Below are 72,089 nucleotides of genomic sequence, written 5' to 3'. Positions count from 1 at the left end.
TTCTCTCAACTTCGTCGCTGAACCTATCGCCTTGTTTTTTTGCGAATTCGCTGCGCGTCCGCTCCGCTGTATCTCACCAGCGTGATAGGTGTCTTAGAGAGTGATTTCGCTGTAGCAACTATGAATAAGATCATTTTGAATTCCTTGTACTATTAAACAATTGGATTTTGTACTTTATTTTTATACGCACTCGTAAAGATAAGTCAGTCAATAAGAGAAGTGAATAGACTAGGAGTTATGCTCGCTATAAAATTTAGTATTCTGAAGATAAACATAAATTCCGTGAAGTATAATTAAAACTTTTAATCGACGATCTACTTCAAAAGTCACCTGTCTATCTATCTAGATAGATTTTTTGTTAATTAATTTAACTTTTAAGAAGACGCAATAAGATCTTACGGTAGATACAAATGGAAAAAATACGAGTATGAAAACCTAGATACCTAACATTAAAGACAAGTTAATTTTTTACTATAAATAAACTTAAAATGCTTCTGCAAACGGTTAATCTATTTTAATAAGAAAATAAATGTTTTGAAATAGTTTCGGCTTGATCTAAGTTGCAGATAAAATATGGCTGTTAAGGCAACATTTAAATCATGCAATAAGTTTTTTAATCAGCTATATAAAATAAGAAACAATTAAATCTCGCCTTTGATGTTTATGCTATGAATGATTTGCAGTGGTAGTACACGTTCGCTTAAAATTTTCAAGGTTATCAATCAACAACTTTAATTATGATATATGTGATATATGTGAATGAAAAATCGCAAGACAAAATAGTACCGGAGTTAACAACAAAATCCAAGCTAAATTAAAACGAAAAAACAAAAATCGTTTCCACTAAGCTATGGCTTAAAAAGTACAATATGTTTTGGCAAAATAAAAACATAAATATTACTACACCTATCCAAAATGCAATCAAATGTGACTTCGGATTTGTAAATAACACAACACAATAAATAAAAAAGCCACATGTTTATTTATTTTATTAATTTATTTATTTTAATTAGAACTCAGAAACCAATTCCACTAATTAAGTTATTAATAATTACATATAACTACAGTAAAATACGCATCAATAATATACTTAATAACAACATGAAATGTACGGTATCATGAGTTAATTTCACAATAGTGCTTACTGGATCACGTTCTTATCAGACGAAAAAACGTCAAAATGTGGTGCACTGTTAAATAGGACATTAAAAGCGTTGAGAGTTCGCGGAATCGGTCAACTACAACGTGCTGTTTATTTTGTATTTTCCGTAAAGAATAATTAATTAAAACAAATCATTTAAAGGTGCTGTACTCGTGTCACGTTCCGCAGCCATTACGGTCAAGTCAACATACTATAGAATTCCCATTTAGTATTGACTACGTGACCACTCGATTCTGCACTTTCTAGCAAAGCCCTAGTTCCTTATTTAGTTTAAACGAGGTAAGAAAGAAAAAAAAAGGTATAGTGCTCCTGGACTAAACGTTTGAAGTATCAATATTTTTTTCTTATAAATACACAGAAATATAAAATTTAATTTTCAGGCTCCCCTGTAAAGTTTGCGTTTGTTCTTTACGACATTTGAGATTTCCACCATTGATGTGTTGAAAGATCTATCGCACTATATGCCACAACATGGAACTCTATAATATTCAACTATACAGCTAATATATAATCAATAAAATATTAGCAAAAAAAATATTGTAAAAGTAAAAAGGAATTAAAATGAAAATTTCCCGTAGCGTAATTGTTCTAATTCAGTATTATAAATAAAGGGGCGCAAGACGTACTCTCTGATCACTCCAACAATTTGTGCTAATTGTTTAATTGTCTTAAATTAGAGCTCTTAGCTCCAACCCACACGTGCCAAGTAATATTTATTAAGGAACTTTTTCGCTCAGCCAAAGATGGTAATGAAAACGCGGTAAACAATTTTGTGTACTGTTATTTCTGTAGTAAAATATGGGTAAACTTTAATAGCTTTCAATTCCGACTTCCGAGTATTAAAAATTCCCATTTTAATTAATTCCAGAACATATTATACTAATCCCCGCCTACATGGAACTAAATTAGGCTTGTATAAGTCGCGGGTGAGTAGTTCCGGTGAACTATTTACTTTAGATGATCCAAATGACCTAGTACACACACCGCTGGTTCACTATTACAAGGTTCTATATTACATTTTTTGCGCAAATTGAATTAAATTTACCACATAATGCTAGGTTTTTTTTTGTATCTTTTTTTCAATAATGCTGGAAGTCAAATAAAAGGGGCTTGAATTATTTCAAATTTTTAAGGACATGAAAATTTTTAGCATATTTTTTAAGTATAAAATTAACATAAGGCATTGTATGAGAGTGAAAGTTATTTATCTAACTGAGACGGGAACATTAGGTATGACTCACGCAATAAAACTTCATTACACCACACCATTGAATATCCGTATCGTCAACTCAGCTATATTGTATCTAAAACTAGCTATTTTTCGACATCAATAAGATTTTTTTAAACTTAACTAATGTTTTCAGCTACATCTTCCATTCATCCATTGCACCGTAAAACAAATACAAAAAAAAAAACATATTCGTCTTCGTTCAATATTTAATAAGATCTTTAACACAGACGAGAGCATTAGTTAGAATATAGCAAAGCAACTCCATGTAATTTTATTGGGTTTGACAAGAGATTAACACGTGAATGACGCATTGCTAATCAATCACAAACATAAAATTAAACGACGTCGACTTACGAGTCGCGTTTTCTGCGATATACTAAGGGCGCTGATCTATTTAGAGGAACTAGTTCATTACAGAACATGATTCAGTGAACTAGTACGCTTCGTCCAAGCCTTGTAAATGGTAGCATACTCTCCTGGGAGTGCAACACTCCGCTACGCGTTGGTTTCATGTTCTACATAGGTTTCCATTCATTGTAAGCGATTTCCTTGTACAAATTAATTATTTGTAATGATAGTATAGGACAAAGAATGAATTGGGATATATAGGGACAACCAATTTAAAATGTTTGCAGTTTGTGAGTTTGTAACTTTGTAGAAACTAATCTCTGGAAGTACTGAACTGATTTTGAAATCTCTGCCACTTATTGGAATCTACATTACTCTTGAGTGCTATAGATTGTATATCTCGGAAAAATAATTATCCCGAAAACTTTCCCACGCGGGCGGTACCGCAGGTAAAGGCTGTTATAATATAAATTGACTATTAACTATTTTTCATTTGTTTGTTCAAAATTACAATATTGTTTATATATTAATATTCCCAGTGTTTTGTCTCCGAACACTCTTGATCATACTCACCCGTACTATTATTAAATCGTAACACCCAAAACCCCGCGGTGTTCCAATCTTTGTAGTCATGTGGCGTTGGGTGCGTGTTTGCCCTAATTATATTCTGATAGATCACGTAACGTTGCTACAAAGGCTCAACCACGAAGCAGCACAGCTTGGAGTTGCATTATTCAAGAATCTTTTCTGTCTATACATCACCGTTAAGTCTAGATCCAGCATTAGAAACTCCTGTGCTCCAACTTCAAAGACCGTGAAACTGTAATTAAAGAGCAAATAAAACAAACATATATCACGCCTTTATCACTGAAGGTTTAGACAGAGGTGCAGGGCTCTTATTCTGTATTATAGTGTAAACGCGTAACGAGGCCGTGTCATGTTATCTTCGAGAAATGTGTGTGGAATGGTATTCTGTAAGCCAAATTTCTATAGTCCTAATCATGATGCGTTGTGTTACGTGCTTGTTACACACTGTCAAAATAACGTGCGGGATAGAGAATAAGGCCCCAGTCGTGGCACCTAGTTTTTCCCTTGTGTCTTTTATGCCATGATGATAGGGACCAAATCGCCATGTGTCTTCCGTCTCATGATATGGCCCAAATTCCAGACGCTGGGTTGATATTAAGCTGAAAACCTAATATCACTGCCCCATCCCGGAATTCGAATTAGGGAACTCAAACCGGTATTGTATCGGGTACGCAATGCACATACATTACTGAGGTAGTCTGCGATAATGTTATTCATTATAGACGATTATTGGTCTAACACTATAATGTCTAGGAATGCCAAGCCCAGCGCGGGCCTAGTAAATTTTGTGGTAAATATGCAACTTTTACACTGCACCTGAGACTAAATTGTATGCTTATGATGAATAATGTATTTCTTTATGCTTTTTTAATCCATATTTTTTTGTTTCTGACAGTGTACGGGGGTGGTGAAAACATTGGAAATGATTACAACACGGTTGTGTGGGACCTTTGTAAAACAACCTTCCGACATATTTTTTGTCAAAGTACAAAGGATTTGTTTCATTTATGTCGAAATTCCAAATGCCATGCTACATCAGATTGTGTCAGCCCCATTTCCTCATACGAAAAAGTAGACGTTGCTACATCACCATGGAATTAGGTAAATTATATAAATCTTTGCTCGTGACTCCTCGCGTAAAAGTCCTGGGAATTGGTAGATAATAAAATTTCACTTACGTATTCTTAATCGGAATCGTCGGCCAATTTCAACCTATTAAGTAGGTAATCTTCATGGGCAAGTGCTGGAGGACGTCGCGTCACAGAAGCCTCTCGATCACTGATCTGATCTGAAACCGTTTTGTTATCTGGTAAAGTCTCTGTAAAAGGTCTCAAGAAAGTTTGAATAGTATTTATTATGGGAATAAATAAAATTAAATAAAATGCTTTGTTCATCATGTAGGCGAACATAGTTACACTTATGATAAGTCAAGGTACATTGAATATTTAATTGTTGCTTAAATAAAACTTATATAACTAAAGACATTTATTAGACATAAAATAAATGAAAGACTATAAAATAAACAAAGAAGCCAGCTTGGGCTTGAAAGAAGAAATAAAGATACATATATAATCTTAATAAGGATAAAGGGAGGAAAGCGTTGCAATTATCACCGGTGAGGACGATAAAAGCCCTAACCTAGCTAACCTAGGCCACAAAAGTCCAAGTCCCCAAATAATGATGGTACATAAAACTACAAGACTCAAAGCTGGTTTTTACCCAAACCCCTTAATTAACAACGCAAAACTACCATGATAATGCAAATTACTACCGCAGTGGTAATTTACCAAGTCAGGGACCTTATTCTCTATGCCACACGTTATTTATACCGTGCGTAACAAGCTCTTAACTCATCGCGTCACGTTCAATACAATAGAAATTGGCATACAGAATACCATTCCACACAAATTTCACGAAGATAACATGACAGCCGCGTTACGCGTTTGCACTGTCATAGAGAATAAGGCCGCAGGTGACCTACCTCAAAACATCTTCCATATTCCACTTCAGTGTTTCTGAAAACTAATACGGTAACTTCATTTCGTAGTTATACTTGCAAATAGGTATATTTTTCGTCCAATTACGCTCGCAAAGTGTTGGCTCCAGGCCAGTTGTGGTAAACCTCGCGTTTCCTAATGCATATCCGACATGGCACAAGTTTAAAGAAATGGAATCTGTTGGATTATGGACTTGTAGAAGTTTTAATGGAGTATAAACTATTTTTATAGAATAAGTTAAACGGCTCACGCGCTTAGAAATGATTATAGATCGTACGTATTATAACAAAGTAATACGCGGTTCAGTGCCTTTTTCAACCAGTGTATTCACACACTCACGTCTATTTTTTTATCCTAAAAGAGGTAGGCAGTTATATACCCACTTTCTGCCATCTGTATTCCGTTCCATGATGTGATAAGGAATGAGCCTATCGCCATATCGGGTTCGTCTAGTTTCAGACTAACATTCCGCAGAAAATGCCAATAATAATTCTCTGACCCGGGATCGAACGCAAGACCTTAGCACGGCTGTAATACCACAATAAAACTAAACAGAAAAAGTTTGGGACAAACAATTCCAAGTAAAAAAAGACAAATAAATAAAGCTTAAACAAAAAAAGTTACATAAATATAAAATAGTCAACAATAATCATATACATTGAACTCCTTACTGCAAAGAAACTAACCAATATAACAGCATTGATTATATAACTACGCTACTATCAATAAAACAAAAATCAACCAACTTTCCTTCATACAATTTGCATAGATTTAAATGTTACATGCCAGGACCCTGTTGCCATACATTATTTTTATAATTCACTACCTTTTGCTCGCGGCATCGCCCACTTGAAGGAGTTTTCCGGGATAAAAATCCCGCTATATATTTTCCCGGGTAGAAAGTATCTTTCTAAGATCTTTAACTACCTCCATACCAAATTTTATAAAAATCCGTTCAATAGATTTTAACAAAATCAATAACATACAGATAGACAGAAAGGGTACTTCGTTTTATAAAATGTATAGATAACAAGCATGTAACGCAACTCATCGCGTTTACGACAATTATAATTGACATACAGAGTAACATTTTACGTTTATTTCAAGAAGAAAACGTCACCCAGCCGTGTTACGAGTTTACACTGTCATATAGAATCATACCTGATCACTTAATTCATGTCCCGACGGCCGTGTGGGAATGAATAATCGGATTCGCCAGGGCACGTCTCCATGCTCTTTTTGTGGCCATCAGCGCTTCAAAGGCGATAGATACCACTCTCAATCACACGCCGTCTTTTTATTTTACGTGGCCGAGTTTAAACTGGGAAAAGAAATCGTATGCGCCCTTTGATGTTGATTATCGTCGTTTTTGCTGTCAGTTTTTATACTTATTTATAAACTCTACTAGATTTATGGTAAAACCTTGTTTTTATTTTCAAAGTGCCATATTTCGTTTACATACTACCTGAGAAAACAGTCTATTTAATGAAAACATTATGTCAACGTCCGTGTGCATTTAGTTTCCTTTGCCTAAAATTCCTTTGCCTTTTTTTGGTGAATCGTTACGAAGGGACACTGCTATTTTAATCCTATAAAAAGGATCTTGACTGCCCACATGATGGCAATTCTACCTATATACATAATTGTGTATATAATTTTAAATAAATAATTTAGTAGTCACCTTTTGGATCTTGGCATAGCAGCACTGCTGCTTCCCACTAGAAGTAAATAAGAAACGACAACCGAAAACATCTCATGATATTATTCCCATCCCAGCCCCGGAGGAGTCGACGCCGTTAATTAATCCCATTTCGGCTGAACAATGTTTCATATCACTGGCTGAAACCTCTTGACACGTTCACACGGCTTTATGTCCAAGCAATGCACTCGCAGTAGAGTGATTTTGGAAGCTTATAGTGTACATAGACTTATAACCAATGGTTCACATGTGATCCTATCGTACTAAGTTTGTACTGTAGCCAACTGAATGAGACCTCTAATTCAGGTAGGTAAGGTACCTTTTGCTGGACTTTATGTATTTTTTTTTATTAATTTATAAATAATGTTGCCATTTTCTTTGTTTAATTTTGTTTGTTAAATGTCATCATCAGCCCTGTATTATACACTGTCCCACTGTTGGGCACGGTCCTCCTCTACTACTGAGAGAGATTAGGCCTTCGTCCACCACGCTGACCTAGTGCGGATTGGTAGAATTCACACACCCTCGAAATTCCTATAGAGAATATCTCAGGTATGCAGGTTTCCTCATGATGTTTTCCTTCACCGTTAAAGCGAACGATAATTCACAAAGAATACACACATATTTTTTTAGAAAAGTCAGAGGTGTGTGCCCTTGGGATTTGAACCTACGGACATTCGTCTCGGCCGTCCGTTCCACAACCAACTAGGTTATTGCCGCTTATAAAGTAATGCTTGTTAAGCTTATTAAATGTAGTAATGTCTATTTAAAATTATGCCAGCAATAAATCTTTCTTTCCTTACTTTTGCAAATGTGTGAATTTGTACTATGGCTACCCCCCTATCACATCATGGAATGCAATAGACGTAGTTAAAATTAGGTACACCGGTTGGACCTTAGCCTGCCTCTGCCAAGATAAAGGTATGTACCTCATTGACTTCATAGGTTCTCTTATTGGTGTTTGTGGAAATAGCTTATAATTTATTAATTTTTTATTTTATTTTATTGTACTTCATACAAAACATGTAAGATGGACTTATTGCCAGAGGCATTCACTGCCAGTCAACTTGACGTGATGCACAGATATAAACTTAATTTACTAAATACTTAAAACTAATTCTATCATTCATATAGCGCATGCATGCACACATTACTATACAATAAATCATTATAACATTTTTACCTGATCAGTCGCTCGAATTAAAAGTATTTTTTTTCCTGGATAACTAGTCTTATAACTAATTATCTTGAAACAGAATCTTTACTAAAATTTCTTATTTTATAAGTTAGTAATTACAATTGTAAATGAGTAGTTCTTTGACCCTTAGCTATATTCCTTAACCGTGAATATACTATACCAACAGATAAGACTACAAGATCCTCTAAAGCCCTTAAAACCCACGTGGCATGCATTTCTCAACCCGCCTTTACACACGACCAAATTGAAATATAATATGCGAACGTGACCGCAGTAAAGACGAAATATCTCGTTCGCGTCACGGAGCCTGGGGATGTTTGGTATGCAGTGTTGTGCAGCCACATGTGTGCAGTGTTGTCTCCAATACATTTTAGTTGCATTAAAACTACAGCTTCACATGAGATTTGTAAAGGCGGTTAAGGATTTCATACAAATATGCTTCATTGTTCGAAACCATTGTAGTGTCTTTTTGTACACTATGTTATTTATTGTCTCGGTGGCGTTTATTTGCGGTACATCTACCGCTCTGAGATCGGTTCGAATTCCAAGAAAATATTTTTTTCTTCTACTCAATATCAGCTTAGAGTTTCGAATTTATATGACGACAGAGTCGCCCCTATCACATCATGGTATGGAAAATACATTTTATTTGTTTTGTCCTGCACGCAAATTCACGTCATGGATGCCATTCTTAAGCCTGGAGAGCGAATGAATGGTTATATCGGACTCAGCGGCCTTCCGAAACAGATGTCAGCTAGATGAGCTCCGTTTCGAGTCCCTACAAAACGGAAAATAAATGACGAAAAGTAGGAGCACTAATTGCACCTCTACTTACCCTTTAAAGAATAAAAGCCGTGAGTACGTATGTATATATATTGTCAATATTAATACATTGATCATATACATGTACACCGTTGCACCTCTGCCTACCACTTCGGGGATAAAGACGTGATATATTTAATACATATTTACTAACAATAATCTTTCACCTATAATCCGCTACATAGCGAAGTCTACGCAAAAAAATACACAAATATTGCAGAACGTATTTGGTTTATTTTTACGACTGGCCGGCTGCCTGGCATTAAATCCCTCTAGGGGAAGTCCCGGGTTAAAATTGCGTGTATTTTTTACCAATATTTATAAGGATCATAAAGCCTGTTCCGAATTCAAAAGAAAAGCCGATAACTAGAATAAAATCCACCCTACCTATTTATTATGATGAAAAACGATCTCATTTTATCTTATAGTTGTATAAAAAATCCACAAAGTAAAATCATCAAAATGTAATATTTACTTTTAAGATAAAGTATAAGGAAAAGTAAGAACAAAGCCTTGATAAGCAACTTAACCGTATCAGGATGTTGCTGAAAGGCTTTGGCCGGTAGAAAAATGGAGGGTTTTCAGCACAAATTAATTTCGGGACTTAAACACGGCTTTCTTGTTAAAATTGTTCCATTCTCCCATTGTTAGGTAATGGTTTTTTTACTTAAATATTACGAGGCGTGCTAGTCACTTGCCTGGTAGGAAGTCTCGACCGCCCTTCTACAGTAAAAACATTGCCTAAAAATCACACTGCCCGTAAGCAAGCAACAGCGTTTAAAAACTTAAATGACTACATAGTACTTTAACGCACTCGTTAGAATCAACTATTATTATATGCTGTAGAATCAAGGCCTGCCTGTGAGAGGGATTCAATTCACAATACTTTGAAAATATATCTGTTACAGAAATCAATTTACGCCACTCAGCTGTCAAAAAATGATTGTATTTCCTAAAATTTCCAATTAAAAAATCATTTGTAATGGGATTGTACTTTCTTAATCGGTAAAGTTGTACGTGTTTCTAATACAGGTTTCAAGATTGATGTCACCCTGCAGCCCCGGGCTGGTGTGTGACATAAATTTAGCTAAAGATACCTCAGGGAGTCGAAAAACTCCGTCAGTTTTATAACAATTGTCGCGTAACTTGGAGCTTTAGCATTCGAAATATAAAAGATTTAACTTGTTCGTAGTTCCTTGCTCGAGTATGTGGAGAATTTTATTAGCTTTTACTTTGCTGACTTTTCTGTAAATAATAAGCAGTAATCCAAGAAAATTTTAATGTAGTCATATAATATACGTATGGCTTTTTCTACTTGTATTTTTTTCTGAAACAGTGGAATATTGGTGGAGGGTCCATATAACACATTCCTGTCGGCTTCACTGTCGTAGTTTATGTAAAATATAATTATCATTATCAGAACACATATGTTGTGTAGCGTTCCCTTACTAGTTCCGGAGAATATATCTATAAAAACTTACGAACTTACAAACTTTGATTCTTGCTATAAGTTTAATATATAACTAGTATACAAAACAAACATCATTACATTGTTTACCATAAAATTTTTCCTGTCAAACAAACAATTTTTCTTCAGCTACAGCATGTCCCAAAAATACAAAATAACTCAAACAGCGTTTCCAATTCTCACGCCATTTACAAAACGTCCCGAACTGCGTTTCAATACAATTTATCTTATCACATTTCCGAGTTTTGCGAAAATATATCGACGAGTGCGAAGAAAATGGATGTTTCTATCGTGTCCGCGACAAAAGACTTACGCAAAGCTATAATTTAAAAACTCGAAGTCGCTGCGTGGAATTATTTATGGGACACCCTGTGCATACAAAGTCGAAAATCGTATGTTATGTTTGCATTCAATCCGTTTTTATCGTTTCATTTGTATCACAAGTTGCAATTATTTTTTTCGTTTTCTATATCCTTACTCTCATGGATTTTACAGCGTTTTTATGTCACTTTGTATAGGATTGGATCTCTTAAAGTATTGACAGTAAGCATGATTCAATTAAGGTATTATTTTTTTGTAAGATGAGTAATCTTGAACATCATCTCTTTTGTACTATATCAGATAAGTATTTTAAAGTCTGAATTGCAACTCGTGATAGTTGTGAGATTTATGCCGGCCTCTTTTAGTGTAGGCCAGTTGATTGGGAAACGTGAGCCGTCGGCGAAATCCAATATGGCGGAATTTTCTTCATCTATACTTTGCTCCGTATTGAGTTCTTCACAAAAGACATCAGATATTCATTTATATCCCCACTTTCTTTGCAAGTATACAATTCACCTTTAAAGGTTTAGTACCTTAAAGATTCACACACTTAATAAGCAGATGCACTTTTTAGTAAACCATTACAGTGATAAATTTATATTTTTGGACGTCAATAATTTTATTGAAAAATGTAGTTTAAGTTTGACTAGGGATACAGTGTATCTGACAAATACTTGTAGACATTCTATAGCTACATTGTTAGCATATAATATTAAGACAGTCATAAGTACTATGACGAAGTCCTCAATTACTACATGTTTTAGTAGTACTACTAATACTATTGTAGTCAATAATTTAAACATTTAAGTATGACAACAGAGGAAGATGACTTGTTTTTAATGTTAACCCACCAAAACATAAATCGTTTCTCTGGCAAACTTTTGACATTGAGTTATTTGTGGAAAGGTATAATGTTGATATTTTATGTTTTACTGAGACATGGTTGAAACCAGATAGAATGGCGTTTAGTGTCAATGGCTACAGAGTTGCCAGCTCGTTTATTAGGATTTCAGCAGAAGGTGGAGGCACCATGATCCTCATCAAGGATGGTATCTCTTACAAGGATAGACAAGATATAACAAAACTTTCTGTTGAACGAGTGTGTGAGGTCTCATGTGCAGAGACTAGTGATTATATCATATTGTGTGTATATAGGCCTCCTTCATCCAACATATTAGCTTTTATCTCTAAAATGGAGGATATTCTAAAAAACTTAAGATGCATAGTAAGATTTTAGTCTGCGGAGACTTTAATATAGATTTACTGATAGATACAACAGACAAAAGTTTATTTTTGACTTTGCTCCAATCATTTAATTTTAACTGTCACTTTCTCGAGCCAACTAGACTAACTACAACTTCGGCCACGTGTATTGATAATGTTATCTCAAATTTTAAAATTGACTATAAAGAATTATTAACCGGTGTTCGCTCAGACCATACTTGTCAAATGGTCAAACTTAATTGTGTAAAACAAAGAAGTAAAAACATTATTAAATTTAGACCACTATCCCTACGTAATTTGCAGAAATTTAGCACAAAACTTAATTCCGTGCTGCCTATGCTGACTTGCGACTCGGACAACCCAAATAATATGTTTGAAACATTATTAAATAGTGTGACAAATGTATTCAATAAAACATGTAGTGTAAAATCAGTAACACTAAAAAAATAAAATATCTTTCAGTGCTTGGGCAACCAAAGGTATTAGGCGTAGTAGAGATGTTCTATACGAATTATATGACAGAAGGTCCTTTACACCTGATGTCAAATTTACTAATTATGTAAGAACATACTCTAAAATTTTTAAAAGTGTATGTAGGTATGCCAAAGCTGCTTATATTAGTAGAAATATAAAAAAATCGGATAATAAAATTAAAACAACTTGGAGAATAATTAATACTGAAACTGGCAAAACTAAGTGTAATGACAAGATTGTATTAAACATTAATGACGAACTAGTTTCAGACAATAATTCTGTGGCTAATTACTTCGAAAAGTTTTTCAATAACATACCATTTGAGACGACAAAATGTCTGCCATCCTCACCAGAGGCAGCTGAGTCATTCTTAAAACAATATTTAGATTTATCAATTCCAAATTTCGAATTTGAATGTGTTACTCATTATGATGTTATAAAAGTATTCAGGAGCTTAAACATGAAGAGTACTGAAGATCTTTGGGGTTTGTCTGTTAAAGCGTTGCAGTCAGTGATGGTTAGCATCGCCCCAATCCTTTCTGATATTTTTAATTGCTGCATAAGAGACGGCATATTCCCTGATCTTATGAAGATAAGTAAAGTAGTACCAATTTTTAAAACTGGTTGCTCCAACACCCCCTCCAATTATAGGCCTATTTCTATTTTACCAGCTTTAAGTAAAATATTCGAAAAGTTAATGCTTAATCAAATGCTGGTGTTCTTTAATAAAAATGAGATTCTACATGACAGGCAATTCGGTTTTACAAAGGGTAGGTCCACGCAAGATGCAGGACGTGCATTAGTTAAAGCTGTGTTGGATGCCTGGGAGGGATCGCAGGATGCTTTAGGGGTATTTTGTGATCTTTCCAAGGCGTTCGATTGCGTTGATCATGGAACCCTCATTTTAAAGCTCCACTATTACGGCATCAGGGGGAGTGGGGCTTAAACTAATATCTTCATATTTATCGGGTCGGAAACAAAAGTTTTTATCAACAACGTTTCCTCTGCAGGGTCCACAGTTGGGATTGGGGTCCCCAGGGTTCAATTTTGGGACCATTTCTGTTTTTAGTTTATATTAATGATCTACCGTACATTATTAACAAAATGGCTGAAGTTGTATTATTCGCTGACGACACTTCACTAATATTTAAACTAAATAGAAGGGAAGGAAATTTTGTAGAGCCAAATAAAGTATTTAAATTGATTTCTGACTGGTTTTCTGCCAATAATCTTCTATTAAATGCAGCAAAAACTAAATGTGTTCGATTCTCGTTACTGAACAAGATTAATGGAACTGATATTGATTTAGACGGGAATAAACTAGAATTAGTACCCTCTACAGTCTTCCTTGGGGTTTCTATCGATAGGAAATTACAATGGGGACCCCACATTCAAAGAATTTCGAGTAAATTGAGTTCTGCAGTCTTTGCTATTAGGAAGATCAGATATTTAACTGATGTGGCTACGGCAAGGTTAGTATATTTCGCTTACTTCCACAGCATTATGTCTTATTGCATTCTTCTGTGGGGTACTGCAGTAGATCTGCAGACCATTTTTATTTTACAGAAAAGAGCGATTCGTGCAATTTATAACCTTCGGTCTCGCGATTCCCTTAGAGAACTGTTTAAGGAGGTGAATATACTGACTTTGCCAGCTGAATACATTTTTCAAAATATTATGTATGTCCGTAAGAACCTAGGTACTTTTATGAAAAACAGTGACTTGCACTGTTTGAACACTAGAAATAAGAATAAACTAGTTGTTCCAAATTTCCGGCTCTGTAAAACAAATAAATCTTATCTAGCGAATTGTATCAAATTCTATAATAAAATCCCTCTTGAAATAACCAATCTGCCCGGCTACAAATTTAAGTGTCATGTTAAGCGCGAATTAATGTCAAAGGGGTATTATAATGTAAAGGATTACCTCGATGATCAGACGGTTTGGAAAAACAGTCCTGCACACCCTGTCCAACCCTATGTTAACGCCAATATTATAAATTAACTACATAAACGTCTCATGTGTACCTTTCTACAATTTTGACATTATACTGGGTAACAGTTTTAAATTTATGTGACATATTTTATTTTATATTGACTCATTGAATTATCAATGTATAATAGACGACCGACCGATCATTTTGTTGCACCAGCCTTAAAATTTATAATCTTAATTATATTGACCAAGATCTGCGACAAAATATGAAATGAAAATATTATGTTTGTAAATGTAGGCGTATGCACGCTGTACACTGACTGTTTCATAGTTTTTATAATTTTTTAGTATTATTGTTTTTTCGTTAGTTTTTAGTTATTGCTAAATACTTTTATGTGGATTTTCTCCGCAATTTTACGGTGATGTGCGTGTATTAGCTTATATAATTAATCAGACTTTGTATAGAAAAGACTTATTAAAAAAAAATATATATATTTAATAACAATATTATAAATGAATAGACAATTGATGACAAAAATAAAGCCCGGAGTTTCTTTCTGCCTTTCTTCTTCGGGTAGTCATCGCTTAGGTAGTTAGTGAAAGGCTGGTAGGTTAGCTAGGTTAGGGCTTTTATTGTCCTCACCGGTGAGGATCGCGACGCGTTTCTCCCTTATTGCTTATTTAAAAATACATACATACATAATTTTATTTCTTCTTCCCTGCCAGCCCGAGCTGGCTTCTTTGTTTACTAAGTATATTTTTCATTTATTTTATTGTCTTTGTTTATATAAGCTAATCTAATTAAGTAATAATTGAATATTCTCATGTACCTTGACTTATCATAAGTGCAACTATGTTCGCCTACGTGATGAATAAAGCATTTTTATTTTATTTTATTTTATTTTATTTCGGAACCTTTAAAGGATTTTCTTGTTCGTCTGAAAACCTCCTCGGTGCTTAATTCCGACTCAAAACTTACAATTCGTCAATAAACGAAAAAAATCTTCATTAAATATCTTCATTTACTAACTTTTTTAATAGGTTTTATAGTAAACAGTATCTAAACAACGAAACTCTAAAATAGTGAATTTCACATTTACTAAGGAGCCATCGCAACCTGAACACAACTTAACTAATCAATGTTTAATATAACCACAACGATAAACATAAATATTTAAATTCCTCAAGTACATGAAACAAAACAGACGTTAAACGTCTGAAAATTGCAAAAGTTAGAACAAACTGCACGTTTTGCGCGACAAGACCGACTGGCTTTAGTTTAGAATTGCGTCAAAATAAAAGATATTGCGGTATCCAGCTTTTGGACCGGCTTTGGCTGCTGTCGATATTTCCGCCGGGAAACTAACCCGACTTGCAAAATCTTTCACTGGATTTTCAAATTTCGAACATAACTGTTATTTCTCTAGTTTAGAAATTCAATTGTTGATAAAGGCTTCTCAGGGGCCTTATTCTCTATCCCGCACGTTATTTTAACAGTGCGTAACAAGCACGTAACACAACGCATCATGTTTAGGACTATAGAAATTTGGCTTACAGAATACCATTCCACGCACATTTCTCGAAGATAACATGACACGGCCGCGTTACGCGTTTACACTATCATACAGAATAAGGGCCCAGATCTAGTTATTTCAGAAATGTGGTTATGTCACTACACGAAATGAATAACTTTTTCTTCTTTAAAGTTTAATAATGGTAAGAGAATAATGATGAAAGCGGCGATAGCGTAGCTGGTTGTGGAACGGAGTGTCGAGACGAATCCGAAGGTTTGAATCGAAAGGGCACACACCTCTGATTTTCTAAAATTATGTGTGTATTCTCTCTAAATTAACGCTTGCTTTAACGGTGAAGGGCAACGTCGTGAGGAAACCTGCATACCTTAGAGGTACTCTCTAAGAATTTAGAGGGTGTGTGAAGTCTACCAATCAACACTAGGCCAGCGGTCGACTAAGACCTAATCCCTCTCAGAAGTAGAGAAGGCCCGTGCCCAGCAGTGGGACAATGTATAATACAGGGCTGATAAGAAAATGATGTAATGAATTTGCTAATCCTAAAGCCACCGTAAATATTGGCTTTATCTTTAGGTAGGCCCGTATATTTGGTTTCAAACGTACTAGTAAGATAAATTCATTAATAAGACATTATGCATAAATCATAAACATTTTAAAACTAATCAGACCGTAATAGCCCTTATAAATATGTACATAACGTCATCTAAAATCTATTACGCCTTAATACAGATTACAAATATGTAACAAAAATATTATTTATCTTACAATCACAGGCAAATATTAAATTCGTTCCATTCAAACAATTATCAACCATAACAAACAGACATAAAGATAAGTCTACATTAAACTCCATTGTTGTCATTGTTTACGATTTATATAATACGAAAAGGGAAGTTTGAAAGACATTTAAATGTTTCAATATTCTGTTTGTTCGCAATAATGGATTTATCGTCAATGGAGATTGAGTTATTCGGACGGATTGTTTGATGGGACCGTAACTGGCTGGTTTACGTATAATTTAATTACAAAAGTTTTAATAGGAAAATACACCTGTATTGTGGAAAAGATGAATACAATGCAGTTTCTTATAAATAAATAAAAATCTGTTTATTGCCTTATTATACAGGATCATTTTGACGTTGTGTTACTAAATGAAACCACCCACTTATCAATTTGGAAATAACACTTTAGAATAAGTTACTTGAGCCGTAGATGTTAAATGTAAGTAGGAAGTGTAAGTTTCGAACAAAATAAATATTAATACAAAGTAATTTTAATTTTATGCCTACCAAGCGACAAGTAAGTTTTTATTAAGACATGGCAAAATAAAATTAAAAATATATATTTGGAATATATTAAAAACTTTATTATTCACTTATGTCCACGGAGAGAATTACTGTGCGCTATGGGTTTACTGGTGGTGGGATATATTTCATATCTGCCCGGATAGCGACAGCCATAAACAAGGTGTTAAAACCCGCCATAGTGGCCCACGTAAGTGTGTCGCGTTCCGGAATCAGCCTGTGTGTATCCGGTGCTTTTTTAGTATCCGCCCGGATAGCGACCACCGTACACAAGGTGTTAAAACCCGCTATAGTGGCCCACGTAAGTGTATCGCGTTCCGGAATCAGCCTGTGTGTATCCGGTGCTTTTTTAGTATCCGCCCGGATAGCGACCACCGTACACAAGGTGTTAAAACCCGCTATAGTGGCCCACGTAAGTGTGTCGCGTTCCGGAATCAGCCTGTGTGTATCCGGTGCTTTTTTAGTATCCGCCCGGATAGCGACCACCGTACACAAGGTGTTAAAACCCGCTATAGTGGCCCACGTAAGTGTATCGCGTTCCGGAATCAGCCTGTGTGTATCCGGTGCTTTTTTAGTATCCGCCCGGATAGCGACCACCGTACACAAGGTGTTAAAACCCGCTATAGTGGCCCACGTAAGTGTATCGCGTTCCGGAATCAGCCTGTGTGTATCCGGTGCTTTTTTAGTATCCGCCCGGATAGCGACCACCGTACACAAGGTGTTAAAACCCGCTATAGTGGCCCACGTAAGTGTATCGCGTTCCGGAATCAGCCTGTGTGTATCCGGTGCTTTTTTAGTATCCGCCCGGATAGCGACCACCGTACACAAGGTGTTAAAACCCGCTATAGTGGCCCACGTAAGTGTATCGCGTTCCGGAATCAGCCTGTGTGTATCCGGTGCTTTTTTAGTATCCGCCCGGATAGCGACCACCGTACACAAGGTGTTAAAACCCGTTATAGTGGCCCACGTAAGTTTATCGCGTTCCGGAATCAGCCTGTGTGTATCCAGTGCTTTTTTATATCCGCCCGGATAGCGACCACCGTACACAAGGTGTTAAACTCGCCATAGTGGCTCACGTGTGTCGCGTTCCGGGATCAGCCTGTGTATATCCGGTGCAAACAGGCCGGCATAACTGTGTCTGCTGAGGGGTAATCATCTCTCATCAGTGGACATTCTCTTGGACCTCACTTCGTTTACCATCAAGTGCTGTGGAGTTTCCATGCCTGTATATAAAAAAAAAATCTATTTCTTTATTTTATTCGATGAACTTTCAGTACATGAGATTAATTTTAAAAATATTAGCCCCACAAATCTAATAATACTGGCTATTATTTTCACCGTCTCAACACTTTTTCTTACTTAGTATACTTAGATAAACCGAGGATTTATGCTAGATTGAGATTTACTTCAGTGTGGCGTGCGCTAACACCTAGGTTCAACTTCTTTGGAGAGGATTTTGAAGGCTCTTATTTTAAGTTCGTGTATAAAAAGTCATCAAGACAAAATGCCACCGTGCGTTAAGTCAGGCACCTTACAATATGTAAAAAATTTGTTACAGAAGGCTCACTACAAATCAATTACTAAAAAATGATCTTTTAGAGGAGAATTAGGTTTTTGGAGACGGTAGATGCTAGATCATAATAAATTTAATAAAATTAAAATAAATTTATGGTGGTTAACTATAAACGCCGTTATTTATTATTTTTAAACTACATCTTGTGGGAATTTAGATTGTTTATTATAATCCGGAGTAATTTAATATCGGTGCTATATACCAAGAGGTAGTGAAGTACAATAAAACTCTTCTTGAATGAGAGCAGAACCGTGGGCTTTAGCAATGCTCATCATATTATAATACAATAAACAGCTGTTTGGCGATAGAAGATATATTGCTGTGATATCTAAACAGTTGCACTCGGACATATGAGAAATGAGAATGCTTGTCTAGTTGTAATTCTTAAATATATTTAAATTATACTTTAAACGCCTTCTTAAGTTTGAAATAAAACTATTATAATTTTTTCCCGTTTCATATACTTTGCAACCTTCATAGAGTACGTGGGGGACTCACGATATCTTCGAAACGTCGAGAAATATTATAATATAAAAACTGCAATAAATTCCTAAAAATAGTTCAATTTCAATTCTATTATTCTAATATTCGCGTAAACATAACAATTTACATATTATTTTTAAGGTTTCTTAACAATTTTTATTATGGCACTTTCATTGAAAACTGCACCTACAGTGAAGAGCACTTTGGCGCAATAATTTTAAAATTTAATCTTTGCACCCGACAGCGACTTGCTCCGAAGTTAAATAGTCTTTATTATGATTTATTACTATACAATTACAGTACGATTAAATTCATTTAATCATAGCCTTGTTTTAGATTTCTTAAAATAAATGCTTTTAATTTTATAAAATACTAATCTAATATTTAATTTTAATTTATTTTTGTTATTATGACAATTGTCTTTATTAATACCGCTACAATTAGACTAAAATAGAATATGTAATTTTAATTCATTTTCGTTAATATGACAATAGTCTTGATTAATTACAATTAGACTAAAATATATCTAATAAAATTAAACCTTATTTTTTATTGAAAATAAAAAACAAACTTCAAGATCATTCAATTCGATGACATTGGCCAAATTCGTATGGATATGAAAAATATATTCCTACATTAATAGAAAAATTTTGAAAAAGGAATAGTGACGTGTGACATGGGTACATTGGGCATTAGGGTACGTTTACACCATCCAAATAATATGTAGAGTGAGGAATCAACATCGGACACGAAGAGGCGAACATTTTGAGTGGTTTATGGTAAATGGGAAATGCGTTTAGCCCTTACCATGTGTAAACGGAATACAATGAAACGTTTAATATCATTATATTTAAAAAATAATGTTATGTATTTATTTTTAAATTGAAGAGTTAAATAAATATAAACGAGATAGCAAATAAATGTGCTTAAATTAAAAGAAATATGCAAAAAAATATTTATCAAAAAATCGAACGCCGGCCAGAAAATTGATTTAAAACAAATATATTTATTTTATTAAAATGAATTTTTTACCGCGTAATTTAATAAACAAAAAAACCTTGAGTAAAATGGCAGTCAACAATACGTGTTTTATAAAAAGATCCAAACACGTTTATATAATACTTTTACTTCAATTTATAGGTTATAATAATGCTAAAATTGGAAAGCGTAATAGCAGTGATATTTTTTCTTTAATAATTATTAGCACTAATCAATAAAAACAAATATATTATTCTATTATTTTTATTTATTTATTTATTGGATAAGGATTGCTAACGGAGTTTACAATAATTCTTATAATAACTATTTATAGCTATAATAGCTTACGTAATTGTAACTCTGGTTATAAGCAATCACAGCATGAGCCACAATCTTTAAGACAATAGAAAATGCTCAAGTACTTAGTTTATCAATTGTACAGATAACACTATTACAATACTTAAAAAAGAAATAAAAAACTATTTAAATGTAACAATTTGCGATAGAGATCTATAACAAATATTTACATAATATTGATATAATATTTCAAATACAAAACAACCAAATAAATGTGTATTATGTAAATATATATAAGTAACAGAAACAAAATTAAATCAAACCTAATACTACAAATTTTAATAACAAAATTAAAAAAAGGAGAAAATACAAACTTAAGATTCAGCAATGGCTAATATTTTCTGTTTAAATTGTGATAATTTATCACCGAATATGTCAAATATTGTTTTAAATTTATAACGAGTATAAATTTAAAACAATGGTAACAACCATTTTTACATTCCTGAATACAGTGGTTAATTTAATTTGATAAATATTCGGGTCGCATTCGCTACCGACACGCATGGTGCACAAGGGCTTCATTTTTTTCGCCATAAACTGACGATTGAGTTAATATGTTACATGGTGAAGTTGACGCGGTTGTGGACTTAAAATAAAAGAGATAAAAGAAGTAAAACATTTCTACTTCATAACTACTGTCTAATGATATTACATGAGCGAATTTTGCTAAAAACGATTTTTTGCACGTGGTAAGATATATTTTATATCCACCCGAATAGCAAAGTTGTTTAAACCCGCTATAGTGGCCCAGGTACATAAGTGTGTCGCGTTTCGGGATCACCCTGTGTATATCCAGTTTAACAGGCCGGCATAACTGTGTCGACTGCCGAGGGGTAATCATCTCCCGTCAGTCGACATTCTATTGGATCCCACTCCACTTACCATCAGGTTCAGTGAGGTCACTTTGCCGTGGCTGAAGATAAAAAACAGTCAAATATCTTCTAAACATTGATGCTGGATATATACTTGATAGTAATATTCTCAATATATTTGTATTATGAATTCGCACCATTGCCAACAGAAACAAATCCAACAAATTTAGTAAAATGGTTTAACGATTTTGTCCGTGATAATAAACATTTCTTAATAAAACACTTCTTATCTTGTAAACGATTGTAAATGGTTTTATCTTGCATAAATTGTTATACAACACAATAACTTTAACCAAGGTATTATATTTTGGAATGTAATTTGAAGTCCCTTCGGTTCCTATAACTTGAAAACCCTCTCGGGTGGATACGTTTCTGGCAATACAATGCGTGGCAACAAATACACACACATTTATCCCCGAAGGGGCATGCAGAGGCGCAACCAGGACCCTCACTTTTCGCCAAGTGCCGTCTCATGGTGTGACAGGGGGCGAGCCTCCTCCAAAATTTAATGATACTAAAATCTTTCCAACGCTTACCTTTGAATTACAATTTTGATATTCATTACTTGATATTAATTATTTTAACAACACCTTCAACAGTTTCAGACGTCTTGGCAGATAGACAGACAGACAGCGAAGTATTTAATATGGGTATCTTTAGTCTAGGCCCTTTAGAAATATATTAAATGTAAAGTTTAAAATTATTCAGTTAATAGGAATATACATTTCTCATTATATAAATATCTTCTATACTCATAAACAATACCATCATGACGAAGTTTTAACGATAAAGCAGTGGTTGCAAATACCTTCATCATTCGAGATTAGATCTCACATAATCTCCAGGAATTACAACTCCTGGGACGAATTATTTTACAAGGGTACATAATTGGCCACCCATCCTTTATGGGCACTGTGATATGACTCAATTGCATCTAACGATGAGTGGAGTGCAGATAGTGTCGTCGAGAAACGATTATCCTTTCTCAGTCAACACAATTACGCCGTCCTATTTGAAACTGGACATAGACAGACTGATCCCAGAACTAGCGTTCACTTAAGACCTGCCAGACTGCAAGACACTGTGAGCTCATTACGTAGATCGGACCACCAACAGTTCAAATTTAAAATGTTTTATAATTTTAAAATGTAGGTAGATATTGTAACTTTGACTGTGCAGATGACCAACACAGTCCCCCGTGACCACGAAGGCTGCAGTCTTCGAAACGTCGGGAGACAATTAAAATATTAAAACCACACCGAAAATAGTTTGATTTTAATAACGTTCAGTTGTTAGCTAATGAAACACATGGTAGCGGTGGTCTGGGGAGCGCTGCGGGTATAAAAGTCGGTTTTGCCTGAAATGTGAGCAAAAGAACGTTTCAATTAATAGTCGCGAGATGGAGTACAGGTTTCTGAAAGGTATACACGAACCGAGTTGTAAGGGCTGTTAATTTTCACCGAACTATTTGTAACTGAAATATAGTTGCAAAATCCGTTGTGTCCATCGATATATATGTACTACGTACTAGATTTGGCGTTCCGAACATTTAATGTTCAACTGAATTGAACTGCAATCTACTCAAAGTGACTAGTATGTTCAATATTGTAGCTGGTGGTTGTGTACGGAGTGGCGCTCATAATATAAGAACACGAGGCTAAGTGTAAACCTGGATATGAATAAAAAATATTAGTCAAATAAGTAAAATAATTTGTTGTTCAAGTGAATAAATACATTATAACAGTGACGTTTTAGTTGCCATTTTAGTTCAGATTTTGAACAAATAGTTTATGGGTTGTTCCGTGATTTCGTGCAAATTTCATCGATCCGCGGCATTTTAAAAAAATGTCAAATATCAAGAATTTTATTCAAAAAATCAAATGTAGACTGCCTCTGTAATGATATACAAAGGAAGGCACTTTTCTATCGTGTATAGATTTGGAGATATCGCCGCTGGAAAAATCTGCAGTGGATGGTAATAAACTTTAAAAAGAATGTAATGAAATAGCCTAGGAAGGTAATAAAATAGGGAAGATGGTAATGTAAAACAGATACAAATTAATTTAAAAAATCAAATGTATTTTTTGTAATAATCAGTATTTTATTTATTGAGATTCAACGTTTACAATATTAATTGTAGTTCTCACAGCAATTATCTCTTACAATATTGTCAAAATCGTCAGAAAGTAAAATCAGCACCAAAATATCCATATAAATCAACTATAAAAATAATTTAAAAAAAAATCTTTGGATAGAAGTTTTAAACAATTATTATGATTAATCATTATTGGCCTGTTACATCTATTAAGATGATTTAAACAGCGTCAACAATTGGAGGTTTTGATACATTTTCTTTGATGGCTGTAAAGATTCAACACGTGAAGGGCAAATCCGGCCACATGACGTACAGATGTTACTATCAGAGTTTGCCCAGGATGATAAGGGGTTGCTAACGCTTTCGTGTCATTTTGCGTGTTTCTCGGATAGGTCTTTAAATCAGGAATTATTGTGTTCGGTTACGCCATCAAAGATAGCTTTTAGCCAGACGGCGCGATCTTCAGCTAAACTTTCCCCGCTCTTCCAGTTAATATCAAAGGTGATCATAGTGCCCTAGCCAACGCAGCCGTCTTTTTTTCAAAAGTGCAGCTATTCTAGGCAGCTGTGCAGACTTCAGTATCGCCTCATTGGTGATCTTGTCCCTCCATGTTATGCCTAAGATGCGCCGAAGATAGCGCATGTGAAACGTATTAAATTTTCGCTCCTGTTTGACTTACGATATCTAGGTTTCAACTCCATACAAGAGTATGCTTAATATGCAAGTCGTCGATTCAAGGTAGCAGAAACTTCCAAAGTTTGCCAAAGGTGTACCACTCAACAGGATAATTGGTGTGATTGTGCATCCTTGCTTCATTACAACGATCTTCTTTGCGTTGATAGACATTGAAAGCAGTACACATGCCTTAGCAAACTTGTCCATGATGTTCTGGAGCTCTTCTTGTGAGGTAGCGACAAGAGCTGCATCATCTGCAAACAAGAGGCAGTCTGCTGACAAATCCTCGCGATGACACTTGGATAAGAACAGAGAAACATTGTATAATTTGCCATCATGTCTTGTGTGCAAATGTATTCCCTGTTTGGCATCCTCAAAAGCAACTTTAATCAGAAGCGAGAAGAAAATGCCAAACAGTGTGCCAGGTGCCAGAACGCAACTATGTCATACACTCCTGCGCATATCGAATGGTGATGAAAGCTGACTGTTAAAAACGGCCGAACCTTTCATGTCTTGGTGTAAATTTTTGATCAAGTACAGAATCTTAGGCAGGCGTCCTACTTTCTCTACAGCATACAGACCTTCTCTGCTCACGGTGTCGAAGGCTTTATTGAGATCAACGAAACTGATTGTGAAGATTATATCAATAGTGGATATTTGGGCACATCTTTACTAATATTATACGAGCAAAAAGTTTACCAACGATGCTTAACAAGGATACACCGCGGTAATTGTTACAGTGTGGCACGTATACTTTCTTCCGATACTTTACTCTCAACTTGTAAATGATAGGTTGAGTGCACTGCACTTTTAGGAGTTCTGCAGGAATTCCATCGTTTCCAGGGCTCTTTTGAGCAGTTTAATAGCATTTTGAAATTCTTGTATTCGTGTGTAGGTGGTTCATCGAGTTCGTTTAAGGTAGCCAATATCGGTATGGAGTCTATTGCTTCTAGTTGAATATCCACGGATCGAGAAAATGAGTTCAAATATTGTTCTACCCATCGTGAGAGCTGGCGATCAACACTGCTGATAAGGGTTACTTATCGATCTTAAGATGGTTGTAACGCATTCGTCTTATTACATTTGTGGCTCACGACTGTTGGGGAACTTTACGACTGCTTGGAGTTAGTTAATTGCTTAGTTACTTCTATTATTTTTAACGGGTCTGCTCTCTGTATAATAGAATCAGCCATACTAGAAGCGGAGTTTTCTACCAGTACCATCTCAATACTTTTCTTTTCTAATTTCCTTTTTAAATAATTTTCTGTATTTTCTCTGACTTTTGTGCTCTGGGAGTCATTTCCTTAATACTGCAAATCTTATTATTAGCTTTTCTGGCCAAATATCTTGTTCTTTCTTTTTATTTTTGGATGGCATATAGTTCAGGGATCCTTTTAATTGGTGTGTATTTTTAGATTCATGAAGTCGGTCCATCTTCGTCATTTTGCGCTGAACTGTAAAAATATAAATCTTTCTTGTTAATTTTCATAGGTAGATGCCTTACTAATGTATATTTTATTTTTATTACAAAGCCTAAAAATTCAATGTATCTATTAAAAGTAAATAATTAAAAAAAAATCATTCACTTCTAACATCGTTCATTACCATCCACGAAAAAAATGGATGGGACGGATGGAAATGCAAAGGAGATAAATGAGAATTGTAAAGAATTACCTACATAACTTTTACTTATACTTAGTAACTGATTCAGAATTATATGGGATTATAATCTATGAAGTAGGCTTAACTCATAAAAATTATAATAACTGTAAATGCAACATACCTTTTCAAATTCGACGGAATGTGATGAAATAATATTTGGACGAAAGGCTCTTGAAGGCACGAAGAATGTATATAATTTCAAAAGCGAGGGAGACACGTGCACTTGGCTTTGCTGACGAGGCTAACTGACCAGTACGAACAGTTTGCGTCATGACTCACGGGTAGGGATTTATAAACGCGCATTAGAATGGAACGATTTTGACTCTGGAAGGTGATTAATTTTTTTACGTGACAAAATTTAAAGTCCTTTTTTTAATAATTTATAATATGTTTATAATTTTACAAATATTACTAATGAATTAGTAAGGAATTAAACAAATAGATTATCGAAGAATTGGAAGTTAGCTAGTCAACAAAAAATTAATAAACATGTAAAATGCAACTTTGTCACTGATTGGACACAGAGTGTAATGAGATTTTTGGGAGTTAAACTATAATAATTTGAAAATAAACTAAAAATTCTAACTTTTGAATGATACTCCTTTTTAAGTACTTGATTTGTTGCCCATTCGAATATAATTCTATTAAATGCAGGTATTTCTTCATGGGTTAATTTGGCTGGAAATGTAATTTGCACGAAATGGCGGAATGACCCTTATAATATACGTGAATGGTTGTGTCATTGTGTTTAAACTGCGGCAAAATTTGTTTTTTCATACTGTATACCCTTTATAGATTTATATTATCATTACACAAAATTATATTTGAGTACAGAGTTATGCTGTAGTTTCGTTCAAGGGTGATAGAAGAGGTCGAAGTAGCGCTATTAGGTATGTAGCTAACCCTCTCCGAATACCGGAGGTTGACGAAGTCTCAGAGACGAAGTTCCCTTATTTGATATGTAGATCCCCTCCAAATATTCTTTCCTGCTTAAAGAATCATCAAATTATTTTTTCAGGACCTAATTATAATCTTACTTCTATTTACTCGTTTGTGGTTCTCTATTTTTGCATTGTGTAATTTAGTAGTGGAAACTTGTTATTGAGTTTCTTTGAATGTATTCTTTACTATGAATTGTATTAGCTGTAAGTTTCCCAATTACATAAAATTAAAATAAAATAAAACAGACTTCATTACATCTATATTACTCAATAGTCTTAATTTATCTTAGTCCGCACTTTAAGTAATTAACTAGTATAAGGGCGCAAAGTTTAGGAATACAATCTAGTTTTTAAGCTTGTATATTTTATAATTTGCTTTAATTTTGATTGTAATCTATTTTGCGTCTTAATTTTATTAAATAAATAAATCTTTAGTCCAATTTGAATCAAAACATCATTCATACATGACTTCCTGCTACTAATAAAAAGGCAAACAAAAATGAAATCCATAAAGTAGATTGGATCCCATAAAATATTTGCCCATTTAATCAATAGACGTTCCGTTTGGTTCGAGCTCCAAAATTTCAATTAAGCTTAATTTGATTGCCAAAGCTTCAGGACCGTCCGCGGTTATTTCTTTTTTGTCTGTCACAAATCCATTTGGAATTGAGAAATTAGATAGCATCATTGATTGATGACTTCCAACTGGAGAGTAGACAGGTAGTGATATCAATTTCACAGAGTTAGTAGCTTCGTTGAGTCAAATTTCATTTGGAAAAAGCAGGTCTTGTCAATCACAGCTTTGGAACGTAATATCATCATATAGTAGTTAAGTTCATTTGGTTCTTTCCTAGTTTCACGATAAGGATATAACAGTTTACATATGTTATTTTTTATTTTTTTTTTATTTTTCTCACACACAGTCATTACAGAACTATTCCAATGCGACAATGTGGGGTAACTATCATTAATTGTTTTTGTCATATGAGACCTAGGATCCGTATTAATCAATCACATTTAAGTACAATCTCAAGTAGACATTTAATGGTGATTTCTTGTGTTTACGCGAATGTTAGACATTAAAATGAAACATTTTTTCGGATTTTATCGCGGTTTTTATGTTACAATTTTCTTCCGACGTTTCTTTTTTAGGCACTTAATATATTGAACTATTTAATAAACTAAGCTTAAGATCTTGTTCTCAGCTGAGTGGTCGTTTTTACATAAACAAAAGTCAGCCGTCAAAATCCGTCACATATTGTGACTTGAAATGTAATGTTGAGGTGGTGTTAAGATGGGTTTATTTAATAGCCAGTATCTTAGGATGCCAATCTTAGATGATAGCATCTCATTTGATATCGCACTTGAAAGCGAAACTGAGTTGCTTTCAGTATGGATCTAAGAGCCACGAGAGTGTCACTAGTTTATTGATAAAATATTAAATCTGTGAAATCGGTGATTTGGGTTTCAATAACGTATCGAATAATTAAAAAAAATTGCGTTTGAATACTAACTTAAGTTATACTTATTGAGATTCTGTTTAACTGCTGTTGGCACATCTCTTTTGACTTAGTGAACTCTGGAAGCGTTAGTTGTAACTTCCTACTCTTACGAAGATACCATTGTAAACTTGAGCACAGGGTTACTTTAAATTAGTTGCATCTTACTATTCGCAGACACAATAAACCCATTTTATTATACTGTTAGGATAAACATATATTTGTGAGGGTATTTGTAACACCTTTTGTTATAAAAACATTGAATATTCAACAGACCAAGGCAGTCGGTCATTAACAGTCTTACCGCTCGATCGGTTGATGAAATATTGGTAAAATTATTTCTATGGTCAGTAATATTTCTTTTTATTTTAATCAAAATCGCTTCAGTACCTAATTATACAATTTCATGATTGCTAAAATATAACATAATGTCTTCCAAACATTTTTTATTTATTGTAACGGGTAAAAGAATATGCAGTCATAAACTAGACTCCAATAAAAACTTCCAAGATAACATTCTCAACTTATGATCAACGTCCATTTTAAAACGAAAGCAAATTTACCAGACCCAAGAGCTCGCGTCTGCCCCGCGACGGGTGCAAACGGTGTTTCTTTCGTGAATATTCATGGAAATTTTGTTACGGAAGTATATAGATGGGTATTGGATTGTAAATATTATGGTAATTGTTCAGACCTTTAAATCTATTAACGGTTAAGTTACATTATAACTGACTAAATCCAAATAGTATTTAACAGTGGTAAGGTTATATACTTAACCAAATTCCTGCAGGCTCCTATTTCTTCATCATCAGCCCTGTATTATGTACTGTCCCACTGTTGGGCACGGGCCTCCTCCACTACTGAGAGGGATTAGGCCTTAGTCCACCACGCTGGCCTAGTGCGGATTAGTAGACTTCACACACCCTCGAAATTCCTTTTTAGAGAATTTTTCAGGTATGCAGGTTTCCACACGATGTTTTCCTTCACCATTAAAGCGAGCGATAATTCACAAAGAATACACACATATTTTTTTAGAAAAGTCAGACGTGTGTGCCCTTTGGATTTGAACCTGCGGCCATTCGTCTCTGCAGTCCATTCCACCAACAACTAGGCTATCGCCGCAATATGTCGCCTTATATTTCTTAATATATAGCAAATATAATAATCATTATAATTATTGGCAGATTGCATTCATATATATTAGGACTTTCCTATATTATGTTTGTATTGAGGTCCCTTTCGAAAAATATTACGCTTTGCCACTGGAATGTGATAAGCTACATTTAAATTTGACGTCATTTTGTAAGTATGTAGATGTTTCAGTATTTCATATTGTAAATAATCTATATATATAAAAATGAATCCCTATTTCTCTTGGTCACGCCATCACACGTGAACGGCTGGACAATTTCACTATTTTTGTTTTTTTTTTTGTTATTGTCAGGAGAAGGTTCTTATGAAAGAAAAAATTGAAAAAATTGCGCGGAAAATTAGGAAATTTAAGAAAACTTAACGAAAATATTAATTTTATATAACTGTCAATTGTTTGACATAACTGTCAGCGATTGACAGTATGCGCGCTGCAAATTCATAGTTAAGACGGGACAACATCTGTCGGGTCAGCTAGTAATAGATAAATATATAGAACCTAACCTTTAAGTCCGATATAATGGCTGCTGCCCCAATATAAAAGAATCAATTAGTTTTCTATGTTTCGGAGTTCCAGCAAAATTCATACATCTCATGCAGTTTAAGCCATCCTTAACTACTATCGACCATGTATTCTTAAATCCCAAACAGGAATAAAACTTTCCATCCGACTTTGGAACAAATCCAATTGGATCCTTCGAAGTATATTGCTCTGGCACAAAACCAGAAGGAGTAAACTGGTAACATTTGGCATTTCGCTGAAGGATGCACAATTGCATTAGGATCGACGCCAAATTAAGAGGACGTAAATATATAATGAGGGAGAGTATGACCGTTCCTATTGTTGATACAATATCTAGTTTTATTTTTATGCAGGACTTGCGGCGAGTCGCATCTGTATAGAACGAAATATCGCCGCTAGTATTAACGCATCTGGAAAGTCTTGTGAAATATATTTCTGCAAAAAATTGCTGGTCGAAACTTACCCAACTTAAGATATGTCTAAAAATATATTTTTTATTAATAATAAAACATAACTAACACGCAATTGGATTTTAGGTAAGTACTACTATCAAAAGGAAACCAGAAATGTATAAAAACCAGTACTTACTTGAGCGTATCCAGTGTTGGTTTTAGTTTAATACCGAGTCTTTCTGTGTGTCAAGATGGAAAGAAGAATTGAATCCAAGAGTAAGTAGCTCGAGGGGGATAAACCAGTATTCTGATATACAGTGTTACTTATAAACTTGTTTTAACGTTTAGAGGTGGTTGAGAATTGCTTAAATAGCTGTCAAAAACATTACCGGTTTCCTAGTTTGAACCTTATTAAGAGGCAAGATGACGGATTTTGACTTACAGCTGATCGAGTACATTTGTGTTTGCCTAAGCATAGCTTTGCAAAATTTTTATTAGTAAGGCTGATAATTTTAAGTATTTGAAGGAATATGTTTTATTCCTTACTAGTGTCGGTCGGAACTATAGTTTTTCTCGTACTAGGCAAAACGATCAGAAGCTTGTTTCTCACAGTATAGATAAGACATATTGGAAATTCGATATTAGCTAAACAAAATAATATTTAACTCGTCCAGAAACAATCCTCGCAATGTTACGATAAATATGAATCTTACTCTACTTACAGACGAAAAAGCCAAAATGGCGATCCCAAGCCAGTTTATCCTATTTTCCTGGCTATAATTAAGGACATTATAATATAAATGGTGCATGCGACTTAAATGTACACTGTGGGCAAATTAACCTCTCATACATCTTCCCAAGCATAAGAAAACCTGCTATGTTAAGCCAAAATATAATTCCGATATTATTCCCATTAGGCATCTACTACGAGAGAATGAGGTCTCGATTCATTCGTACTATAGACGAATATCTCTACACCACGTCTATACTGAAGATCTAGCCTCTAAAATGAGACGTGGCGTTTACTGCTGTATCCAGTGTATAGTAAGTGGCTTCGTTTTGCAACGGTCACCGCGTCCCAGTTGTTCAACTTGCTGAATCCGCTCAAACTTTAAATCCATTAAAAACTATACAATACGATGAAAAGATATAGTAAACAATTTGTTATAGTTTAATAACTTTATTGGTGGTAGAATATATTTTATATCCGCCCAGATAGCGACAACCTTACACAAGGTATTATAACCCGCCGTAGTGGCCCACGTAAGTGTGTTCCGGGTTCAACCTGTGTACATCCGGGTCCAACAGGCCGGCATTATTGTGTCTACTGTCGAGAGGTAATCATCTCCCGTCAGTCGACATTCTATTGGACCCAACTCCACTTACCATCAGGTGCAGTGGGGACACTGCTATGCACGTATAAAAAAATGTATGTCCTAGAGTGTTATTAATAGATATGTGGGTGCTTTTCTCCAAAAACAGTATAAAGTGTGACATCGAGATGAGAGATGAGAGATACGCCACAGAATAGCGATTAGACTGATATACGAAATATTTTACTTATGAGGAAGTGAGTGTAATGCGCTTCACCGACATTTTCACCTCGTGGTGCTAGTGTATTTTATTGTTCGATAATGTGAACTTACAGACAAGCATGACTAAGCAAGACTGTTTTCAAAAGAGGTCTTTTTATTTCCCTGCACATATTACTAGTACTAGCACATATTATTACATAGTACGCAGTACACACCTCTGATTTCAAATGACGTGAATTACCGTTCGGTTCAACGTTCAATGTTCAAAATTTTGTGAGAAAACTCCACACGTACAAACAGGATAAGAATTCCGAAGATATATAAATTTTATAATCCCACTAGAGAATGAAATCCCTAAACCTTTTAGTACCTAGAGATTTTTCATATTGAACCTAACTTAACAAAACCTTATAACAAACCGCTTTTAAGAACGTATCCTTCAGCTCTATATTTAATAAAAGATAATATCAAAATATATTTTTATTACTTTATGTCATTTGAAACGATATTATTGCACTTTACACTATAAAAAGATCCTTAACAAGACTATCTTGTAACAGTATTTTTACAATACATTACTTTTGAAATGTACTTGAATTACTTCTATCTTCGCCAAAAATCTGTGAATACGTGGTAAAAATTCAACAGACTTATCTTAAGATTATTTTAAAGCAATGTTCAAGTTGGTTATACCTAAATCAAATCTTGATTAATGGAAACAAGTATTTTTGATAATTGTCGCAACATTAAGATTTAGCGATATATGTGACTAGAACTGTTTTTTATTAAAACGGTTTTTTTTTATTATATTACGCATATTATTCATTAACTTTTGCTTACAGCTCTGCCCGCGTGGTTATTTTCTATCTGATTAAATAGAGCTTGTACTCTAATTTAGACCTCTAGAAATACATCGGTGAAAACTGAATTAAATTCCATATACAAGATTTCCCGTGATTCGTGTACAAACATACAGCTAGACAAAAATTCTTCGCACGCGTAAAGGAGTTTTCCGGGATAAAAATCTAGCTTTGTATTTTCTCTGGATAGAAAGTAGCATATAACCTTCCCAGAGTCTTAAACTATCTCCATACTAAATATCACAAAAATCCGGTCAGTAGATTTCGAGAAAATCGATAACATACAGACAGAAAGAAAAGGAGACTTTGTTTTATAGTATATATAGATAATTAAGGTAGGTGAACTACACTAGTGATACTCACACGGTATACGACATCGAGTGACAAGCACTTAGAGTGACGTCATATATCATTGGTGACAAGACAAAGTGTGGGCTGTCATCCAGAACACACGGACAAGCAGCCCGTACGTAATCGATATGTAATTATCGACTACATATCCTATATTATACTTTATAGATATTGCTAATCTATCTTCTATCTATACTTATAATAAATTTGTAGAGAGGTCAATTCTGTACATGAAATATATTTCCAAAATAACTATCAGGGGGTGATTAGGGATCGATACTGATGCCAAAAATGCAATTAGTAAAATTTTTGTCTGTCTGTCTTTCTGTCTGTCTGTCTGTCTGTCTGTCTGTCTGTCTGTCTGTCTGTCTGTCTGTATAACCGTTATAGAAACAAAAACTACTCGACGGATTTTAACGAAACTTGGTACAATTATTTGTCATACTCCTGTGCTGGTTATAGTATACTTTTCATCACGCTACAATTAATAGGAGCAGAGCAGTGAAGGGAAATGTTGGGAAAACGGGAGAAGTTACTCCATTTTTAAGCTTCCGTCGCGTGTGCAACCTTAATGGTTAAAGCTACGCAGAAATCATGTATGACGGAAATGTTCTCCTTAAAATTATGTAAAAATATCCCACGACAGCATATGTCTATCTTTTATGGTTGACTCACAATAACACGTGTAACTCCCGATAGCTTAGCAGTTCGAAGCTTTCTCATTATATTTGTCTACTCTTACGTTTATAACACTCTCAGTCATCCCTAATTAAAAAATTAACATTATTAAATATTCCATAAAAAAGAATCATAGAAATCGATATAGAAACACCAAAGTTATACATGAAATACGCTAATAATAAGCCATCACGCGTGAATACTGAATCATGCTATAAGCTTCCTTCGATTTCACCAGGATCCCATCATCAGACCCTAACAGGACAATCGGACCACCTGCATACCACCATACTTAAAAAAACATCCCGACAAATTGAGCACCTCCTCCATTTTTGAAGTCCGAAATCCACGCGGGCGAAGCTGCGAGCGGAAGCTGGTGTAAAATATAATAGCGTTATGTACTGCCGTTACTGAACATATATTTGACAAAAAAATTACGTCATAAAGTCTCATTGATTCAGAATCATACAATTTGATAGTGTTATAGTGCCCTTTTGTCATTTATTAAATAACTAGCTTCTGCTCGCGGCTTCGCCCGCGTGAAGAAGTTTTACGGGATACATTTATTTTCCGACTTATTTGATATGTATTGTTATATTATGACCAAATTACACAAAATCATTATAAATTGTAACCTATGTGTTATTCTGATGTATAACCAATATTACTGTAAAATTTCATCCAAATCCGTTTAGTAGTTTTTTCGTGAAAGAGGAACAAACATACATACATACGTCCAGCCATCCATCCTCACAAACTTTCGCATTTATAATAGTAGTAGGATTGGCTCTTACGCCTTGAGACCTAAATCCTCTCAGCAGTAGGAGACCCCTTCCCAGCAGTAGGGAGGGCAGTATACAATACAGGTACAAAACAGGCTGGTATCATTTAAACGCAAAGATAGCTTGAATTCCAGAGAATGCTGCGAAGTATTATATTTTTTGGGAAACGTCATCTTTTCTGTCATAACCATTAATATTTTCAGGCGCGTAGCACCTCGGGTAAACTAGACAAGTTTCTGTAATAATTAACCTTTTTTAAGTCTTGGAAGTTAATAAAAGTAAGAACAGTCGTTAAGAACAGGTTAAAACATTGGTCAGTCTTTATTAAAGTGAAACGACTTTAGTCAGCCATTCATTACACCTTTTTCTATGATACAAGATAGGTTGAACGCGTAGAGTGGTCACCTGTAAGTGAGTATTACTAGTTATAAATATGGCCGAAATTAGAAGACTACCTCGGTGGCGTAGTTATAATCGTACACAGTACGAGTATGGCTACTGTGCTAAGGTCCTAAGTTCGTATCCCGGATTGGGCCAAAATAATTGTGAGTGTGTTTTTCCGTCCAAAAACATTACTCAGTCGGAGCTCGGAGTCAGGAAGTTGGCGGTGTAATACCACCGTGCCTCGGAAAGTATGTAAAGCCGTTGGTCCTGCGCCTGATCCCTCTTCGGTCTTGTCGGATTGCTGTCTCATCGAACTATGACTGTGAAGAAACAGAGAGTGCACCTGTATTGCACACACACCTGTGCACTATAATATCTCCTGCGTACCTGGCAGATCTCCGTTGATATTAGCCACTTTGACCGAAAATTCAGCTAGGAGGATATATAATAAAACTATAGATAACTAGAAAATGGCATCTAAAACATCATTTTGAATACTGTTCAACTCACACATGGATACTTCCCAAAATAAATGGGTAAGAATAATGATGAAAAAGCAACCTCCCACATGGGCGTGAACCATGAAAATCTGCAAGAGATTTCCAACCCCTTGCGGATGAAATACGGCGTTAAATTATTAACAGGGTTGGCCTTCCTATTATTTCGTTTCAAGCATCATAAATTCTGTGGGATTATCTGCTTCCCCATCATTCACGAGAATTATGTTTAGATATATTTTAAAGAATCATTTTTCAAAGATTTTGCCATATAAAAAAGTATACACGCGTTCTATTGGGTTTAGAGGCCGTGTACTTTAGCTTGATTCCTGGTAGATTAGAGAATGCATTTTGTGTTTCTTAAAAAAGTACAAAGTTATCTGGGATAGTAAATAAATCTAGTACAAGACGTGGTACGAGGAGAACCTATAGTACAGTACTGCAAAATATTTCTTTACAAAATAACAATGTTTTATAAATACTCGGCAATGACTCCACTGCACCTGATGGTAAGTGGAGTGGAGTCCAATAGAATGTCGACTGACGAGAGATGATTACCCCACGGCAGTCAACACAATTATGCCGGCTTCTTGACATAAGATATACATCGGCTGATTCCGGAACGCGACACACGTGAGCCGCTATGGCGGGTTTAAACTTTATGTACGGTGGTAGCTATCTGGGAGGATATAAAATACATCCTACCACCAGCAAAATTACTTGATCGAAAGCAGAAACTCGTTAGATTTACTGCAAAACGGAAACCAATTAACTTTACCGACGATATATGCCCTATTGACATCAAAATCACGTACACATGCCTACATTTCGGGATACGCGAGATGCGCCATTGCGGGTACGAAATTAAATTCTAGGGTCGGCTGAGACCTCACGTCGCGTAACACGTATCGTGGGGATAATTCCGAATCTTAGTACTTTCATGTGTTTGGTCTAAGGACCGTATTGATAGACTCTACATTAACATTGTAGCCAGTATAACTACTGGACATGAGATTTAAAAAAAAAAAAACAAAAATTATGCCGAATTTTGACAGCTAAGTTTTATATAATGCGCCTACTTACAGCTATTTTCAATAAACTATCCAGTGGCGAAGCCTCCATACCACACAATCCTACCGGCTTCCCTTTTATTTACGTGTGCCATAGTTTTTGTTAAACAGACAGCTATATGTTAAGTAAGACAAGTTTCTTTGCCCGTATTACTTTATGGAAAATTTCACCCGTCGCCACTGAAACGATCCCAATCTCAATCTTCAATCCGATTCCGAAAATGAACCAATCAAAATAATCCATTTGTAAACATATCAAAAGAATTTTGTTCTTATTTGGACAATTTTTGAAATATATCAGAAAAAGCTATTAAGACCATTTATTTAAAATGGCGGTTAATAAACAGCAGGCGCTTAAATGCTATCTTAAGTTTGGTTTAAATATGTTTACTTAAGATTCTACTCAGAGGTGAGATCAGTTACTCAATACGGCCCTAAGTTCATGAAGTGTTGTTATGTGAGTGTTATTAAGGTTTTTTATGAACGAGTAAATCATTTTTATGTGACGTTCACGATTTATAGATTGGATTGTTACCTGTTAAACAATATAAATAGTTTCATTATGAAGTGAATTCTTATTTTATAGTAACATTAAGAAAATGTTAAAACGCAGAAATCGGTGAACATTATAATATAAAGTAACGACACCACTGATGAGTCACTTAATTTTAAAATCATCCTAAAGTCATCTCATGAAAAAATAAAAATAAATAGCGTTAAATATAAAACATTTAAAAAAAACAACCATTAAAAACATCATGGTGGTGGTGGGTGGTGACCCATCTATTTTTCAAGACTCATGTTCTCAGAACCAGTTGAAACTTGTACCAAATACTCGGGTGTACATTCTCTGAGCTTTGTAAATGATACTTGTTTGTGATTTTACGAGGCAATCAAAGCCTGTAGATTCTTCTAGCAGACCTATAATTTCATAGGAAAACCTACTAGGTTTAGTTCGCGGCAAAATTGCACCATAATTTAAGCAGTTTAGTCTTTTATGTTAAATGTAAATGAATATCGTAAACCGCTAACCACGGCTGTCCAAAATCAACGATAAACCATTGATTGGAAATTTGAATCAATTACAATTGTTAATCCACAATACATACGTTAAATTATGTCACATTTGTTAGCAAAGCTGGGATGATGAATTTTGTCAATAGAATGAATATTGATAGTGGCATTATTGGCTGCAAAAGGTGGATATTTTATTGCGGCATTTAGTATGCTTAAGAAAGAAGAAATTATTTATTATTAATATAAGATTTATTATTGGGACAGTAACAGTATAAAGCGAGAGCAAAACAAAATATGTAAAAAAAATGTAACAAAATTTTACCTATTGTGCCAAAAAAGTGCTTAATCGTGTATTTAATCGCATTTAGCGCTAAGACCGCCCGTTGTAGAACCATGTCTTGCATTTTGCCTTTTTTATGATGAATTTTATGTTTTTCGATTACACAACAGAGACTTGATCTATTATAACTATACACTCTTTATTTTCGAAGTAATTTTTTTACATCTTCATTAATACCTTAAAGATATCCATGCACTTAAAAAAAATAATTACCCTCTGTTGACGAAGCTCAAGACTCAAGCTACTAATGATTAGTGATTCAAAGTAAAGAATCTCGTCACAATGCATGCCGTGTCCAGCAATACTGCCTTCTGCATCTAGCCTCTGACCCAACGGCTAATTGAGAGCTACTAAAGATGTTGGTCGATGCTCTTTGGTATTAACCAATCAGGAGAAAAACAGAGGAATCAGAGAAACTTCAATCAGGTCACTAATTATAGAGTCCACATCCCACGAGTCAGTAACCTCGTGTGCCAAATCTAAACATGTAGACAATTTCTCTTTTTCGGTCTTAACAAGTTTATCGACATGCGGAATTGTGACGTCAATAATAATTATTATTACATCTTTTACCATCCGGGTTTAAGGAACAAAAACTTATTGGTAATAGCGGTAGCTGTTGGCAAGAGTTTATGTGAAATAAGACAACTGCACTTGTTACATTTACTAACTAAAAAACCTCATCGATCGCCCTTGATGTTACCACTGACTGAATATCGAGCGCTATGACTTGTCCTTTTTTAAACGAGATTTAAAAAGAGCGCTCACCGGTAGGCAAAGTCTTGGCTGTGCCTATGGCATTGCAAAGTCCGTGGGCGGCGGATGCTAAGACGCTTGCACGCTTGCCTACTGAGGCTAATTTGTTAGTTAATTTGGTACATTCACTGACACCCAAAAAAGCGGCGATAGCCTAGTTGGTTGTGGAACGGACTGCCGAGACGAATGTCCGCAGGTTCAAATCCCAAGGGCACACACCTCTGACTCTTCTAAAAATTATATGTGTATTCTTTATGAATTATCGCTTTCTTTAACGGTGAAGGAAAACATCGTGAGGAAACCTGAATACCTGAGAAATTTTCTATTATGAATTTTCGAGGGTGTGTGAAGTCTACCAATCCGCACTAGGCCAGCGTGATGGACTAAGGCCTATTCCCTCTCAGTAGTAGAGGAGGCCTGTGCCCAACAGTAGGGCAGTATATAATACAAGACTGATATTACTGACACCCGTGCTTAAAAAACGATTAACCGCATCCTGCACCTTCGTCTAGAAAATTACGTCATAATTTTACTGCATATCACATGAGTGATGAAGTAAGAAGTCATTACAAAAAATGTATTAATCTATAGCTGTTTTCTTAACATTTTCGTCAAGTCATTGATTGATCTTTGAGATTCGTACTTTCCAATTTACCTTGTGAACAATAACTACGTCAGTATTGACTTAACAATAGTCTTATGACGCACTTGTGTTTACATGGTCAATAATGACGTCATTAGAGATCCAATGGCATTGCTTTTGACACGATAGTTGTGAGATGCGTCATTGATCGTTCAAACCTATATGTATTGACTGTAATCTTAGTAAGTATATTGGACTTAATATCCTCTTATATTATCAAGAACATCGAACACAATATACCGTTTATTTGCTGGCGGTAGGATATGTTATATATCCACCCGAATAGCGACTGCCGTACACAAGATGTTAAAAACCGCAATCGTGGCCCACGTGAGTGTTTCGCGTTCCGGGATCAGCCCGTGTAGTGTGTATATCTGTTTCCAACAGGCCGGCATATTATTGTATCGACTGACAAGAGACTTTGACTTTTAATGGACCTTACTCAACCTACCATCAGGTGAAGTAGCATCACTCCCGTGCATATAAACAAAAACATAATAATTATGATTTTGCCTCGTCATGTTCTTCGACATCAGTTTGCTTAATTGAATCTTTAAAGCACCCCATAAAATAACTGATAAAGATATGTTAAACTGTATTTTCCCCACGGGTTCGCTCACATTAAAGATTTTTCCAGATTCCAAAGAACATGTCCAAACACATTTTTTATTCGACAGTCATTTTAACCAAGATACTATATATTGTTAGAAATCTTAAAAACTATAAACTATTTCAAACATTTCATTTAACATACAATACAAAACGTACTTGTTAGTTTTACTTACAAAATGTTGATTCGCGGGGGAAAACATTTGTTACTGCGGATGTGGTTAACACAAAAACACACTTTAGATAAAAACGGGATTGTGTTTATGTAGAGACAAAAAACAACGCATTCGTAGTTGTAAACTATTGCATGACGTTAACAAGAATATACTAAATCATATTCTAAATTGTCAGCTTCTAAATAAACTTTAGAAACAGAACCATAAATAGACATACAAACAGCTTTTCAACCGTTCTTATTCTATAATTATTTTGAGTAAACAGACTTGCGGATTGTAGATCTTGAAGTTAATTTAGTTAATGATCATTGAACCTAATTAAAATGTACTAGAGTTAGTATCCCAAAATAAGTTATTTATATTGAAGCGCAATTAATCTAAATGTGATACTTTACTGTTTAACAAAACACGCTAAGATCAATTTATAACTGACACAAAAAAATATGAGTGAAGAATCATCAATCCACGCATTTTTTTTACACAGAAAAATCCAAATGTACCAAATAATAATCCACAAAATTTTGATAAAATATAATTGATGCATTTGGCAGAACTCGATCCAATTATGACGATACAAACATGTTAATCTTTGATGATAAGACAACACGACGTAACCTTAGACTAACTAAAAGTCTATAGAAGAATGGAATATTCTATAATATATAAAATTCTATAACACTAAACAAACAGTCCGAAAATAGACACCGACCTCACGCGTTATTTAAAATATTAATCAAATAAATGAGGAACCCTTGCTGGGTTTAACAAAAAAATCACTCCGCCCGTGAAAAAGGTCATGCAAATTCCCCGGTTTCGGTCGGAACACATTTTGATAAAATCCTCACCGAACAACACTGAAGATACTGGGGGTGAAGAGTCTTCAGATGTAAAGTCTTTGTCACATTGCCGATAGGTAGTCATAATGATTTCTTATGTTTAGAACACCGATTCCTACCTAGGATGATGCGCGAGGCTATTGAAATTAAAAAACATCCTAATTTCAATAGGGAAGATGGTTGGAAGCTTGCACAAGCCTGGGATCAAGTTCTACATTTAATTAAATCGGAACCCAAAAGACCGGCTGCCAGACTTCAAGACACTGTGAGCTCATTCTGCGTAGATCGGACCACCAACAGCTAAAATTTTAAAAAGTTGCATAATTGTAAAATGTAGGTAGATATATTAACTTTGATGAACAACATCTCTGTTTCCCCCGTGACCATGAAGGCTGCAAAGTCTTCGAAACGTCGGGAGAAAACTAAAATATAAAAAACCGCGATAGAATCCGAAAAGTAGTTTAATATTAATGATAGTTAGTCAATCAATATTTTATTTTTTTATTATAATATATTTAATACCACAAGGCACTTAGGGAGTCAATCAAGGTATTTTTTCATAATAATATACTTCATACCAGTCTAGAAGACACTTGATATTTTAATTAGAGATATGAGAGCCAATGCACTTTAGTTTATACCTTAAACTAATTTTGAAAAGAGCAGCACCTTAAGAGTTTCTTGCCCGCTCTTTTCTGGTGAGAACTACTTTCCCAACTGATAGTAGAGTTAATATTGGCGGAATCTAAATAATGTATAACATTTTACAGATTCAAATTAATTATTTAATTTCATATTTCATTTCAATTATCTCATTATTAAAGGAGGTTGAGATCGGCAAAAGTTAAACATGCAAATCTAGCACTATACTTGGCGAACGCCTAGTAGAAAGTATCAAATATCAAATACCTACCAAACGGTCTTTTATTAATATACTCTATAAGTGAGTGCTGAAATATCTGAATTTAAAACAATAAAATTATTAGGTTAGTGTAAAAAATATATATTTTAATTGTTTAACCTTACCCTTTTTATGTATTTCACAAAATACTTATATGGCTTTTGTATTATGAACCGTGTACCTGAAAGTAACTCCTTATTCAAGTAAAAAAGGAAATAATAAGGCTCGCAAAACATTTATTAAACTGGACAAAATTAAGAAGAATAGAACTTTATCACCAATAAGAACAATAGCACATAAAAGCATTGAAAAAAATGTCATCAGCTAAGTGCATTGTGACCGCGACCTTAGCTGTGAGAGTATTTGAAGCATTTCATTTGCACCTCGAGCGCTCAAGTGAAGCGATTCAAGGTTTTGTCCAACAGCACGCTTTTATACTCAGAACTAAATTATGCGACCTGATTTTATAAACTGAAGTATTTAATATTGAAATGTGACAGAATGAATTGTAAAGTCCGACCCGTGGATTGAGTGGAACTTCTGGATTGGAGATGTTTGCGTGATTTTATTTTTATATTGTTTTCGTTCTCGAGCTTATGGTATATCGGCTATTGACTAAATAATAATGAGCCTTGGATTAGATTGCCAAATTGAGAAACACTTTTTATGATATTTTTTACTCTGGATGCTAGAGAGGAAGCTAACATCTTCTCAAATCGGGAAAACCTGTTTTTCAACTCTGTTCATATTGAGGAATCAATAATATCAGGAAGCGTCCAGCGAAAATCAAACCAAATAATTCTTACAATGCGTAAAATAGACTTTTTTTTATTGCTTTGAAAGACGAGATGTGCTTGCCGTTCGCCTGACGGTAAGCGATACGACCGGCCATAAACAGCAGAAACACCATCCAACACCTTGAATTACAAAGTATTGTGTGGTATTCCATTGCGCTCGCCATCCTGAGATATGACATATTAAGCCTTATTATGTCCAGTACTTACACTGACTATAGACATATAGCGCGTCTGCACATTCTAGTGGGATACGGAAATGACATTTAATTTTCATTTAACACATTTTGACCTATAAAAATACATGAAATTGAAACAAGACCGTCAAACAAATAAACCAAAATATATGCACCAAATAATTAAAATCCTACATTGTCTCCTTTATAAATACTCAAAGCTTTATCTGAATTGCAAAGCAGCCCGCGCCTAAAGCGAGTTCAAACGATCTCAAATATCTTCATTACAAAGGATTTTCTTCAGAAGGCAAACGTTCTTAGGAAGGTGTGTGCGTAATCAAGAGTTTACTCTAAAGGTATGATGAGGCGTTTGTTACGATGGATACGTTTTTTATCTTGCTGCCTATAGGGTCATTTTGACGTTGAGTTACTACATGAAACCGCATATTTATCTACTTGGAAATAACACTTTACAATAAGTTACTTGAAATTTAGGCGTAAGATAAAAAAGTGTTAGTTTCGAAAAAATATGTGTTAATAAAAAGTAATTTAAATTTTACGCGCCCTAATGCCACTACCACTGCTCTAACAGAATCCGTCGCAGTGGCAACATCATACTCTCAGTCAGAAATACACTCACGCACACGCCATATTCGATTAAACTACAAAATTACCAAAAAAAACAGAAAACTAAAACTAGGATTTTTGGTGACAATATTCATTATTAATGAATGATTTTTGACAAAATGTCAGCAAAGGTGAAGACGAGTATGTGGTTTCATTTAGTAACGCAATAATATATCACTTACAGCCGTTTTCAATGAACACAATTACTACAACAGTGTGTTGTCATATCTTGTGTACCGGTTTGAAGGACATTGTAGTCAGTGTAACTATTGGACATAATAAGACTTTGGATGGCGAGCGCACTGGAATACCAAACAATACTTTTCATTCAAGGTGTTGGATAGTGTTTCTACTGTTTATGGACGGTCGTATCGATTACCATCAGGCGAACGGCAAGCTCGTCTCGTCATTCAAAGCAATAAAAAACACTATAAACAGGCACAGGTCATTTTTTATGAATGAAGTGATCCAATCAAAAACATGAACACATTTCCAGTGCATGCTAAAAAATTGAAATAACTTCGTGTACATATAAGTTGAAATTTGTAAATTGTTTGTACCCTTTACTCCCAGATTTATGACGGTAAAGAACCCGTGGCCGCCAAAATAAATGTCATAATTTGTCACAGCATTAATTTAACCCATTGTTATAGGGACACATGGGTGGCCTAACAGACCGGCGCGGTTGTGTTAACAAGGGTGTTGCTAATAATGATATTGCGAACAACCGGTTTTAAAACTCTCGTTATGGTTTGCGAATTTGATACTTTACCTTAATGTACGTTATCACACGTATCATTGAGATTTCGAAAGTTGTAACATTAACTGTCTTACTTATAAAAAAATCACAAAACTATGCTTAGTTACGTGTTGACTAGTCTGCTCTTAAATTTTTATCACCGAAGATGTCCAATTTTGACAGCTATTTAAGCAATGCTTAACCACCTCTTGATGCTAAAACAAGTTTATAAGTATTTTTTTTTTGGTATTCGGTGGCAAAGCAATTGATTAAAACATATTAAGACGAGTTTAAAAGTAGGACTATATTTGTATAAATATAAATTATTTCAAGTATAATATTTTTTTTATTGTTTGTTGGATAGAAATAACTTTATTAGATTCATGCTACATAATCCCATTTATGCCCATATTTCAATGCCATTAAGAGCTATTTCGATACATTAAGTCTTAACCTTGCTGCACACATTTTTCCGAAATATTTTACATTAGGTATATTCAAAATGATAGTGTACTTCACGGCAACTAGAAATAGTATCTGACGTCTGAATCTAGGAGCATTACAATCGATATTATTTACTAACATAGGGAAACAAATTCGATGTCTCAGACAATCCTACTATTCTGAAACTGCATCAACCACAAATCGCAACGTTCCTCAGTTGTATCCAAGACTCAACAGAAAGTTTGTGCGAAGGACTCAAACGCAGTGGTCAATGTAAACTTGTAGGGCCTTAGGCGATACAAAGTTTGTTTTAAGTTTATAACTTCATTAAATCGTACTAATCGAATTTGTGTAATGTAAATTTTGACTGAACTTCAAAGGTGAAGGAAAACATCGTGAGGAAACCTGCATACCTTAGAAATTCTCTATAGGAATTTTCGAGGGTGGGCAATCCGCACTGGGCCAGCGTGGTGGACTAAGGCCTATTCCCTCTCAATAGTAGAGGAGGCCCGTGCCCAGCAGTGGGACAGTATATAATACAGGGCTGATATTATTATATTATTTAAATTTTGACTGACAAAGCAATTCGATATAATTTTTGACGTAGTTGTTAAGTTGCTTTTATAGTACACTAGTTCTTGTTTACGGCTTCACCTGCCTAAAAGGCCTTTCCCGGGATAAAATTATACATTAAACTATTATTACAGTCCGTGGAAAGTCAAGTGTGTTTTCATTAAATTCACATACATTTTAAGTGCCCGAATCGATAAAACAATTCATTACTTTACCAGTTTCACCCAATTCTGTCATACTGTCAAACTAAGGAGGCATAATATCATCATGATTTTTTACATGAGCGTTCGACATTGACATTCTTTAAGGATTTAAATCTATCTTACCAACTTCGGGAGCAAATTTAAACAATTTTATCGTGAAATAATCCTGACAGTTTTGATTCGAAACATATCTTATTGTTTTATTGCTTTAAATGATCTGACGAGCTTTCCCTTCGCCTGATGGTAAGCGATACGACCTCCCAAAAAAAGTAGAAACACTATCCAACAACTTGAAATACAGAGTATTGTTTGGTATTCCACTGCGCTCGCCATCCTGATACATGTTAAGTCTTATTATGTCCAGTAGTTACACTGGCTACAGTGTCCTTCAGAGATTGACATTGACATAGACATTGCGGTGGTACCTACCCAGGCGGACTGTCATATATGGGAGACCTACCACCAGTTCATGTTCAATTTCATTTATTTAGATACGTCACATTTCTTAGGAAAAAGTTAGGCAGTTCAGTCAAAAAAATACCAAAAACCGGTCGGAGAGCTGACATGACTTATCACACTCACCATATTCCGTTAAACAACCCATTATTATACTCTGCACGATTTTATTACCCAAACAGAATTGACGCCAAAAACTAGCTAACAATAAAAACGTCACGAATGAAATGTGCGTGCGGACATAACTATTTGTCAAAAGAATCACAATGGCATGAAACTAAATGACTTCATAAATAAAAGTTCTGTGAAAATATATGTGAAATGAATATGGACAGGTGCGGTGTTTTGATCGAAGAGGCTCTACGGATTATCTTTATCAGCCTTTAGTTACTGTACGAGGAAATAGCAACGTGTGTTTAATAAGAGGTTGAGATTTGGTAACATATTTAATGTCTTTCAAAAATTAATGTTTGCAAATGTTCGTCGCTCTTAATGTAAATGTTCAATGTTATGTTAATGTTAAGATACCGAGTAATGAACCCAAATACCTCGGTAATTGGCTGCTTTACAACTACTACGCTATTGTAATAATATTTTTTTTTACGATGCGCCGCGTACATTTGTGCTAACTGTTCGGTCATATTACCCGAACAGTACCTGTAACTACTTCTGTGGCGAAGTTGTAATGCGTAGCGGTAAAAGTACGACGATGACGCTGGAGTCCTGGGTTCAAATTCCGGATCGGGCTAAAAATAATAGTGACTGGGTTTTTCCATCTTAAAAATTAATCGCAGCTCGGAGTCAGGAAGTTGACGGTGTGATACCCACGTGCTTTGGAAAGCACGTAAAGCCGTTAGTCCTGTACCCCATGTATGGATTTATATAAGTTTATTTCATATCAGATTTTATACATTATACTATTTAGGTCTAATATACTGACAGTGATAAAAATCCATAGCTGTAGTGTGAGACTAGGCGACCTTTATTTGTCAATGTCTTGTTTTTAGCTACAAGTGATATTTTTTTGAGTTTTCCAAAAATAACGCAGTACGAACTTAATATTATAAAGGGTCACGTTGACATTGCGTTATTAAATTAAATAACATATTTGTTTTCCTCAAAACAACACTTAATACAATAAGTTACTGGAACCGTAAATGTAAAATAACAAGGTGTGTTTCGAACAAATTACATATCAATAAAAAGTAATTTTAATTTTACGCGTACAAGAATTGTCAATTCGTCAAGAATTCATACCACTATTACTAATCTAAGAAAATGAGTTGGAGCAGAAACTTTACCCTTTCAGTCAAGAATAACCCTCACGCACCAGCATTATTTGCACTAAACTGCAAAATGATCAAAAAATTAAAAGAGTCGAACCAGCTTTTTTAATAAAAATATTTGTTATTCATTGATGATTTTTGACACAATATAAGCAAAGTTATCGAGGAGTAGATTCATTTAACGCAATTCTAAGATGATGATGACCCTCTGTGATATGTTTCTAATGTTGATGGTTTAGTCCAAAATAACACTCCAACACGTCGTTCAAATTAATGGCGATTGCACGATGCGGTAATGTCTAATATCTCAACGTCAATGCAGCACGATATTATATCAAATAACTAGCTATTAATTATATTAAAACTTACGTGAGACATATTAAATTAGTCGAGATCAACACGGTTTTACTCACGTTATAAAGTAGTTGGAATTGCCGACCAATTTCGACCTATTAAGTAGGTCATCCTCAGAGGTGAGTGCTAAGAGGACGTCGCGTCGCGGAGGCCTCTCGATCACTGAAACTGGCTATTGCCTGCCGTTCCGCTCGTATGAAGAACTTCCAGGGTAATTATTTTCCCGGGATAAAAGTAGCCTATAGCACTCAGGAGTAATATAGCTTCCTATTAGTGTAAATTTTCAAAATCGGTTTAGTAGTGTGGGACTAGTGGAAACGTTGCAAAAACCAGCACGTTCGCCGTTCGCTATTTGTCCAGCACTCGTTTTCCTTCCGACCTAGCATTAACATGTGTTTCTGTATATGTGACAATATAATGTGATTTAAGATACTTCACACTTTTATTGCTAAACGATCTAATAGTGTTCCCGTTAGTATACTTTAGACTTTAGAGGTTCAAATAGTACTTACACCTCTACAAATAGTTCCTGAGATTACCACGTTCAAACTCTTCAGGTTTATATATTAGTATAGATTACTGTTATTTGAGGACAAAATAGCACATAGTATGAAGCTCACAGACCAAAACAATTGTATAACAAAAACAATTTGACACAATAAAGAAGTTTTATAAAAACCGATGCCGTAAAAATCTAGAATATTTCACAAACGCCAACACTTGAATCAATTCCACTCACCAACAAAATTTAACCTGGAATGGGTATCAGTATTTCTGGCACAATATGGCATTCGCAAGGGTATGGAATACAGTTAATTAAATTAACCGTCGCTGTGCCGGTTTTAACCCACATTTCAATGTGGAATGTAAAAGGTTCGAGATCTGAGAGTGGTTAGCGCACGAAATATTTTTTATTTCGAGTTATTGCACCGGTTAAATATATATATCGGCTTTTGCTCGCGGCTTCCCTCGCGTGAAATATTTTTCCGGGATAAAAGTCCCGCTATATATTTTCCCGGGATAAAATCCTATATTTTAAGTTACACTTCTAGCAATACATCGGTGATAACTTAATTCAATTACATGCTATAGTTTTCGTATCATAGATCACGAGCAGCGAAAAAGGTATTTTATGCCGCTCATGTTTTCAAAGTTACCTGTTGGTACTACCATGAACAAAGTAAAATCTGTAATTATGTATTTCTTATGTTTACACTAATGTTAGATATTGAAATACTTAAATAGTTTATGGGCTTTATTGCGTTTTTTACTTTTATTTTCTCATATACACTTACGCCTTTTATTATAATATTATACCCACTTTCCGACATATTCTTCGCCATGATGTGATAGGGGGCGAGCCTATCGCCATATCGAGCACAAATACCAGACTCTGGGCTAATACTGAGCAGAAAAACCCAATATCATCCTACGGGGATCAAATCCCAAACCTCAGCACTGCATTCGTACCGTAATACAACGGCACCTATCTTGCATAATATAATCTATATAAAATAAAACACCGCAGCGCCTTTCCCATTAAAATTCATCCAATTACAAAGGGAAGCAAAAATCTATAGCAAAATTACGTGAAAATAATGTTATCTTAGAAAAAATATCCATCTTGTAACGTAATGATGGATCGAGTACATTGTTACTTGAAGCTTTGTATCGGTTGCTTCAAACAAAGGCAACAGCCTTTAGGGGAAACCTTTTCGCATTATTGGGTTGTTTTCTTATTATCTGTTTGGCTTCGCGTACTTTTTAATTTTTTAATATCATTGTATAAATATTCCAGGTAAGTGAAAGAAGTGTTTTCTATGAACACTAAATTGTCTAATAGTCACCATATTTTATTAATATCATGGTCAAAAGAGAACAATATTTTAACTATTAAAATTGTTGTTATTTCACAAATAGTGTCTATTGTTTTCTACTCTGTTATAAAACAAAGCCTCTGTCACTAAACAAACAACAAAACCCGTTAAATTACATTCCACACTCATGTAAGCCGCCACAAAACTAGCGGCACGTCGGTACATATTCAAAAACTGGGTTTAGTTGGGCTGCTGAAACTTCGGTATAGACAAAATATACACATGCCACGTGACCAAGGGCGTCGCCAAGGGAAGACAAGGAGGCGTAGCTGCCCCCCCTAGAGATTCTAAAAAAGTTGCCAAAAGTAAAGCAACCAAAGTCCTAAGTCTTTGACTTGACTTGCTTAATCGTTCATTCCCGTACGTCGAAACTCGAATGAATTCACCGATTCAATTTCTAATATTCCATACTCTCAACTACGATCTGCTCTATGTTATTGTAAAAGCGGGAGAGGAGCAATGGGGGAGGAACATGTGCTCTCGGCTTTACCTACAATTCATATTTTTCTTATTCTCCATATCAACTTGTCCTTGGGCTAGCGATGCCCTTGCACATGACTGATTCGTTTTAATTTTATTAACTATAATGAACTATAAATACTATAAGAGAAGCTTACCGGTCACCTGATGGTAAGCGATAAGACCAACCATAAATTTGAACACTTTCATATCTTTACATAGCACTATTTGGAATTGTAATGCGCTTGTCCCCTGATATATGAAATGTTTAAACCTATAAGGGTCGTTAAGTACATTAGTTTGCTGGTAGTAGGATATTTTTTATATCCGCCCGGTTAGCCACCACCGTACACAAAGCGTTAAAACCCGCCATAGTGCACATGTGTGTCGCGTTCTCGGATCAGCCTGTGAAAATTCGGTTCCACAGGCCGGCATAATTCTGTCAACCGCCGAAGGGTAATCATCTCTCACCTCACTCCAGTCACCATCAGGTGCGTCACTTTGGCGTGCCAACATAGCGGTGGTACCAATACAGCTAACTATATTAACTACTAGCTTTATCTGCGTCTTCACCCGCGTGAAAAAAGTTTTTTCAGGATTAATATTTTCCCGAGATAAAAAATAGCCTATAGCCCTCAGGAGTAATGTAAGTTCCTACTAATGATTTTTTTTAAATCGATTAAATAATTCCCGTGATTAGCACGTTCAAACTAACTATAAGACTCCATATATTAGTATACATTACTCCAATGCATTACTCTTATTATTCCAACGATCTGTTAAAACTCCCAAATTCAAAAGAACATTTAAAAATACCCTCATCGGATGCAAATCAATGACAGTTCCCAGTTCCCGAAGTAAATTAGGATGGATGGCAGCTCAAAGTACACAACCATTAGGCCAATGAAGTGATCCGATCTGTTCAAAACCAGTACCAAAATTATCCACAAACGGACGTCATCGGCAGTTCAATTCGTTAGATATTCATGAGTGTTCTCTTCACTAATGTTGTTCTAGTATGATTCATTGGGAGCAAGGACTGAAGCATACTCATTGTTTATGCTTTATCATAGTGATGACTTCAATGCGATATTGGACAAAGGGTGCTGGAAAGAAAATGCTAATTATCTATACAGATTATTTTTAAGTACCACCATTTTATTTATATATATTTTCATTTAGGGACTTCTATCCAAAGGTGAATATCAGTTCCATTGTAGTTTTATTTATAATTTAAAATAATAATATTTAAATATACTAAATACTTGGAATATAGAATGCGAGGTAAATTCTTCGATCGGATAATAAAAATTGTGATTTTTCTAATCCCAAAAGTCATGATCTCATAATTAGGACTTATGTCCTTTGTGGCAATATAACATACGTGAAATATGGTATAGAAAATGTTCAGCGGAGAAGAACAGAGAATAATTTGGCGAGAGCGTATTAGATGCACGTGTACGTTACCTATTTGTGAAACCACACTAAAACAGTTATACGTCGAACAAAGTTTTTACACAAATATACTCTAAAGTATACAAAGCCGTAACTCATCGTTTGCAAAACATAGTATGAGCCTGGGATCGATAATATTTTCTACGTAAAGTAGATATTTACGAGCGCTGTGGTCGGCTATATCATTGGTTTTCTACTCTCAGCTGGCGCAATGCTCATTAGTCTTATAAACTAGTTCTATGCTTCCAGATAGAAAATGTATAATTTGAGAGATGGTGATTATTTTTCACACACAAACACATCACGAATTTATCACCGAAGGTGTATGCAGAGACGCAAAGAGGGCACCCACTTTTCGCCAAGATTGTTCCGTCCTATGATGTGATAGAGAGCGAGCCTATATCCATATCGGGCACAAATTTCAGACTCCGGGCTAATACTGAGCAGAAAAACCCAAAAATATCACTGCTCGACCCGGAATTCGAACCCAGGACCTCAGAGCGCTGCAGTACAACTACGCCACGGAGGCATATTTACCATCTTTTTTTTCGTTCAATTTAAATATCTTATTTGATTGGCTCATGTGTTCTTTATACTGCGTATGCGTACAGCTACTACGCTGAAGTCTTTGGTTCAACCTCCAAGTCACGTGATGATATTGAGTTATCTGCTCGGCTCAGAAATCAAGGTTTAAAATATGTAGGGAATAGTCGCGTACAAAATAGTGTATTATATATTAACCTGTTCAATAAAATACATACTTGAGGAGCAAAGAATTTAGCGAATGTCGTGCCGTCGATGCTTCTTTTTTTTGTAATCCAAAATAATAAATAAAAAAATAAAATAGTAGTGAATTTTAAGAAAAATATGCACTATACACAAGCAAATAAGATTTAATTTTCTTTCCAAACAAAATAACTTTTTTATAACATTGTCAACTAACAAATCTTTCGTTTTAATAAATCCATAAAGCAGTATTTCAAAGTATTGGAGTATAAAGCGCATTCTGTTGCACTGAAACAAGCCAATCTGTGTGCCCTGACTTTACGTGCAAATTGCTTCTCTATTCTTCGGAGCTGTTCGGAATATAAAGCTTCTAAGAATTTCCGATTTTCCGACAATACTTCTCTCAAATGTTCAGTTCGAAATATTTTTCGATTAATTTAACAATGTAACGGATTTTGAAATATTATAGAAATGAACAATAACGAGAGAAGATCTGATGGTAAGTGGTCATTGTGTGGCGTAACTATAGGGTGGAATAACTTGTAATATGCCACCAACCCTCGGCTTGAGGGTCCCCAGATTGAAAAAGTTCAGACTAATGTTAGGGGCCCTATTCGATTTAATTACCACGGGCCAACGGTGTAGTCATGTCACCGTGGTCATCGCTTGGGGACACTTCAATACAAAGAGAGCGTGTTACTAATGTTTAAAAGAAGGAAACTGAAGGTGGTGGAGATAGGGAGTACATCGGACCATACTTTTTACTGATATAATAAATGTGAAACTTTGCAAAAATTTTTGAATGTTCAGGTGTCTGTTAAAACTAAACATAATAACAGCTTACCAGATTTGATACACGGATCATGTATTGGATTAGCACATAAGCTATTTTTATCCCGGTATTTGGTCCAGGACTATTTCCAAACTAATTTCTAAATAGATGGCGCTGGTGTCGTACAAACGGCGCTTTAGATCGCTACAGTAAACTAGGAGTTTTTGTAGCGATGAAGGCTCATCACGCGGGCGAAGCCGCGAGCTCCACCCAGTTTCAAATAATTTGAATGTTAACATCAAATTACTTTCCTAAATATATAACTTGTATTACATTCAGCTACCTTATAAATCATAATAACAAATATAAATTATCAAAACTCATTTTTGTACCCTATTTGATCATACTCAGCAAAAAAAATACCATGAAAAAACGCTTCGACATAAGTAAATCTCATTTACATATTCCTTTTGAATCCTCTGAATACTAAGGCAGTACCTTTTCAAACGGAAGCCACGATTCACGCGCTAACGACATGTCAGTATAGTACAATAATATGAGCCGAGTTATTTTCAAATGAACTAACTACTTTAAAATATTTATGGATTGTTATAGCTGGATTTTTGTATATATAAATGTGTGGATTGGTTCACCGATATTTGGGATCACATATAAATAGACCTTGACGTGTTTTGTTGAACGGTAAAGTGTCTCATTTGGATTCATTGCGTGTTATATATAAGCACTTATTTTTGGATAACATTTTTGTTACTACATTTTAGCATAACTGGGTACATATAATAAGTCAATGAAAAAAATAATCTTGTAATTACTAACGATTTATTTACAATCAATGTAATATGAATAGTACACTGCTCGTTTATGTACCCAACGTGTAATTTACAGCGTGTGCGCGAAGTCTAAATTCCAGAAATATTGACTACAAGGCGTTTGCGTGGCGTTTTATTTTTTAATTCTCCTAGTAAACCAGAAGGAATAGAAACAGATAAACTTGCCAGAGAAAACACATTTGCAACATTTCAAGATGTTTGCGTTCCGAAACGACATGGTTAGTATGTTTGCGTCATCAAAAATGCTCGCATGCACCGAATAGACATTTACTTAAGAAAATTGCGTTTGATGCATTTTACTTTACAAGTATGAATAAATTATCACAATCCACTTTACGTTACCCTGTTATAGTAATTGAAGAAAACATTTCTAAATGCATATACATGAGAATTCTAATACTGTTTCTACTTAAGAAATTTCTTTACACTAACTAACAGACCGGGTATCAAGAAGTATGAAAGCAAACGAGATAAAACGAAATTCAGTTCAAATAAAACGAAGACGAACACCAAGACGGGATTTTTATAGAATCCCAAACAAAAAAAGAATAAATAAAACTAAATCTATCCATACATATTATAAAACAAAGTCCTCTTTTCTGTCTGTCTGTATGTTATCGATTTTCTCAAAATCTACTGAACGGATTTTTATAAAAATTTGGTATGGAGATAGTTTAAGACCCCAGTAAGGTTATAAGCTATGTATCCCAGGAAAATATATAGCGGGACGTTTATCCCGGAAAACTCTTTCACGTAGGCGAAGCCGCGAGCAAAAGCTAGTAAATCCACAAATCTACTTTCCTTACAAGTTTCTAACGCATCCAAGATATTCCTAGGACAAGATGTCTCCCTAATAACTTACCATCAGTCAACAGTTTCCTTGCCGTTTTCTGCAAAAGTAGTTTTAAGATTTACCACCTCTCGACATTTGTCGACCTGTGCAAATACCTCACGCCTCGTTTAAAGGATATATGAGGGGGCAAATATGAGCCATGGCCCGGAAGACTGTTTTCACAGTTTTATGGCGCGTTAAAGGTATATTGCGAAGTAATTTAATGTCAGTATAATAATAATAATAATATCAGCCCTGTATTATATACTTGCCCACTGCTGAGCACGGGCCTCCTCTACTACTGAGAGGGATTAGGCCTTAGTCCACCACGCTGGCCTAGTGCGGATTGGTAGACTTCACACACCTTCGAAATTCCTATAGAGAACTTCTCAGATGTGCAGGATTCCTCACGATGTTTTCCTTCACCGTTAAAGCGAACGATAAATTTACAAAGAATACACACATGATTTTTTAGAAAAGTCAGAGGTGTATGCCCTTGGGATTTGAACCTGCGGACATTCGTCTCGGCAGTCCGTTCCACACCCAACTAGGCTATCGCTCGCCCGTATAAAAATCCGTTTTACTATGATTACAAATAACGCTTAGAATTAAAATATATTAGGTACGCAGAACAGGCCACCGCAGGTTTTAGGCGGTATGACGGTATAATTGGGGAAGGCCGGTGAGTACGACATAATTATTCTTCCGCTCAGCAGGTTCAAGAATGGCATCCATAACATCGATTATTACTGCGGGAGAAAAAAAGGGTTAGAGTGCAATCAATAATTATTATTTAAGCCGTGTCCTGGAATGTATGTCCGGTGAGTACACCAGCAACATCTCAGGACCCGCTTAGGGGATGGATTGTTAATAACCCTTTGTTAGTTATCATTGTTACATAAGGAGGTAGTGTACAGGTCCTGTTTCTAAAGAACATGAGTCAACATTAATCAGTATAATGAGGAGGTTATACTGCTTAACATCTTTGATCCTAGTGAATTGTATTGTAGAATAACTTTTGCCTGCGACCCGACCTCGTACATTTTTTTTCTAAGGTAAAAAATCTATGTACTCAGAAGTAACATAACTTCCTAGTAAAAGAAATTTCAAAATTGTTTCACTAGTTCCAGAAATCAGCCAGTACAAACCTACAGACCAACAAACTTTACCTCTTTATAATATTTGTATAGATTAGATATAAATAATTGTAATTAGATAATCGAAACGATACGTACTAACTATCAGAAATTTAATTAACTCATAAAATAACTATAAAATAATTATATAGCAATAGGTAATTTTGGTCTTTCATTTAATAATAACTACTGGACTTGCATTTGTTTCCATCGCATGAACAACATCACACCAAGTCCTGACTTTAATTCTCGAGAAAAACGCATAAAGCTATTAAGTAATGAACCAGTAATTAATTACTTGAGGAATACGATTGCAAAGAACACATTATACATTCCATACAATATTTTATGTGAACCAGGGCTGTAGTTAAGGGCTTAGTATCGGTGACACATTCAACGGCTTTTAGATGCAGCCCCTTAAATCGTAAGGGACCTTTACAGTGTAGCACGATGAAGTTATACATTATTGCATTAATGTATGTAAAGTTAGTATACGAGGAGGCCAGAAAATGTTAACATATCTAGTCTAGGCAATAAAACTTACTTTGAAAGGAAATGATTTATTTTGAACCCGTAAAATGTTATACATTATTTAGATTCCGTCAATATTAACTCTACCACCAATTCGGAAAGCAGTTCTCACCAGAGAAGAACGGATAAGAAACTCTGCTGCTCTTTTCAATATTAGTTTAAGGTATAAACTACAGTACATGATACAGGGAATAAAAAAAACAATTGGTTTTTTTATTGTTGTTTAGAGCAGTTGATATTTTTGTTTTTCTGGTTTTCCAGAACATGGTTTACGTGCCTCATCAGCTTCACCCCAATACATTCAGCGGCTTTTGCAATTACTTCTAACAAAGATCCTAAACTATATCCTAATACCATAAGGAAAATTGTGTTTCAAAATAATTCATTTTAAAATGCAGTCAAATGAAGGAAAAAATTGCAAATTGCCGTCTGTCATTGTAGTTTTACTTATCTTTGAGCATGAACTATATTGAGTTCTAGTGTAGACATGTAATAATAATAATAATATCAGCTCTGTATTTATATACTCTCCCACTGCTGAGCATGGGCTTTTACTACTGATGGAGTTTAGGTCTTAGTCCACAACGCTGGCTTAGTGCAGATTGGCAAACTACACACAGTTACCTTAAAAATTCTTAAAGAGAACTTCTCGTATATGCAGGTTTCCTAACAATATTTTCCTTTACAGTCAAAGCAAACGATAACTCACAAAAAATACACACATGACTAGAAAAGTCAGAGGTGAGTGCCTGTTGGTTTTAAACCTGTGGACATTGGTCACGGCAGTCAGTTTCACTGTCAACTAGGTATTCCGATTGTAGATCCCACATACTTGTATAATTCAGGTGAAGAACTCACACGGTTCCTATGAATAGAAAAGTAATGTACCGTCCTGCCCTACGCCCCTGTCAACCAGGCAGCATAATTTCATTTTAAAGTTGTAACAGATTAATAAATCTTGCACGAGTCGAGACGCGGCGGACGCCCTTTGTTGGCTGGCTACCATTTCTTTTGATGTTATAATAAATTTACGTAACTTCTCCGGGAATCTGTTTGTAATTAGTTTCGTTTTGAATTATATAGCTGTTAAGTCGGATCTTATATATTAGGCTGGATTTGTGGCTGCAACCGCGTGGAAGTCTTGTGAAATAGGAAAGAATTTCTTGGAAGCACAGCGCAGAAAAAAAGTACTAGTAGCAGTGAGTTTATTGAAATTACACATTTTTTATAATTATATAGAATTTCATAAACATATTACAATACATTGTATTAGTCAAAAAAAATAGCCACGACATTTTTTTAAATAAAGCACGAATTACTTTGCCGTTATTTATCTATTTTTAATCAAACATCATATTTAAACAATAATAAAAAAGCAATACAAATTGGTAAAGAATATAAATGAATACACAATCATCAGTAACTTTCAGTTCACTAAAATAAATTTGTGATACAACACAACATACACTATAAAATTTTCAAAACAAGCGTCCTCACTTCCAATCGCTTCGTGATCTTTATAAGCAATAGTTTAAGGAGCAATATTCAACTCATCTTTCACTTCAACAGCCTGTAGTCATAAAGCGGATCGATAAGTATAAACCACCCAACCGCCCATAAAGCTGGTGACTGCAAACGAAACGAAGAACGCCATTTCCACCGCCATCCGCGGCAGTCTTTGCACATAGCCCACTGCGGCCACAAACCTCGCAGCAACAAATAGGCGAAGCAGGGTAATCGCTGTCTGCTCGTCAGGAGACGTCGTCATATACAGCCCTGCCACGAGCCAGAATGGAGTCAAGTTCTTCAAGTCACTTATATTCGCTCTCTGGACCTTCTCTGGGTTGCAGACGATCTGAGCCAGTGGAGCTAAGGCTAGTAACTTCAGCGCCAAAATGGCAGAGTATAGGTAGTAGCTCTGCATGAGCATTGAGTTTTCTGATGACATTGCGAAATTTTGGAGAATTTGTGATTTTTTTGGGAAATTTTTGATTGGTTTTGACGTTTATCTATTTAGAATGTGACAGAATGCAGGACTTTAATTTGTAGCAATTTCATAGAACCTCTTTTTAACTCGTCTTGATCTTTATAGAAATTATATTTGTTCACCAATTTATTATATAGCCTAAACGGGAAAATCAAACTTTAATTGTGATAAAATATTGAACTTCTTTTTGTACTGACAACGTTGTCTTAAATCGAAAAAGCAAAAGTGGCGACCAAACCAAGTTATTTATTTTTCTGGTCTAGGTATACGTAACTGTCATTATAGACATTTTATTGTTTAACCCGTCATGACTTGTCAAAATTTTATTTTCAAATATGTACAGGTAGCTGAATGTTTGCCGCCAAACATTGACAGCTACGCGTGTGACGGAAAAATAACCTTATTATGTAGTATATAAGGTTATAATCCCGTGACACACGCAAATGTCATGTAGCTGTCTTGGCTCGCCGGCGAGCCACGAGAGACCAAGAGTTAAATATCAAGTTAATAGGACCTTTCAATCAACGATTCGCCATTGCGGCTTCTTTACTAGTCGCATACGATCTAAGTCCGTGAGACCGCCGCAATGTACAATAGTCAATCCATTAATAACATGAACTTTATTATAATTAAGAAAGTGGTTAAATGATCTACTGAGTTCAGCGATGTTATAAAAGCCTTTATATGGTAAAATAATTACTTACTTCATTTTACTTTAAAGAAAGAAAAATATTTAATTATAACATGCTAGAAATATTTATGATTTAAGTCGCGGGTGAACGCAATAACAGAAAATCTAGCTTTACTGGGGTTTCTTAAATGGATGAAACAAATGTAGTTTTATTAGAAAACTTTAATTTTACACCATCTGGTGGCACAAGTTGTCACTACTTTACGCGCTTGGCTAAGATTTACCGAATACATTTAATTAAACTAAAATGTACTTCATATTTCTTTTTTCAGAAAATCCGTTATATTCTTTAATCACGTAATATTGCATAATTGGTCTGACTATCAGTAGATAGTCTAGTAAGAGATGAACATAATTATTATGGCCCGCACATAAAGAGTTCCTCAGTTCAATTCCGAGCTTTAGCAACACCTGTTGTTACCGTCTAGTAAATTTAGTTAAAATTATCATAAAGAAAAATATCCAATATCTTGTCTGGAACGGAATCATGGTATATGTAAGTGTAAATGGTTTTATAATCGTTCTAATCAAATAAATAAATAAATTTAAATAATTAAAATAAATTAAATGTTCGTCCTCTACCAAAAACCTAAACGTCCACGAATTGAGTACTCATTGAAAACCAGCGCTGTAGTAATACATCTAGGTTTTATTACAGTATATAGCCGAATGTGAGGCCTATTGTTGGTGCAATAATTGCTTAGGTTATATAGAATTTTGTTCCAACAATAAACTTCTTTCGTTCTAACATCGGTGCACCTGTTGGCCTCAATAAACAATAATTGCACCTTTATGATACAGGCGTGATATAATTCAGTTCTCTGTCCATTATTTACCGTAGTTAATTATACTCGACAAAGCAGAATGTCCGCCTTACTAATCATAGTGGGTCCTGTCGCAGTGGCTGTTCTGACGGTACAAAGTCAATGAGGGCTTGCAATTACCATCTACATTTAGGAGTTTTGTATTCAATGCTGACATTGAAGTTAAATTTTGTAAATATATTTTCAGAAAGATATTTAAGGGCTTCTGTTGGATATAATGGATGTTAGGATATTATTTCTTAACATTATATTTCGTACAGCAGTTTTTCAAACATATTATATAAGCTAGTAGCTATTTATCCTAAAATAGCCTGTCCCTGCATCGATTTTCCTTGGTTAAACATCCATAAATCTACGAGCACAATTCAAAATAATTCAGAAACCTCAACGATGTAATCAAAATCTATTACAATCCTGGACCCAATTTTGTATACAAACTTTGCGGTAATGAATCGGCTCACGAAGATGGGATCCCATTTGGGCCTGATCGATTCCGGGGAAATGCGTTTTAATAAAAGAAGTCCGTATCACAATTCCGGTTGGACGTCATCTTATTACAATCTTAGAATGAAGATTGCTTTTGCATACGATTGGAAAGGAAATTGGGAAAAGGACCGAAAGGGTGTTTGATTAGTTTCATGAGAGGTACTTGTACTACGCGATTCAAATATGTTATATATAATGAAACATTTGATAAACCTGATAAGTACATTATTTTTATAGGTTATTAAACAGAAACGAAATCAGTAGTAGGCATACATAACCTTAGGGAGCTAAAACAGGGAGAAGTATATTAAAATTAAACTATTTTTCGATTTTTATTGTGATTCTTGAAGACCTGCGGCTGCGGCTGCCAGACTTCAAGACACTGTGAGCTCATTCTGCGTAGATCAGACCACCAACAGCTAAAATTTAAAAGTTTTATAATTGTAAAATGTAGGTAGATGTTGTAACTTTGACTTTGCGGATGACCAACTCCTCAGTCTCCCCCGTGACCATGAAGGCTGCAAAGTCTTCGAAAGTCCGGAGTAAACTAAAATATTAAAACCGCGATAAAATCCGAAAAATAGTCAAATTTTAATGTCTAACGTTCGCGTAAACGTAAGAAATCATTAGTAGGAAGTATATCCAAACGCCCCTGTATAATAAATTATGCTGATGGATCAATGTAATTTTAATGACATCAGTGTCGCAATAATTTGTAACCGTAACAGGAAAAATATAAGTAGCGAAGCCGCGACCAAAACTTTGCTTTTGTAAACATAATATAACTAATTACAAATATAATATTAAAACTATTTTCGCAACCAAAATTTTATTTATATCAGCAACATTCAATCCTTTTGTCAAAACATCAAAATTTGAAATGGCGCAAACAACAAGAAACAAATTAATTCTATCAATATCTTTAGAAAGCCCTTTAACGCAAACATACATGGTGCACGCGGCGCTTCTGGCCATAAAACTGTTAGCTCTTAGTCCCATGGCAGCAATGACTTGGGTCAGAAAAGGCGTATTCCCAAATCCAGATATCGTAAGACGAGCATACCTATCGGAACTGAAAAATCTGGCTCCATTTTGGATTGTAGGAGCATTGTACGTAACAACAAATCCTCAAATCGAAGTGGGTGTTAGTTTGTTCCGAATATATACGGTTGCGAGGTTGATTGTCGTGTTTGGATATGCAACGAAGCCTCTCCCAGCTGCGATCACGGATATAGCTCTCTTGACTTCCTTTTTTATAACGTTTTACATGTCGCTCTGGGTCGTGTACTGTTATAGGAAAGCTATATGAACTTGTGAATTTATGTATATATTTTTATTTACAATGTTAATAAAAATATTATAAGTTTAGTACAATGTGTTAATATTATATTTACCTACACCTTAAGTATATCAATTCACTTTTTAATTAATTCAGATGGAGAGATATATACACACTCACACCTTTAATTCCCAAAGGGGTAGCCAGGGACGCAACTGATGCACCTACTTTCTGCCGAGAGTATTCCGCCCCATGATAATATGGTAGGGAGCTATCGCCATATCGGGCACGTATCTCAGACTCTGGACTGAGTAGGAAAACCCAAAATCACTTTGCCCGACGCGGGGATCGAACCCGAGACCTCAACACTGCAGGCATACCATACTACAACTAAGTCAGATGTACAGTATTTGGAAAATCATATTGCTGTCCAGCTTAGTAAAGAGACGAGTATATTACTCGGCTGATGGTAACCATCACATACTATCATAAATAGCTGAAACATAACCATGAACTTTGAAATTCATTAGTACTGCGTAGCTTAAAAGCACTCATCACTGCAATTTCATAGAATTATTATTCGGAAACTTAGATGCAAGATCGTGTTGTTTATGATATTTTATTATTATTAATACAACAAATATTTTGGCTTTAATAATAGTAAATTATTGACAATAGCTGTTCAATTTGTATTATTTTAGTAAATCAACTACTCTTTTAAACAACTTTACAAACTCAACCAATGTTACACCATCTGTGGTTTAATAATTCAATTTCAATCCGTTTTAAATCTTGACTTATACTTTCAAATAAGGCAATCTAAGCAATCTAATTTAATCTAGAATATCAGATTTAGTAGAGCTTGACCTTTGATTCCGAAAATTAATATGCAAAGCACATTAATGGGATTTGATGGAAAGACGCCCTTTTTCTTCAATTAAATTAGGCTTTATGAATGTCCAATTCGTATTCTGCTAAAGATTTTCCAGGAAAATAACAAGACTGATTATTCAGCACTGGCACCTTTACAGCGAGTTCGATTCGAAGTAAACTGCTTCGAAATACTAATACAGGATGTTCAGTTATTTATGGTGTAGTTAAAATATATTTTTTTTATTTGGAAGGAAAATGTCAAATTAAAGGAAGATTCGAAATTTTACGAGTTGGGAGGTTCTTTAAAAACGAATGCTGCTTTGAGACGAATTTATTAAAATACTTGTCAGCAATAAGAATATTTTATTCATCAAATCAAGAACCGACTGATTATGTTTAACTATATATTGTTTATATAAATAAATCTTATTATTTTTTTTTTTTATTTAACTTCAGTTGTATTTTATGTTTCTTCTCTAAGACCATCACGTACTTTACATTTCGTTTTGTCAAATTCTTAAAACTACTTCTTAAAAAACAATAATATATAATCAAACAATTACTTTCTTTTGGAGCACTCTGTATCACTATATCTGTGTATTCGAGTCACGTAATCTTTAAGGACAGATGTATCTCCAATGTTTTGTGATCGGAAAACTGAGATTTTCAAAGTATTTTATTGGAGACAAAACGATTACTCTCAAAGTGAGTTCGGCGAAGTTTAAAAATAGCCGAGTTGAAAAGTCTCATGACGGATTTATATGGGAGTAGTGAAATACATTGCATGGTATTTCGGAAAAGTAAACTTTCAACATTGTCATTACGTTTTCTTTGTATGAGCACGGGAAAGGGGACCAATAGAATGTCGACTGACGAGAGATGATTACCCCTCGGCAGTCGATACAATTATGCCGGCCTGTTAGGACCGGGTATACGGTCAGATCCCGGAACGCGACACACTTACGTGGACCTCTATGGCGGGTTGTAACACCTTGTGTATGGCGTTCGCTATCCGGGCGAATATAAAGTATATTCTTCCACCAACAAAAGGAATGTAATTTTGGAATTATAATGGATAATAGGTGTATTTTTTTTTAATTATAAGGGATAATATGATAAAGTATCAAAATTATTAATTTGCTCAGTTATTTTTATAGCCGACTGTACATTAAATCGATATCGGTCTAGAAATGTTATCAGTTCTTTAAATCTCATTTTTACCACTTATAATATAAGGTGAGGCCATTTTGACGGTAAAAATGAGTTTTTAATCGACTGATATATTAACGATTTATGATAACATTTTTTTATATAAACGCGGGCTAAATTATACACAAACAGGACGTTATTTTTGATTCCAAAGTATAATAATTTTTAAACGTTTCCTCTGTTTAATTTCGTTTAATATTGTTTAGAAAGGATCTTAGGGTTGAAAATGGAATTTTTCAAGAGAAATATATTTTCGGGCACGTAATTTTATACCCTGGTTCCTATAGCATACGTATACAAAAAATCACCCATGTATATCGAATATTTAGACCGAAAAACCCAATATTACTTTTATGATATTTTGATTTTTTTTTTCGATCATCAGGCGCAGAAAAGTCACTTTGTCGCTTCCATAAAAAAAAATATCAGTTGTAATTATAAACTCGTTTTTGCTAACTTAATATCGTGTTGAATCCCCTCAAAATGAGTTCAAAACACAGCCATTTCGTTTTTACAACGTGTTAATTATTGCACCGACTCCATTGGATTGAAATAAGGATAATTATAATAATAATTATATATCTTACTGGCTGACCTGGCGAAATTCCCGCCGCTATTTTTTTTTTTGCCATCTATCACACTCGCTTTTCTGAGATTTTAAATTATTTGTTATTAAATATTTTTTTTTTCATACAAAACCTTCTCCGGACAATAACGAACACATACAAGAAAGATTTTTCCAATTTGCAGTCGTTTGGAAGTTATGTGCGTACAAACATTTCAGTGATTCATTTTTATTCATTAACCGACTTCAAAAAAAGGAGGAGGTTATCAATTCGACGTGTTTTTTTTTTTTTGTATAGATATCGATACATAGGCTGTTGACGTATAACTCTATTATAGTTATATCACAAAAATAAACAGTCAATACATATACAACAGTCACATCCAGAGTGTTCCTTGAAACGTGAAGACAGCAAATACAAGGAACAAGTGTCCCAAAACTTGCAGCTCGGGAACAAATATTTGTATTTAGAGAAAACATGGAGAGCATAGCCGAGAACTCCATGAATTTAGACAGTAAATTTACTGATCCGTTACTAGCGTGTTACACGAAAAGCCTACCTCATGATGTACAGTAAGTACTTAATAAAATTATTCGTCATTTGGCACTATTAATGCAGTAAAAACCGAAACTAAGACCACTTTTTTTATCGTTGGCACGGGAAGTCTTTACTGAATCCGGTGTGTTTTTTTTTTGTGTGTTTAGGCATCTTTGCAGTCTGCAGGATATAAATCTGAGAATATCCTGGCTTAGTAAGTGCAGGAGCAAGAAGAATAGTGGGGAAGGATAGGCAGCAGGGAGAAGAAGAGGAAATTTTCGTGGACCTTCAAAGGGCTCAATGTGAATTTACAACTATGAGATATACAAACATAACTGTGCGACTAGGACTGCGACAAATGTCCTCTCCGTGCAAGAAATACCTCAAAGGGGATGCATGTGGTGTTAAATGAGGTGAACCCTGTAAATGTCGACCGGCAAGAGATAAAAACAGCCCTATTCCATCGACACTGTTTCTTTATTTACTCTGTTGTACCAAACACAAAAAAAAAACATTACAAAGAAGAAAAGAGAGACAAAAGGCACATGTACAAATGGCGGTCTTATCGCTTTAGGCAATGTCTTCCAGACAACTATGGGATGGATATTATAAAAACGAGAAATAGAAAGTTATGCCAGCCTAGCTAATTGCTTCATCACGCTCAGCTTGAAAGACTAATTTATAGGAAGAAGGGGATACAGTTCAATTTCAGTAATCTAGTAAAGAAACATGTATATATTATAATAAAATTAAAAGTATATGACCTTATTAAAACGTTATGACCTCTGCACATTGTAGATATTAAAGAAAAAGTGATAGAAGAGTCTTTATTGGAGCGACAGAAGCCAAAACGACAGATTTAGAATTTTTGTCTGTGCGTATGTTTGTGTCACGCAAAAACTGCGGCATGGAATTGAATGCAGTTTTCTCTAATGTATTGCTAGAGGTCTAACCTAAAATATAGGTTCTATTTTATCCTGGAAATACTTTTTCACGCAGGTGGAACCGCGAGCAAAATCTAGTGCTAAAAATACATTATACCATGTTTTGGACAGTATGTATATGTTATCTACTTTGGATGGCTTCCAAAATCTCAAATGTAATCGACCAGCTTAACTTCTCCCCAAATAACATAAGCTCTGTAATATTTTACTACAAGAATACATCCCGTATAATAAATATATAGTTATTACAAGAAACAGTTGCCAAATGAATATGGAGCCAAACATAGAAAGTTGTATCATTTGCGTTTACTAATATAGCTTTATTCAGCACAGATATAAGTTAGTATTTTCAATAATATACCGATTACAAAAAAAAACAAGAAGTTTCAGTGGTTTATCGCTTACTCACAATACTCTCCGAAGAAATTTACAAAAAAACCGTGCACTTTTAGGGTTCAATACCTTATTTCTCTTCTTTTAAAGCCTATTTTCCAATCTATTAACTATAAATGTTTTTTTTAACCCATTCCTTAAACACAAGCCAAAACATATTGCAATTATAATTATCTAGTTTAGTCCATTTGCGGTAGTCAGCGGCTTGGTTGAGTCCCTGTTTATGTCCGTGAATGGCGGTGGCGGCTTACCAGTAAGCCGCTAGTTCCACGTACCTCAGTTTGAAAGTAACTGCACACCTATAGACCATGTCCTTTCTACAAAGACTATTTATATTAAAAAAGGATAGAGTGGGATATTTTTATCTCAGACAAAAAGAAGCGAGCGTAACAGCGATGTATACTCGTTGGTAAACTTTTTACAAGGCAAAAAATACGACTCCGATGTGGCAGTCCAATCCGCCTTTGGAAACTATTGATTCTCGGCCCTTTGGTTTGTTATGTAAAGCGATGAAAGAACTCCCTATGCGATGGCAAAAGTGCATAGATAACAATGCATACTTTGATTAATTATTATACACAAAAGAAATTGACTTTGTATTCCTCCCATACAAAACGCCAATTTCATATGTAAGGACCTAATATACCTAGTCTTGCCATAAATATTGTAATAAAGAAAAAAGAAAATTGTTAACTGCAAATAACATTTATTACTTTTACAGTGTGTCAGTTTAATACATAAATATAAAACAATTAAAATATAAAAGCTTATTCGAAGTGGTCTCCATTGGCTGCAATACAGTCCTTTAAACGATGAGGCCAGTTATCAATAGAAGCACGCACTCTTTCCATGGGAAAATTCTTCACTGCCAATCGTATAGATTGTTTTAGGGACTCAAATTATCATGGCGTTTAGAGCAAGCTGTACTCTCTAAAACTGACCACAAATCATAATCCAGCGGATTAAGATCGGGACTAGACGACGGCCAGTCTTCAGCTCTGATGAAGTCCGAAACGTTCGATTCCAACCAAGACTGCGTGGACCGAGCTTTATGACCCGGCGCCGAGTCTTGCTGGAAGGACCATACTTGGTTATTGAACATGGTGATGTTAAGGGGCTTAACTACCTTCTCAAGAATGGTATCTTGATACACTTGTGCCGATGTTTTGATACCTTTTTCACAAAAATATGGCTCAGTCACTCCTTCATAGCTAACACCCCACCAAACCATCACTGAAGTCGGATAATGTCCACGTTGCACTCTGTCGACTAATTGGGAAGCTTCCTTAGAGCTTTGAGCATAAATACGGTCATTTTGTTTGTTAAAATGTTGCTCAATTGTAAAAATTTTTCTCATCCGTAAACAAAATTTTTCTGTGACCTCCCTTTGCGTACCGCTTCAGTAGTTGTTTCGATTTTACCACCCTATTCTTCTTTAAATTATCAGTTAAGAAATGGCCAGTGCGTCTCTTATAGGCTGCAAGTCCTAAGTCATCTTTTAAAATACGCGACATGGTTCTAGGTGCTATCTTCATTTCCCGAGATAAAATCTTTTGCTTTCGGACAGGATTTCTTCGAATTCTTTCCCTTACTGCTTTGACCACCTTTTTCGTACGAACACTACGTGGACGGCCAGATCTTTTCTGTCACAAACAGAGGAGGTCTCATTGTACCTATTAATAGCCCGGTACACAAACATTTTACTAATACCAAGTGTATGGAGAGTTTTAAAAATTGCATTTGGCTCCATACCTACTTTGTGTAATGCTATCACAGCGATTCGGTTCTCTTTATCACCCCACACCATTTTAATATCGCAAAATATTTTACAATGTATTGGCGCCAAAATGAGAAAACACAATGAACAATCGTATAAAAATGACAGATTCGAAATTCAAATGTAATATTTTTTTATAATTAAGTGTAACAGTATTTATGGCCAGACTAAGTATATATATTATAGAACATACTATTTATTTATAGTCCATAGGGAACACCCTATGGACTACAATAGTGCGAGCGGTCTTAATGAATTTTTTAGGTAATCCTCAGATTAGCTCAGCGGATCAGCCTGTGAAGTTTGGGAGCGATCAGACTAACAGAAGTCATTTGGGTATACATAATTAATGCTACCCGTAGGAAGCCAGGCCGGCTTTATAAACATAGTAGAACGCGTCCTAAAAGTTCATAATTTTACGATGATTTTACTTTTACGATGTCTCCGGAAGAAGACATCGTAAGTCACACTGGTTTTCTAATCCGAAAAAACCAACACAAGTTATATAGTAAATCAATGTATACTGATTTGTTATGTTTGCGTGAATGTTAGACATTAATTTAAAACTATAAAAAAAAATCCTGTATAATTGTAAAATGTAAGTAGATATTGTAACTTTGATTTTTCTGATGACCAACAAATTAGTCAGCCACGTGACCACGAAGGCAGAAAAGTCTTCGAAACGTTGGCAGAAAATTATAATATAAAAACCGTAATAAAATCCGTAAAATAGTTTTAATTTAAAATAAGTATTTTACGATCTTTTGTGATAGAAATTAACATTCGTGATAAGATTAATTTGGAAAGCGTTTATGGTTGTTGACTGCTTCGGTGACGTAATTGTAGGTACTGCATGCCCGGTACGACAGCGCTCTGAGGTCTTGGGTTCGAATCCCGGATTGGGCAAAGTGATATTTGGGATTTTCTGCTCAGTTTCAGCTCGGAGTCTGGAAATTACACGCGATATGGCGATAGGCTCGCCCCCTATCACATCATGGGACGGAACACACTTGGCGAAAAGTGGGTTTGCATACCCCTTCGGGGATAAATGTGTGATGTCGTGAGTGTGTGTGTTATGGTTGTAGATATCGTTGGTAAATATTCTGCGATATTTAACGTTTAGACTTAAGTTGCTTTTTGCCTGCGTTCAATCAATCCTTTTCTGGGATCAAAAGTGTTATTGTAATTGAAAATAAAGCTGTCTATTAAAAAAAACGTTTGTGGACATCAGTTTATGACATTGAAATATTCATCATACATTATACAAACAAAACCTAATAAATACATAAGCTCTAGACCGTATGAATTTTGTACTATCATAAATGAAATATCTAGTTGTAACTACATTCGACGATTCGAACACATTTAGCTCGATAGAAAGAAGAAAAGTTATTACTAAAACTATTATCTAGATCAAATATTTGATAGCCAATAATAATATCGGAGCTAAATCATCGAGAATATAAAAGTAAATTGCGTTCAAGCAATATATTCCACTTTTCTCTTAAAATAAAACATACATTTGCAAAATACTTACAAGGTACTTCATACAAAATGTATTGAGTCTGAAAGCCTTACCTGTTTCGGCCAATAAGGATTATTATGCCGGCATGTAAAGCCATTTGGAACCTTCAAAGGCTTCCAAAGGTATGTCAAGACTGACCGTAGCATTTTATTTTGTCCAAAATTAGACAAGAGTCTTTGAAGAGTCTTAAGGCGCTTAGACCTTACCCTTTTAACGGTGTAAGTAAATAGAATTTTAAACCTATTTGGCTTCTGAATACGTATGGTTTTTAAGAATTTTAAATATAGAACAAGTAATACGCGATCCTAAATTTATATTTAATGGTTTCCAGTGGACGACATTTATTCATCCAATACTAGTTTTTGGTCGCGGTTTCGCCCGCGTGTAAGAGTTCGTCCAGGTAAAAGTGCCGCTATATATTTTAAGTTATAACAAAATATTACTCTTATTACAGGGTAGTAAGAGCGTGGAACAATCTCCCACAGGATGTGGTTGCAGTAGACAATGTGAATTTAAGAATAAACTTGACAAATATTTTACTGGGAAGTGAAACCGGAATCGATAATTACAGGATACAGGCATTTCAGTTAAATAAACTGCCTGCCTGATGGCAAATAATAATAATAATAAAAACGTATGTCCTTGACAAATTAAACAAACTCTATATCATATTTCATCAAAGTCTATTCGGTAATTTTGACTTTATCACTTTTAGAAAGACAGATAGAAGTGGTGGGCGACTGTTTTTTATAACTCGTTTTTGCATGCGGCTCAGCCCGCTTTATCAAATTTTCAGGGGTAAATATTTTCCTGGTATAAAAAGTAGCCTATAGTACTCAGGAGTAATGCAGCTTACTAATAGATTAAAAATATCAAAATCGATTTAGTGATAACTGAGATTAGCGCGATTATGTGTTTACTACAAAATCGTTTTAGTTATTAGTCGCTTAATATTCTTAATATTAATTTAAAATTCTTTTAACGTTAAATAATTTATATATTTTAAAATGATTGCTTTCCAGTACTGTAAATAACGTCAATGAATGGTCAACTTTTAATATTTTGACTTTTGAATTATTTGTGGTACAGAAGGAATTATTTAGTATATCCGCCGGGAAAATCACCTCTGGAGACAAATTGTATTGAAATTACTCAATACGATAATCGACGATACAAAATTTAATTCGAATAAAATAATCCTTAATCGAATAATAATTGATTTGGTAAAGTTAAAATCAATCAATTTGTTATAATTATAAAGTCAACTAAACGTACCACGCACATCTTAATGCCAACTAAATCAAACATTAAATTAAATTTGAAATGAAATATTAAGGCCTTTGATGTTTTAACATCACAAACAAAAATTTAGATTGATTAATCGACGGTTTGTTTAGCTGTTAATTGGAGCCTGGGATTTCTCAAAATGGGGTTTATGTTATTTTGACACGTGGGAATTGGATAAAGTCTGATAATTGTTAAATTCATTAATGATTTATTATTTTACGACGCTTGAAAGGCTATCTCTATCTAAGCGACAATCAGTAAATTTTTGAGTAGAGCGCTTTAAAGTTTTCATTATAATATGATAATTCATAACAAGTCAACTTTTTATTTTATAAAGATATAGTCTAATGTTATTAAAATTGTCCTAGATCTACAAAAACTAGATTAAATGACGCAGAAAAAATGGCTATTCAAATATTTAATCCATTTTCGTTATATTTGTCGCTTCGATATGTCTTTCAAGCGTCATTTGGTGTGAGTTTTGAATAACATAATTTGAAAATGTACGGGTTTGAAGCACCGTGTAGGCAAGGTTTTACGCGCACAGTGCACGCAATGATTTATATTTTATAATAATGTTGCTAATTGCTACCGTTTATGAGAGGTGTTGCTTAGCATTAGGCGAGCGGCTGGCTCGTTTTTTCATTTAGTAGCATGAAAAAACATCTGGGTTAACGTCGAACTAGAGACATTGGTACCGTGCAGCGCTTAATATAACCCAATTAAAATGGGCAGTAAGTAGTTTTTGAGAAAATACGAGCATATGTATACATACGAATTGAACACAAAATCTCCCTTTTTAAGTCGATTAAGGAATCCATCTTCTGATACATTTTTAAATTAGCAATTGCTTCTCATTCATTTTTACTGTTCCGAACATACAGGGGATGCATTTATTTCTGGCCGTTTGTTATTTCTAAGAGCTTCATTTCACTTACCATCAGGTGCAATAAAGGCACTTTGCTGAGTCTTACATACAAAAAATAATTATAAAGTTAAGTTTCAATGTTTCTTTGTAGTCTGTTAATTATTTGATGAATGGGACGATACGCTTGTTCTTTTACGTTTTTTTTTTCATTTCATTTCATTTTTATTAAATTTATGTGAACTGGTTAGTGTGATTTTTACTTTTTTTAACTTCATTATGTTTTGGGATTTCTTTATGTCATGGTATTATGCGAATAAATATTTTATATTTGTATTCAACTGAGCATGAACAATAAAATCAATGGTCACAGCCCATAAACGCGTAAAATAATCGTGCATTGGCTGTTCATTACATTTTTCAAACATAAAAAATCCAGTTGGCTTACATAACCACAACACCGTTAGTATCAACTTGAAAAAACTCATTTGAGTCCAAGCAAGTCACGTATGCAATAAAGGCGGTATAATGGCATGAGGTTATTCCCCCAACACCATATCTTTGGATGGTTATCGTGAAAATAAAATGCTGCGTGGCAACTTACTTTGTGAAGATTTC

At 34.9% G+C, this 72,089-nt stretch overlaps 1 long non-coding RNA gene across 1 annotated transcript; it reads right to left on the bottom strand.

The window, feature by feature from the left end:
* Nucleotides 1-24,490: 24,490 nt before the first annotated feature.
* Nucleotides 24,491-25,742, bottom strand: LOC119189825. The gene is made up of 2 exons (XR_005112632.1): nt 24,840-25,742; nt 24,491-24,590 (listed from the first exon to the last, which is right to left on the bottom strand). It is a non-coding gene; the product is annotated as an uncharacterized LOC119189825 (long non-coding RNA).
* Between the last annotated feature and the right edge of the window lie 46,347 nt (nt 25,743-72,089).

The sequence above is a fragment of the Manduca sexta genome, chromosome 19 (genome assembly GCF_014839805.1).
Source record: "Manduca sexta isolate Smith_Timp_Sample1 chromosome 19, JHU_Msex_v1.0, whole genome shotgun sequence".
Classification (NCBI taxonomy): Eukaryota; Metazoa; Arthropoda; class Insecta; order Lepidoptera; family Sphingidae; genus Manduca; species Manduca sexta.
The sequence above is the reverse complement of the archived record's forward strand: the minus strand, read 5'-3'. Positions and strand labels throughout refer to the sequence as shown.